Genomic DNA, 69,106 nt, shown 5'->3' with positions numbered 1-69,106 from the left:
CCATGATGCTCGGTTCAGGAAGCCAGACACAAAAAGCCACACAGAGGACGATTCCATGTATATGAAGTGTCCAGACAGGCAAAATGTATGGAGACAGGAAGAACATTGGTGGTTGCCAAGGGCTGGGGCTGGGGATGAGGAGCGACTGCAGTGGGTTAGAGGGATCTGTAAAGTTACTAAAGATTATTGGGTTGTGCACGCAAAGCAGGTGAATTTTATGGTATGTGAGTTACACCTCATGAAGGCTGTAATACGACAACAACAACGACAGCCCCAGCTGCCACGTTAACACCTCCCGGGCGGGCACGGCCACAGGAGTAGAGGGAGGAAGAGGCACGTCCCGCAGGGACTGGGCCCTGGAATGACCAGGGGACCCCGCCTGCTGCCGGGCAGAGGTCTCTCGGGCTCCGGGGCTTTTGCAAAGAGCGAGGTGGACGAGCTTCACCACCAGCCTGAGGGCTGGCTCTGCAGCAGAGAGAAGGGGGAGCCCGGGACCCTCGTGGAGGGGCCGCAGCACCTGCAGAGAGGAGCGGGGAGGGCAGAGGGTGGGCCCTAAAAATGAAGGGTGGGGGGGTGTGGAAAGAGGAGGGGAGACAAAAAGCAGGAGCGACCCGAGCAGGAGAATGGAAGGAGGTGGAGGAGGAAGAGGAGGGGGGCGTCGCCCGGCACCTTGGAGAGCACCGTGACATCGACACCGCAGGCGGGCTGGGCAGCCCAGGGCCCCGAGTGAGGGGCTCACGTCGGCAGAGGGGCCGAGCCTCGTGTTTCCTAGCTCACACTTGTGATGGAGACAAAGAACGAGCAGCCGTTCCTTCTTCGGTTCCTTAGGTACGGAGCATCTCACAGGTACTCGCGCTCTGTCGGGTGCCGGCAGCTTGGGGAACAGAAGAGCAGCATGGGGGCGGGGAGGGGAGCCCTGACATGTGCGGAGACAAGCATGATGGGGGGTCACGGGGGCAAAGTTCAGGGGCACAGGGCCAGATGGCAGGGTTCAGGGACAAGGCAAAAAGGCGTCCCTGAGGCAAGGTGATAGGATGGGAGTGACAGCAGGGCAGCCCTGCCTTGAAGTCCCTCGGGAGGCCGGGCAGAGGAGCCCAGAGGGTGAGGGCGGCGTGAGCCGCGGCTGGAGGTCAGAGGCGGCCAGACCCACGGGCTCGGGGGTCATAGAGTTTGGTAGCAGCTGGTCGAGAAGGTTTCGGCAGGCGGTGGGCAGATCAGAGGGGCTGCAAAGCTGGCTCCAGCCTGCCACAGGGAGGGGGCGGGCGGGCTGGAGGGCCGGGGGCCGCGCCAGGCCCTGTGGGTTCTCTATGACCCAGGAAATTGTTCCAGAGCGGGGGGGGGGGGAACCCCAAAAAACAATAAACAAAAACAAGATTGCAGCCGCAAGAAAGCTCTTCATGTCCTGATGCGGAAAGATCTCCAAGTGAAAAAAAGCAAGTTGCAGAAGGGTGTGCAAACGTTCAGTCCTCTCACTGAAAAGGGAGGAGAACGCAAGGCCCTGCGTTTGTTTGTTCGTGTTTGCTGGGGTGACTCTGGAGGGTTCCGCAGAGTCCAGCACCCTCGGCTGCCTGCGGGGGGAGGGAGTGGGGCCCCGGGCAGAGGCCCGGGGGACTTTTTGTTCCCTTCCCTTTAGCTCCTTTTGAAACTTGAATCAGGAGAATGGATTACTCAGACCAAAAGTTAAAAAAAAAAAAAAAAATCCATGGGTTTTAAAGTATAGAGAAACCTGCAAAATAGAAGCTAATAAAAGTTTACTTAAGACACTGCAACGTTCTTCTGAGTTAAATCTGGTCTTCACAAAGTTTCAGTTCTTTGAAGACAAATTGAGGTTTCGCTTCATGAGCATTCCTGTGTGCTTGACTGTGCTTGTTAAATTTAATAAGTTACTTATAGCCACATAATTTCAAATGCCAAACTAAAAGAATTATTTTAAAAATGTTCCAGAACCAAAGGTGTTTAATGGTGGGTGTGGGTGGGATTTCTCATCAGTCTTCCAGCCTCTGGGATGGGACCTCCCACGGCAGATGTGGAACCCCAGCCTGGGCTGGGGTTGAGCTCGTGGGTGTGGAGAGATACGGAGGGTTTCCTGAGAAGTGGGGGAGGAGTAGGCATGGATCTGTGACGAGGGGGACGTGGTGGGGACGGGAGGAATGGAGGCATTAACTCTGATTTTGCCAGATTCAGGGAAACAGCCGATCTTGGAACCATCTTGAAGATAAAAAGATCGGTACTTTGTGATCTGTAGGGAATTTGTTGCTTTTGATAGACATTCTCGTTCATAAACCAATATGTTCTTATAAGGACAGTAAGCGCCGTTTATTTGAGGGCACGTCCGGGGACCTCCCTATCCACACCCCAAAGCCCTGTGCCAAAGTCCACCCAGGGGTCAGAGGCAAGACCTGCGCCAAAGCTTTGCCCTTCTTTTACATGGGCTTGAATTAGCTTGGCTTTCCCAGCTCAGCTCAGTAGAAGCATTTCAAAGGGGATGTAGATGGGCCATGGGGAAAGTGGGTCAGGGATGATGAGGGAGGTGGGTGCCCCGACAGAGCTAGAGCACGCACTGGTGAAGCGCCTGGTACCAGGAAGGAGAATGAAGACCCAGGAAGTGTGGCCAATGGGGACGGCGTGGAGGGACAATCCTCCCTGCTCGACAGAGCCTGAGGGCATTGCCGGTCACCCCTCCAGCCTCGTTCGTACCTAATGGTCACCATTTGTCGCAGAGAAAAGAATAAACACCATCGTTAAATATTTCCCACCTAAAACCATTAAAATATGTTGAAGCATTGTGCCTGAGGGGTCAGATTCGGTTACCTGAAACCTTAGCTTAAGTCAACTAGACTTCTTCCCAAAGATTCCAAACGGGTAAGGTTTCTGCACATCTTTGGAAAGAGCGGGGGATTCCCGGGCAATTCAGACCGGGCTCCGCATCTGCCAGGGGTAACTCCGTGGAACGCTGCGGGCTAGAGCCTGACAGCGCCTTCTTCAAGTCCTGCCTGGCTCAGCTGCCCAGACAGGCAGCTTCAAAGTTAACCTTTCTCAAGGCATCAAAGCGGGTGCCCTGGTGTGCAGGGCCCGGGCCCCGTGCCCAGGGGCCGAGTGCAGCTCTGCTTTCTTCCGGGAGGCCTTGGGCAGCCAGCGTGCTAGCTTGCAACCCTCAGTGTGGTCTCGGCCTCCCGGGGGGTTTGGATGAATGTACCCGGGACGGTGCCAGCAGGGTGGGGACGTCACACACAGTGGCTGGGAGGGGGCTGACCCCGAAGGGGCCTGAGCTGTTCTGCAGGACATTGTTTCCCTGGTCAGCGTGGGGCTTTCCGGGAGGCGCTGCTCAGGGGGAGGTCAGCCTGGCAGACACCTAGTGTTCCCTGCACAGGCAGCTGGCTCCCGCGGCCTCTCCCTCACTCCCCTGGGGCAGGAAGAGAAGGCAGGAAGGGAAGGGTGTCAGGGACCAGCTGCTCTGCACAGTCTGAGAGCATCAGGGATGGGCCAGAGGGGGGCTCAGATACACCGCAGTTCTGTTCTCAAAGCGTCGGGTCACACACTCATTCATTCATCAAACCTTCCCCAGGCACCTGCCACAGGGTGCCAGCCTGGTAAAGTCTAGGGCTATTTCTATCTAACAGAAATCTATTTCCAGCCACAGGTGCCATTTATCATTTATGATTTCCTAGTAGCCTTGTTAAAACAACTAAAAAAGAAACAAGTGATTTTCATTTTAGTAGCATATTTCATTTAACCTGATTTATCCAAAAATTATCACTTCAACATGTCATCAATATAAAAATTATTAACAAGATAGTTTACATTCTTTCTTTTCGTGCTAACTCTTCCAAAGCCGGTATGTATTTTACACTCAGAGCACATCTTGATTTGGCCCAGCTGCATTTCAAGTCCTCAGGAGCCACACATGGCTGCCGGCTGCCATATCAGGCAGCAGGGATCTAGAGGTGCAAAAACCAATAACACCCAAACCTTCTGCTGAACGGGATCACTGCTCATTGGGGCGGACGAGGGGTGCAGACATGTAAATAACCGATTACGCAAATCAGAGCTTGCTAAGTGCTACAGGACGCCAAGAGCAGGGGTGCTCTGTCTAGAGTATCCTCCGTGGGCCCCTGGTCCCTGCTTTGCCATTTGATAACTGTGCACAGTGCCTGGCCAGCTCCGGCCGCTGGTAAGCATTTAAAGAATTAACTACGAGGAGGTGCCACTCCACACCCACTGAAATGAAAACTTAAAAGTGCTGGTCCCGGCCAGAGAGCTGCTCAGGGAGTGGAAGTGGGGCGACTGGAGGGCAACTGGGCACCATGTGGGGAAGCTAACCTCCTCCAGCCAGCCTCCCCATGGAGGGGTCTGTGTCCTGGGAAGCCTACACATGAGCGCCAGGAGGGGGCATGGGTGGGGGGTTCACTGTAGCATCGCGTATAAAAGAGCGAACTTGGAAAGGCTCTAACTGTTGGTCAGAAGAATGAATAGACAATCTGTGGCGTATTATCATGACCTGTTTGTCCGATGGAAGACCACACAGCAGCCAATGTGAACGAGCTAGGTCTGCGTGCATCCACATGGAAATACTCAAAAGCATACTGAGTGGGAGACAGCAAAATTGTATGGTATGAAGTCGACTGGAGCATTTTGAAAAAGACAAAGCAGTCTGTAACTGTACATAAGAACACTGTAGGACTATCTGAGGGGGTGCCCACCAGCTTCAGGTGAGCGATTGGTTCCGGAGAGAGAAAGGTGGAGTAAGAGAGGACGACAAAGGGACTCTTATCTCAACATTTGATCTGTTAAAAAATTCCGCAAATACAGCAAAATGCTAATATATGTTAAGTACATAAGTGTGTGTTAAAGTATTCTCTGTACTTTTCTATGAGTGAAATATTTCATAATAAAAAATTAAAACTCCTCTGAATGTAAAAAAAAAATGAATGAATGCGTGGCCTTGTGAAAGTCTCTTGTCTTCTCTGTGCTTCATTTCCCACACCTGAAAGATGGGGTAATAGTATCTGTGTCATTGAGTTGACGTGGGGCAAAAACGTGGCCACTTTTTCATGACCAGCATCTGGTAATAGAAGCTCTTAATCAGTAACAGTCCTGAGTGTTTACTGAGTGCTTGCCAAGTGCCAGACACAAATGAACTGACTTAATGACATCAGGTACAAAAGGCAGGCATCCTTGGGACTTCCTGGCGGTCCAGTGGTTAGGACTCTTCCACTGTGGGGGGCACAGGTTCAATCCCTGATTGGGGAACTGGGATCCCACATGCTGTGTGGCGCAGCCAAAAAAAAAAAAAAAAAAAGCAGGCATCCTTATCCCCATTTTACAGATGAGAATACCGAGGCAGAGTTAGTTAAGTTGTCCAGCGTTACCAGCTAGTAAGTGGTGCAACTGGGATTTGAACTCAGCCAGCCAGGTTCAGAACTGGCATTTTGACCCCTTCTGTAGACTGCCTCTAATCAGTGCTGATTCTCTTTCCTTTTCCAGAGACTGAACATTATTTTTCAAGTCTGCAGGTGCCAAATCACCCCCAGGGCGCAGGGCCCACGCTAATCCCTGGAGAGGCAGGGGGTGCCCACCCTGGCCGCAGACGGCTCACAGCCCTCTCCCCGGCACGGACGAGCCCCTCTGAAAGACCATAGTGCCCCCCACCGACTTTAGGGGACCCCCAAGCACACCAAGTTCCATCTGCTTATTAAATGCTGCTGAGGACTTGGCCACCAGCGGGCCCATTTTTACATCTCCCAGCTACAAAAATATTCAACAGGGTGGGGTGCACGCAGAAGGGGAAGTTCCAAGTCCAAATCCACCTTCAAGTTACCCTGGGGCCCCAGAGAGCAGCTCCCCTCCATGGAAGCCCCCCAACGACCTGGGCTGGGGAGTGAGGGGGTCACAGCCTCCGTGCAGCCCGAAAACGGCAGCGAGCTCTCCTCCACGAACAGAAGATCTGTGCCGCAGACAAACATCCCTCTCCCCGTGGGCACTGCCGGCCGACAGTGAGAAGCAAGCAGATTTGCTTTTCCTGTGTCACTTAATTTCAATACCTCACTGAACCGAAACTGGAAGACTCACTTTGGTTTGGTGATGGGGTGGGGAGTGCGAAGCAGCAGCATTGCCACGTCTTTCTCTCGTATAAACTTCTGAAGTCTTTACGTTAAAAACACCCAGGAGCGCATTCTGCCATAAGAAAATAAAGGTACGGTTTTTACAATTCAGGAGCGGACAGGAAAGTAACTGGCACACGGCTGGGCACCTGGCGGGAGGGAGCTGCACAGTGAGGACAAAGAGAGGGGGCCGCCCAAGCCTTCTGGGGGTCTGGAGGCGCAGCGGGGCGGGGGGGGGGGGCGGGCTGCTGCCCCTGTGAGGCTCCCTGTGCCCCAGCTCTTACCTCTAGGAGGAGAGGTCGGTGGCCATCTCACGCCTCAGGCTGGGCACAGTCGCCCGCTCTTCCTGGGCGGCCATCTGGGCTGTGGCAGCTCCCTGTCCCCTGCTGGCTGACCGTCCCCTGACTCTGCCCATATGGACTAAATGCCTGGCCTTCGCAGAGAAGGGAAATTATCTTTAAGCTCAGGCCTTCCAATGGCCCCCCTGGCTTTCGGAAGCTTACTCTGTGCCATTAATCCCTGGCTCACATCCCCGGTTTCTGGCCTCGAGGATAGGGGGATGAGCCAGCCGGAGCCCCGCCGAAGACAGAAACCCACGTGGCGGAGGATGGAAACCACGGCAGGGGAGGAAGAGACAGAGCGAGGATGGGACCATTTCTGGAAGGCTCCCCTAGGAAGGCAGCTGTGGGAGTCTTGTGGGGCCCTAGGGGGTGACACGAGGGTCAGTGGGAGAATGTCAGGAAGTGGTTCATAAAGCAGAAGGGGAAAGGTCTGGCATTCGGGACTGGGGTGAGCTCCCCAAGTTTGGGTGTGTCGGGCATGCCGGTCACCGCACTGGCTTTACTGGGATGGTTGACCTGAGAGCCTGGGAGGGAGGGTGTCCAGGCTCCATTGTCACCGTGCACCCCTTGTGAGCAGGCCGCCTGTGGCCTCGGCTCTCCAAGCAGGCGGGACCTCAGGGAGGAGGAGAGCAGAACTCAGCGCCCTGCCGTCGCCCCCAGCAGGTGGGGGGCACCCCTAACAATGGTGGTGGGAGAGGCTCTTGTGCTCCAATGACGCCCACGTGAGATGCCAGACAAGCAGCCTCGGGGCAAGAAAGCAACCCTGGTCCTAGCCTAGGTGCTTCAAAGCCATGTAGCAGGCCAGACGAGAGCAGGCGACGGCATGATCTACAGGTGGAGAGCTGCGAGGTCTTCACACGTGGCCGAGAGCTGTGGTTGGGGGGTGAGACCAGGCTGGCAGAGAGACCAGGGCTTTCCAGTTAGCTGATGAGACCCAAGTCAGCCCTGGCAAGGACGTTTGCTCAGACCTGGAAAACCCACCCGAAGCCCTCACTCACCCCGGTCCCAGAAGGGAAGACAGGCCTCTTCCCCCAGCACCTTCCCCAGGCTTAGCTCTGGAGCCTTCCGCAGTTCAAATGGAAGCATCGCTGAAAGGCTCCACTCTGACATCCCCCTCCATGCCCCCCCACCCTGGAGTAAGGAATGTTCCTGCAATTAAAGCCCGGAGCCTGGGAGGCAGAGTAAACGGAGTTGGGTGTAGGGGTCACCAGTGCGTTTTGGGCTCCCATGCCGAGAACACAGCCGTCCGAGTGGGAGGACCAGAGGCCTTTTGCAGCAAGTCAGGCTGGAGAACTCCATCTCTGCTCCGCTGGGCGCAGTCCTGGGGGTAACTAAACGCTGTCCACGGCTGAGCTTGGCCTCTGCCGTGTTCACCGCTCCCACGCACGTCATTCTGTTGTAACAGGGCTGAAGCCAAGGCCCCTGCGCGAAGGGGGCCCAGGCGCAGCTGGAGGCCGGAGGGAAATGACCGTGGTGGCAGTTTTCCCAGACTTGTCCTGGCTTCCAGAATTCTGTTGTCGCCACACGCGTCAAAGCACGTTCCTGACACTGGTCCAGCCCCTCTGCTTGGGGTGGGAAGGGCCAGACCAAGGTGGGCCGTCACGTGGGCCAGGTGAGGACGGCTCAGCTCTAACCTCAGACTCTTCCATGGCCGGCATCTGAGTCCCTGGGGCCAAGCGCTGAGCGTCACTACAGGCCTGGCCAAGCCCCCAGCTGGTGAACTGGCGACCGGGCCGTTTGTACTTCCTTCCACAGGCGCACCTGAAGGAAAGGGGCCCTGCACTTTGGGGGTTTTGTATCTGGTCAGAGCCTGGGCTGGCAGGCGCTCCAGTGGCGGTGGGCAGGTTCCAGGGAAGGGCCCTGCAGCCTCACCTCTTCGTCTTTAGTTGATTGGGGAGGCTTTGCTTGTCCTGGGGCCCAGGAAGTTTCTGGCTGATGAAAGCTAAGTGTGCCACCATGAAAACGTGGTTCTCCTGGCCCTGAGAGGGCCGGCAGCGGGGAGGTGGATGGCAAAGGCCGTCCCTCTGAAGGGTGGAGAGGTGAGCTGAGATGCGGTGGGACCCGCACAGCCCTGTGCACTCCTTCCCCATGACTCAGCTAACCAGGGTCACAGCTGGACTGTCTGGGGTGCTGGGTGGTCTCGTGCCAGCTGACAGCTCCCTGTGGAGCGGGGACAATAAATGACAGGATTTGTTCAGCTCCAGGCTTAGCCAGTGACCCTCAGTCTCCAACCCAAACCAGCCACGGACAGTGAGACAGCCAGCCAGGCTCTGCTAGAGGAGCTTCTCAGAGACACACGTCTCCAGGTGTCTCCCTGCAGCATCTGTCTCTGGGGTTCTGACAGGTGCCCCCCAGGTGGCTCAGGAAGCTGGCACCATCGAAGGCATTTCACAGGAGATACCAGGCAAGGTGGGCAGTGGGTGGGCATGTGCTCTCACGTCCCACATTCTGATCACAGGGAAGCCCTTGCTCATTGGCACAGAGGAGGGAGACCTGTGTGCAGAGAGGAACACTTCCTTTTCCATGATTCACTGGAATGTTCCTCCTCTTTCTAAAGGCTGCTCCCCTGCCCTTTGGAGCCTGTACAGACAGCACCCACACTTTCTCTATGCTGGACATGGGGCACACTGCCTGGTCTGGATGTTCAGGTACGTGAGACATCAGAGGCACGAATGGAAAGGACGCGATAAGTCAGCTGTCACCCTGGCCCCCAGGCACGACCCCCCGGCTGACGGTTCCCGCCCCCACTGCCAGGCTTTGACCACCACCCAATCCCCGGACCCACAGGGTTGGGGGGCAGGGTGGAGCTGCAGGGAACAGCTGAGCAACAGGGTGGTGGCAGCCAGGGATAGTGGTCTCAACCTGCCCACACTCCCGGGGGCTGGTCACTCCCTGCCACCACGTCCTGCTCTGTCCCGCCTCCCTGGCTGCTCAGGTGGGAGGCCCACCTGGGATGCTTCTCTGCCCCGGCTTCCCTCCACCAGAGGGACGGCCCTTACCTAGGAACTCAAGCTCCTCCTGTGTGCCTGCGCACCAGCTGTGGCCTTCACTGCACTGAAGGGCCTGTGGGCGGGGCCTGCAGGGGACTCTTCTCTACGCCTTCCGCTCCCACACAGTGTCCTGACGGCTGAGTAAAGGAAGGGCCTGGAGTCAGCTGGGTTAGAGGCTGCGGGGGGGGGGGGGGGACACAGCTCTGAGCACCCCCCCGATCTTCCTGCAGGCCCAGGGGAGGTGTGGGGTCCACAGGGTGTCTGAGGCTCTGCCCGCATGAAGCTGGTCTCGAAGGTGGGCTGCTTGGGAGACACATTTGGGAAGAATGCCAAGTGACTCCTTGCTGAAACTGGAAAAATACTTAACTTCCTTTGGGTCCCAGGCTTCTCCCCGTCTTCTTTGCTCCCCCAGTCCCCCAACCAAAATGCACTCCCCTCTTCTCTGCTGCCTGCCTGCCCCACTCGCCCAGGTCCACTCCTGCCTCAGTTTCCCTCTGCCCGGATGTGAGTGGTGGCCTGGCGTGTGGCTGCGTCTGCAGGAGCATCAGCCCGCCTGGGTAACCACACTCCCGTGATTACGGGGAACGCTGCCCCTCCTGGATAATCCCGTAATGCCTGGAGGAACGGCGCCTTCCTCCTGGGGTTTCCGTGGGCGCAGAGCCTGCTCGTAAAGGCACCCCAGGTCTCCGTGAGTCTTGAGAACGGCCTCTTTGCCCAGAAGTAATTTAGCAGAGAGCTTGGCTGACCACAGGACAGCCATTTTACCAGCAGGATCTGCAAATGGCTTTGAACTCCTCAAAGTGAGTGAGGCCGGCACTGAGTAAATTCCAGGCATTAGAGGTGATGAACAGAACAGTTGGACTCTGGAAGGACCAGCTCTGAGCTGCAGGGCAGGATGAGGTGGGAGGCAAGGATGGTAGAGGCAGCAGGTGACACCCACAGCAGTCTTCCTTAAAAGTCTCGCAGAGGGACACGTCCTAAGTAGGCGAGGAGAAAGGCACAGCCGAGCTCCTCAGACAAAGCACTGTTGCTCCCTATTGGCGGAGGCCAAGTATTAAAGCCGAGTCTCAGGAATACGCCAGCCCAGTCGAAGGAGCTCCCAGTCGAAGGAGCTACGGAGGCTGCTGCTTTTTCGGATGCCCGACACCGTCACAGCACGCGAGATCGTGCCGGGAGGCCCAGGACATGTGAGTTGTGCGCAGCGGGGGGGATTCTGCTTCTTCACATTTTCTTCCCATGAAAAACTCTGTTTTCAATTTGCTTCTCCTTGATGACTTTACTTGAGCATATTTTTGATGTTTACTGGCCATTTGGATATCTCCTTTTGGGAAGTACCTGATCAGTTGGGTTGCCTTTTTAAGAAAATTGGTCTGAAAATTTTAATATATTTGGATAGATATATCGAAGTCTTTGTTGGGTGACTGTATTATAAATATCTTCTCTAGCTCTGTGACCTCCCTTTTCACAGTCGTAATTTTTTTTTAATGAACAAAAGTTTTGATTTTAATGTAGTACAACTGATCACTTCTTTATGTGTCCTGTTTAAAACTCTTTGCCAAGCCAAGGACATGAGTATATCCTCCTGTTATTTTCTGGAAAGCTTATCATTTTACTTTTCATATGTAGACCAATAATCCATGAGATACCACTACACACCACCAAAATGTCTCACATTCAAAAGACTGACAACGCAGTGTTGCTGAAGGTGCGGAGAAAGTGGGGGCAGATCTTCAACTGGTAATGTCCCCTAAAGAGCTGAACATACACACCCCGACAGGCTCACTTCTGCACATAATCCTGAAAGAAACGTGTACGTATGCGCACAAAAGGACACATACAAGAAAGTTAGGGACTTCCCTGGTGGCGCAGGGGTTAAGACTCCACGCTCCCAGTGCAGGGGGCCTGGATTCGATCACTGGTCAGGGAACTAGATTCCCACACGCATGCCGCAACTAAGAGTTCGCATGACACAACTAAGGAGCCCGTGTGCCGCAACTGAGGAGCCCGCGTGCCACAACTAAAGAGCCCAAGAGCTGCAACTAAGGAGCTGGCAAGCCGCAACTAAGGAGCCCACCCGGCGCAACCAAACAAATAAATGAATTAAAGAAAAAAAGTTAATTGCAGCAAGATTTGTATCAGCCCAAGTCAGGAAAAACCCCAAATGTCCATCCACAGTGAAATGGAGAAATTGGGGTATGGTGATACAAAGAAATAACACACAACAAGGAAAATGCATGAAAAATTGCTGCATGTAACATGAATGAATCTCACACACAATTTGAATACATGCTGTACCCTTCCATTTATCTAAAGCTCAAAAACCAGGCGGAACTAACCTAGGTTTGGGCATGAGGGGCTCCTGGGTGCTGGCAGTGTTCTAATGTCCTGTATTTGGAGCTCGGTGGTAGTTACAAGAGCCTGCGCCTGCCCACTTTGTCCACTTTGTGAAAATTCACTGAGCTACGTACTTGTCTTTTGTACACTTTTCTATATACCTGTTATATTTCAATAAGTAAATTTTATTAAGAAAAAAAAAACTCTTGCCAAATATGTCTGAGACGGGAGCACAGAGAACGTAGGATGTGAATATAAAGGGCAAACTTAATGGTTCTGGGAATGAAGTGATTAAATAATCCAGAAAATATCAATTACATTTCTTTCAACAAATTTAAATCTAAGACTTCAGAATTCAAAAATAAAAAATTCTAACATTTAGGGGAGAGAATATTCAGCAAATGGGGAGGTTTCAGATGATCTTGCTTTTTCAGTTCCTACTTTTGTCCGACTTGAACAGCAGCGGGTCTCTGGGGGTATGTCCCGCACGCTAGGGACTAGGACAGGGCCCCTGGGACACACGAGGCAGCTGCATGGAGCACTCTTGGTACAGAGCCGCCTCCAGGAAGTGGGAAGTACTGACAGATTCCAGATTTAATTTAAAAATTAAAGATAATCAACAGGTCTTCCTAGGTATAAGATAACTTGGGAGGCAGAGAAAGTATAAAATATTGTCCTTGCCCTGCTGTCCTGGGTCCAGGGGTTTGAGATGGCTCAGAAGCTGTGAGTCTGGCGTCACCTGCCTGCTTCCTGTTGCTCAAATGTTTACAGCACATTCATGCATTCTGTGCGTGGCACATTTTAAAAGAGAAAAAAATCAAAGAGCTTCCTGCTGAGACAGAGTTCACTCAGGAGACCTGAATCTCGCCAGGGTGAACCCTATGGAATTGTGATGCTTGAGCTGCTGACCTGTTGAATTAGCAGCTTCACAGGGTCGGCCTAACGGTCTGAGTCCTCCGTCCCTGGCTGAGTGTGTACAGTGGGGTAAGTCACTTCAGTTCTGAGGCTCTCTAATTCTTCACAATAATGCACGGATTCTGGTCAGAGCTCAGGGTTTTTAAAAGTATGGCCTGAATCACCTGCTAAAAACTGACTTTTGGGTCTGAAATCTCAATGAATTTGGATTCTCAGGGCCTGAGCCCAAGAATCTGCACAAATTTCCTAATATTTTACTTGTAATTATGCATTTTACCTCTTAATTTACACTGTAAGCTCCTCAAATGTAGGCTTCCCATGCTTCCCACTTTGCATCTCAGTATCCAGGACATTAAAGGTCTCAGGAGATCCTGACGATGTGACAGCTTTCCATCGCGTCTTCGCGAACGGGGGGAATGGGAGGATGGCAGAATGGGAGTGACTTCCAGTTTCTTTTTGATTTTCCACTGTGAACAGACACTGACATCGTAGTAAGATGGAAAATGCATTAAGACTGGGGGGGGGGGGGCGCAGGAGTGAGGCTGGGCAGCGTGGAAAGAGGAGGAGGAACGCGGCTTCTCTGCTCCTCGTCTCCCGGGAGAGGCCCGCGCCCTCGGATCTGGCCGCAGGAGTCCTCGGGCAGTCACTGCTAGTCGGGGCCTTGGTTCCCCACCTGTGAAATGCAGACCATAACACCCTTCCACATCCTCGGGGCTGGGGTGGGGGGCGCGGACTGGGAAGACAAGTGTAAACAAAGGGTTAAGGAAAGGTAAGCTGCTGTTACTGCAGAGAGCAAATGCTTTTATTCACTCATTCATTCAATAAACGTTCACTGAACGTTTACCGTGAATAAGCACTTAGATGTTTCTTAGCAAAGGACTAAGTAGGCTTTTACCTTGGGGGTCAGTCCGGCCAACAGTATGTTGTAGAACGTAAAACATGAGCATGAAGAACGCTATTCAGCGCAGCCCAAACACATTCTACTAAGAGCTAGCACGCGGTGTTAGTCCCTCTGGTCTTCACAACGTCCCTGCAAGTAGGTGTCATCGCCCTCCTTTTTCAGACGAGACACGAGAGGTAACTTGCCCACGGCCACAGAGTTGAAGTGGCCAGCTGGGACCCACAGCCCACACTGCTGCAGCCTGGCGCAGCTGCCTACGAACCAGGGCGATGAGGCACTGCCCAGGCAGCAGGAAGATCAGTTTTTGAGAACACCCTTCTCTGAGGAATGACCACCTCTTCAGTAGTGAGGTCAGCGCGATGGAGAAGGGCAGTTGGGGGACGACAGCGGGGTCCACTCTACACACTTCACGTAACCCTCAGCGCCCAGGGTGCATTCAGGGCCCTCAGCAAACTCGGGCGAGTGTCCCGTCGCGGGGCAGACTCCCCGACTACGGGGGCTGTGCTGGGTCTGAAGCCTTGTCCAGGGAACTTCACAAGCACAGGTAGATCTCCTTTTATTGCGCTTGGCAGATACTGCATTTTTTAAAAATTGCAGGTCTGTGGCAACTCTGCGTTGGGCAAGTCTATTGGCACCATTTTCCCAACAACATTTGCTCACTCTGTGTTACATTTTGGTAAATCTCACAGTATTTCCAACTTTTCCACTATCGTTATATTTGTTATGGCGATCTGTGATCAGTGATCTTAGATGTGACTATTGTAATTGTTTTGGGGTGCCACAAACCACAACCACGTAAGACAGCAAACAATCGATAAATCATGTGTGTTCCGACTGCGCCACAGACTAGCCGTTCCCCCGTCTCTCCCTCTCCTCGGGCCTCCCTATTCCGAGACACAACAATATTGAAATTAGGCCAATTAATTACCCTGCGATAGCCTCTAAGTGTTCAAGTGAAATGAAGAGTCTCTCACTTTAAATCAAAAGCTAGAAACGATGAAGCTTAGTGAGGAAGGCATGTGGAAAGCAGAGCCAGAGGCCTGTTGTGCCAGTTATCTGAGTTGTGAATGCAAAGGAAAAGTTCTTGAAGGAAATTTAAAGCACTGCTCCAGTCAACACACTGATGAGAAGAGGAAACAGCCTTACTGCTGATATGGAGAAAGTCTGAGTGGTCTGGATAGAAGATCAAACCAGCCACATTCCCTGAAGCTACAGCCTAATCCGGAGCAAGGCCCCAACTCTCTCCAGTTCTACGAAGGCTGAGAGAGGGGAGGAAGCTGTAGAGGAAAGTTTGAAATAAAGGTCGGTTCATGAGGTTGAAGGACAGAAGCCGCCTCCACAGCACGAAAGGGCCAGGTGAAGCCGCAGGTGCCGATGGGGAAGCTGCAGCAAGTCCTCCAGAAGCTGCGGCTCAGGTCATCCATGAAGGTGGCTGCACTGAACAAGAGATGATCACTGCAGAGGAAACAGCCTGCTACCGGAAGAAGATGCCTTCTAGGACTTTCCTAGCTGGAGAGGGGAAGTCAATGCCTGGCTTCAAAGCTTCAAAGGACAGGCTGACTCTCTTGTTAGGGGCTAATGCCTAATGTTAGGGTGACTTTAAGTGGAAGCCAATGCTCATCTGCCATTTCGAAAATCCTAGGGCCCTTAAGAATGATGCTAAATCTACTCTGCCTGTGCTCCATAAATGGAACAACAAAGCCTGGATGACAGCAAATCTGCTGACAACACGGTTTACTGAATATTTTTAATCCCACTGTTGAGACCTGAGGCTCAGAAAAAAAGATTCTTTTCACAATATTGCAGCTCACTGACAATGCACCTGGTCACCCAAGAGCTCTGATGGGGATGGACAATGAGATTAATATCGTTTTCATGCTGCTAACACAACTTCCATTCTGTAGCCCATGGATCAAAGAGTCATTTTGACCTTTAAGTCTTATTACTTAAGAAACGCATTTCTTAAGGCTCTAACTGCCACAGTGATTCCTCTGATGGATCTGGGCAAAGCAAATAGAAAACCTTCCGGAAAGGATTCACCATTCTAGATGCCATTAAGAACATTTGTGATTCTTGGGAAGAGGTCAAAATACCAACATTGACAGGAGTTTGGAAGAAGTCGATTCCAGCCCTCATGGATGTCTTTCAGGGGTTCAAGATTCAGAGGAGGAAGGAACTGCAGATGTGGTGGAAACAGCAAGAGAACTAGAATTAGAAGTGGAGCCTGAAGATGTGGCTGAATTGATGCAATCTCATGATAAAACCTGAATGGATGAGTTCTTATGGATGGACACAGAAGTGGTTTCTTGAGATGGAATCTACTCCCTATGAAGACGTTAAGACTGCTGAAATGACAACAAAGGATTTAGACTATGACATCAATTTAGTTGATAAGGCAGGGTTTGAGAGGACTGACTCCTATTTTGAAAGAAGTTCTACTGTGGGTCAAATGCTATCAGACAGCATTACATGCTACAGAGAAGTTGTTCACGGAAGTCAATCCATGCAGCAAACTTCACTGTTGTCTCATTTTAAGTAATTGCCACCGGCACCCTGGCCTTCAGCAACCACCGCCCTGATCGGTCAGCAGCCATAAACACTGAGGCAAGACCCTCCACCAGCAAAAAGATCTTGACTTGCTGAAGGCTCAGATGATGGGTAGTATGTTTTAGCAATGAAGTATTTTAAAATTAAGGTATGTACATTGTTTTCTCAGACATAATGCTATTGTACACTTAACAGACTACAGTATAATGTAAACATAACTTTTATATGCACTGGGAAACCAAAAAATTCATGTGACTCTCTTTATTGCTTTATTTCGGTGATCTGGATCTGAACCCACAATATCTCCGAGGTGTGCCTGTATTCTGAAAAGCAATTACTTCCTACAGCCTTACTGATTGTATCTGGAACTTTTCTCAGACAGCACTAAATATAGGATGCTATTCTGCTTTATATGGCAACACAAGTTCAAGCCAAAGGTTTCCTCCACTCAAATCGAAGTGGATGTTCTGCTGGCATTTGTCACACTACTTTGAAAGCAAAAGACCAAGGAAAACACAATTTTTGGCAGTTCTAAAGCTGGACTAGATCCCAAGAAGTTAATCTTTAAGGGAAAAAAAGCTCCTTAGAAGAATGGGGATTCATTTTGGAGAAATGCAAAACTTGATCAGATTTTGCATCCCATTCAAGGAGACCTTAAGCATTTTTAAGGAGTAACAACAAGTCAACATTATGAGGATACAAATATCAAAGTTATCCCCTGGATTCTGAAGTGTGAACGAAGTCAGATTAACACACCACCTATCTGAGAGGTGGCAGGAGGAACACAAACCAACATTTGCTGCCAGGCTTTCTACTGAACCGAAGAAAAAAATCTAATGCTTAAGAGGCACTGAGTTGATGGAAAGGCTAAAAAAATGTCAATTAGTAAAACGAAAGTCTATTTTAAAATTCAGCTCTCTTCATTAAAATTGCTGAAAATCTCCACAGGGTATGGAGATTAATGCTCATGGCTATTTTTCTTGCTTCCACTTAACAGGATGTCACAAAGCAGCTACCGTGTTAAGACAGTTATAGTACTAAAAAGGGGCAGTTTTGGAAGCAAATATTTTTCTTTTGAAGGCAAAACAAAAAAGGTAGGTCAGAAAAGCTGAAAATGACTACACACAGGAACAAGAGTTTTCCAAACACATCAATCAGAAAAATAAGCTATTAAATCAAAGCTACTTATACAGAACTTTTTACACTGAGGAGGCTTAAAACTGCCAGATCCCTGGAAAACTTCAATTACTCAAGATTTCTAACTTGTTTTTTATTCTAGGTCAATCTAATTTCATTAGAATTAGCAAAGTCAATTTTTCCTTAGTATACGCATTGCTTTTTGTCATTTATGCCTACCTTTTCACGTTTAGTATCCTCAGTTCTTAAAGGCAACCATTAGACACGGAAAATGGCATTTTTACATAAACCAGTAATTCATCTGTCCCATTCACTTCATGATGGATAGATGCTATGGAAGACGGAAAAATGTCCACCAGAGTTTTAAGCATATGGCTGGTTCTAGGGGGATATCTCTACACACCCCCCGCCCCCCCTTCCCCTCCAACCCGTTCAGATTTAAGTAGGAAAGAGTTACTCAGGAGCATTCGGACGGACGAAGATCTCTTCAATGTACAAATATACTTTGTGTTGCTCCTTTAAGTCTTTTCTAGGAAAAGGCAGAGTATGAGTCCATTTCAGTGGCTATCTGACAGGCTCTCACTTTTATCCTGCATGGGGAAAAATGAAGACTGTTCTTAGGGCCAGGAGACTGGAGGCTCAGAGGCCACACAGCAAGAGGGAGGGGAGCCCAGCACAGGGCCTGGGGCTCCCCTCAGAGGCTTCTGCTGTCTTTACAAGCATCCAGGACCAGTTATCTGCACTTTGGAAATCTGTTTTTGTTTTTTTCACAGATACGTTCCTCCCTTTGGAGTATTTAATATGCTTTCTTCTGAAAACATAAGCCTGACTCAGCCACAGACAGGGCGCCTGGTTCTAGGCTGAAATCCAAACTGGAGAACGGCACACGTTCCCGGGAAGGTGGTGGAATCAAGAACAAGAATTCCACAAAGAGGTGAAAATGAGGGAAAATAAGACTATCTTTGCAATGCCTCCAAAACTAGCCTTGGCCGCACCTTTTGTTACAAACAGCTCTGCCAGTTCCCCTTGACCTTGACCTGGAGGTAGCACATGTTCATTTTAATCACAGGAAAAGAGAGACTTTTCTTTTTTTTTACTTTATTTTATTTTTATTTATTTATTTATTTTTGGCGGCGTTGGGTCTCCGTTGCTGCGCGCGGGCTTTCTCTAGTTGCGGCGAGCGGGGGCCACTCCTCGTTGCAGTGCGTGGCCTTCTCATTGCGGTGGCTTCTCTTGTTGCGGAGCACGGGCTCTAGGCGCACGGGCTTCGGTAGTTGTGGTGCACGGGCTCAGTTGCTCCCCGGCATGTGGTATCCTCCCAGACCAGGGATCGAACCCGTGTCCCCTGAATTGGCAGGCGGATTCTTAGCCATTGCGCCACCAGGGAAGTCCCAAGACAGCCTTTTCTGTGGTAAATGCTGGAGATAACTCTTTTTCTTTTTCGAAACAAATACAGACCCATCTGGGACGAGACTGTCCACTGCATTCCACTTGTGCTGGCCCTGGCGTCTAAGTCGAGGAGAGCGAAAAGATAAAGTGTACCGATGCATCCATCACCCCTTCATTTGTCTTCCCCACGTGACTTAAAGTCAGCTTAAAAAGCCAAGGGCGAGCGAGATTTGAAGAAAGAAGAGAGACTCTGGTGGACCAAATAAAGCACATCTATTGTAAGCAATGTTGAAATGTTTCCTACTTATTAAGAGAAAATAGTGAATGCTGTGTCATAAACCTTTTCAACAGATTATCTGATTGTTACAAATTTCCTTCATGTAGTCCAAAAAACAACAGTAGCAAAGGTACAGTTCTCTGAACTCTGCGTGAAATAATTCATGTAAAAAAGAAAAAGATGGAACGGGACCATAAAGTTTCCCCATCAGTTTCCTACGACTGGGTTAAAAACCTTGACTGATTGTTTCAAGTATAATGATTACAGACAGTGCACTGTAAAACTCCGGGACCCTAAGTTTTGTTCTGCTTTTGTTGCTTCAAATACAAAAAAAATAATTGTTTTGAAGACATAAATTAGAACCATTTGGATAATCATGCAAGTCAGTCAGGAGTTAGGACCGATTCTTGCCTTTTTAAGATAATCTTAGCATGGTTCCGCTTTTCTTTTGGTTCCACAGGTTTACAAGCTTTCTGGTTGAGGATTATTACACTGTGCTCCCATCCAAGCTGCCTTCCCAACAATGTTTGTTTTTACCCTTAATGATGAAGGTTTCTCAGGCAACTGTGGCATTATTCCCACGTGTAGAGTCGTGGCAGCTACGGAAGCCTGACAGCGGGGGGCGGGGGTGTTGCTGCAGCCTCCTGACCGCTGACACCAGCACACGGCTCTCAAAAACTGCTCGGCACTGGCACACCACGTGCCTGCCCAATCCCAGGTCTGGATGATATTAACTCAAACAGGATGAAAACTCACAAACACTCTCATTCGGGTATAAGATCTGGGCCTTTTTTTTTTTTTTTTTAAAGATAGTTCATAAGCCTTAAAAAGTATTCCTCCAGATTATAAAAGGTTAGTTAAAACTGTTTAATAGGAACAATCTTGGACAAGCAGAAATAGCTTTGATTTGAAGAATTATAGCAATGTACAACTGGGAAGGACTCCACAGGGATGATCAGATGGGACAGTCTATGCCTGTTCTCGAGGCTCTGCATTAGAAAGATGACTGATGGGACATTCTGCCCTCTTTCAAGGCACATGCCACTTCTGAAAACTGCCGGCTTTCCACACAGGCTATGAGATATTTTATTTACATTTAAAAATAGCTTTTCTTCTTCAGTGTAGTGGAAATGCCCAGAGACCAGTCACTGAAATCCCTCCCTAACACAGGTGCAGAACAGCTTTATTGATCTCTGGATTTGTCCAGTCATTCCGAATGTCATCCAGGTGGTTATCAAAATCCACGAGCGTTTCATAGGACCGGCTATCCAGGAGTGATGCCGAGATCCTCTGGGCCTCTGGCCAGTCTTCACAGTAATCACTACGAGGTGAAACAGGAGAAATCAGCCTCTTAATGAAAACAGGTGGCTTTTCAATAGAGTAAACAGGAAACCAGCCACATGCAGAGCGGTATAAAGGAAGACAATAATGAACACTAGCAAACACGTACGTTTAAACACATGAAGATGTACGTAAAGAATATGAAACATGAAAGAGTCACCCTCCAAATGAAATTCTGAAAAATGTGGAAGTAGATGATTGATTACAAATAAACCAAACCAAATGCCTGGAAACAGGGTTTGGCTTGGGGAGGGGTGCCCTGGGGTTGAGGTGGGAAGACCCTCGAGTGACACTCAGGTTGTCTTGACTGCTTGGAAACCCTGTAGGCCTCAGTCCTCCAGGGGTCGAGGAACATGCATGACTTCTGTATGAGGTTTGCACACTCCTCTGGAGAAGACGCTAACTTAAAAACCCAGAAGGCTGGGATCAGCTTTCCCGTGGGAGCTGGTGCCCGGAATGGCACCAGCACACGTGGCACGTGGGCCACCCTGGGAACAGGGCACTCACTAGTGAGGGTCTCTGCAGCGCCATTTGTTTTCGTGGTGTTCGTACACATGGATTGTGGGTACCACACAGTCCATCGTGAACTTAGTGTTGTCTACCTGCAACGAGACAAAGGACACGCTCGTGAACAGAGCCAGCACTTCTGCTGCAAGTCCGCAGGCCCTTCCTCGTGGCTCTCCCAGGACCAGTGTCAACACTGCCCGTGGCAGAAACCCCACCTCATAGCGCATGACACCACGAGAGCACGGCCCAGGTGTACTGTGTCATACAGGAGAAACACTAAGTACTTTACTGCTTTTTCACAAACGTGACGCTTCCAAACTTTACTTCTGCCTTCCCTGTTAGAATCCCATCTGGATTGAGGTTAACAGGGCTCTTGATGAGAGCTACTCACCTACCTGGCTCCTTCCCCCGCTCCCTCCGCTGTGCCAGCTAACGTAATTCAATGGTTCTCACACTTGAGCGTGCATGAGAATCATCTGGAAGCTTACCGAAACACAGACCGCTAGGCCCCTAGAATCTGCATTTCTAACAAATTCCCAGGTGGTGCTGCTGCTGCCGGCATGGGGACCCCACTGTGAGACCTGCTGAAGTGGAACGACCCCCACCTCTAGAAATCCATGTGCCGGGACAGCAGTGGCCTGCGACTCAGCAACTGTAAGCCTGCAGGTGGCAGCAGGCTGCAAAAGGCGGCCACGGTCCGAGGAAGGATCCGCAGAAAGGAAAACCATTTATATCCATAGATAAAGCGCCACGTCAGCAAGAGGATGCTCAGCAGCCACCCCGCACACAGAAGACTCAGGAGTGAGCGAGAGTGACTTACCATGATGAGAGCCGTGTCGCTGAAGCCCTCGGCGATTCTGGAGGCCACCTTTTCTGCAACCTGGTTTGGACTGTGAGAGAAGAACCAGCGAGGTTACCGCATTCTAGTTAACGCCGTTCAACGCTGTCTGCCTAAGGCAGAGTGAACGGCAATGATACAAAGACCAAGGGCACCAGTAAGCTGCCCGAGCTTGTTACGCCCGTTTAAGTAGCTTCTGGTGACTGCGCTCCCGCTGCAGTGACTGGTGAGGATGGGGAATGCTGCGTGCGCCATGGGGAGCACAGGGGAGAGCAGGGCCCTTCCCCCACCAGGAAGCCCTGGGAGGGGATCTTGAGAGGGTGTCTTCTCAACAGAAAGGCTCCCTGGACCCCGGGGCAGAGCGCCACCCAGGGCCTGCAGACAACTGTGCTGCTGAGAGCCGCCCCAGGCCAGGAGCCTCCAGGGCCCACCTTCTCCATCTGCGCTCTTAGCTGCTGGACTCGAGTCAGCTGTTTTTCCTTTTTTTTAGTTTTAAAAATTCCTAAGCCATTCCAGATCTTCTCAGTGCTCACGAGCCTTCCCTGGCTGGCTCTGGCCCTGCGCCCACCGCAACCTTGATAAATGGCAACCTTCCACCTTACATCAATAGAGTGACTTGGAGAATGGGTTTCACGCGTCCCTGCGCTCCCCCTCCTCCAGCCCACAGGCCCATCCACTCTGACCTCCTCCTCGGGGCCTTACTTATCTCCCTTCCCCCACAACGGGCCCAGCTCTGATGTCAAATCTGAGTCTTTTCCTTTTTAGGACAAGAAAATTAACTGGTTCTGTCCAGCCACGGTCCAACTTCTCTTCTCGCTTTCAACCATATTTCTTCAACTTCTTTAGTAAGTTGACGATCCTGTCCCTCTCGCTCCATTTCCTCACTCTGCTGTGCAGTCTGGTGTCTGCCCCCTCACCCCGGAGGGCCAGCACCCCCGAAGCCTCCCTACCGCCTGCCACGTTCCCAAGGCCCCCCGGCTGGAATCCGGGGCAGCTGGAATCCGAGGCAGGCAGGCCGGCTTGTTCCCAGTTTCTCTGGCTGAGGTGACCTTTCCCACTTCTTTCCAACCCCTCACCAGGCGCCTCCCCTTTGCCTCCTTCATTCTCCCTGCCACGCGCTCCCTTCAGCCTATCACCGGAGGCATGCGTTTCTAAAATTGCCTCCTCACGGGTCTCAATTTCCAGGTTCTTCTTAGAAGAGAAAAGCCCGCCGTGCTCAGGCTGGCAGACCCAGCCTCTCTCAGCACGGTACCAGCTACCGTTCCCACCCCCGGGAGCAACGTTCTGTGTGCCTTCCATCCCAGGGAACTGTCTGCACGCCGTCCTCCTCACACACCCCTCCCCTCACTCATACTCTTCCCTATCTGGAAGGCCCTTCGGCGCCCACCTCTGCTTACTCAATTCTTTCCATCTTCAATGCCCAGAAAACACCATCCTCTCTGGGACGTCTTGCCAAGCTGCCCCAGATGAGGTCCATTTGTCCCCTCTCTAAACACTTAAGCCTTGGTATGCAGTTGTCTTTTTGTGCATCTTTTTCCCCTGCACAATTAGAGTCTCAGCTTTTTGAAGCAGGGACAGAGCCATAAAGAAACACACTATACCATTACGATCGTTTCTTTGTGATTGAGGTGAAAAAAGCAGGTTCAGTGTTTTATAAAAATAAGTTTATCTAATTATTCTATTTTCACTTTTAAAATTGAGAATTTATAGAGATGTGTGATTATTTATCTGCAGTTATCGTGTTAAGAAAAATGAAACAAAAAGAACAGTTTAATAGGGAAAAGGCCCCAGGGATTCTTGTCCTTCAGGTCACCCCGGAAAGCCCTCAAGGTGAAGGCAGCACTTCATAGGAGTCGGCAAGTGCCGAGTTCCCGTAGCGGGGCCTGCTGATTCACCCGCCCACTGTGGAGAAGGCGCACCCCGTGACCGCTCCGAGTCTTTGCGGGTCCTCACTCACTCACACCTTAGGTGCGAAGGGAAACGAAGTCAGCATTTGCTAAGAGCATGATCTTCTCCCTAGGAGCATTTGCCACAAAGAAACTGGCAAAATACTATTATCCTAACGTTTATGATCATCATAGTACTTGGTAACTCTTATTGGGAAGGGGATCGAGAAACATTTATTATGTTTCATTTCAGATGCCCCCAAACTCACACTTACCATGTGTTCTTTTGAAAGAACTTAAAACTTACAATAGTTAATGAATTGCCAAAGTATTTCAAAGAACTACCAATTTTGTTTACCTCTTACTTGTATTTCACACTTAGTCTCTAACACCGACCTGCTCCACTCCTAATGTCAGATCGTCACATTGTGACAGTCACGTCAGTACTTTGTTTCCAACTAGGCTGTACAAGTCCTTGTTCCTGCGAACCGTCAGCTGCCAAATACAACGGTGGGGACCCTGGCGACGGAAGCCACTTGCCAATCCCCCTTCCCAACCCACACAAAACTAGGCATCTACCTGTGATTGAGATCTTACATTCACATCTAAAAGCTCTTTACTGAGCATGTACCTCAGGCCAAGGCACTGGACCTGGTACTGAAATCTACCCCTCATGAAATGTTTATTATGAAGCAAAGCGCCAGCAATTATGAAATGATCAAATAAAACTTGATGGGATAACCTGAAGTTTAGGAAACGAGTAAAACAGTTACAAACACCTTATAGTTCTTTTTCTCAGATTAAAACAGTGACTGAATGATCCTTTTTTAAAAAAGGTAATCACAGGACTAGTAACAGGACCGGCCTCTACTTGGAATCAAGCACAAAGTTAAGCACGCTGCGTGTGGCTTCGCTCTGCCCTCCTCACTACCACTCTGCGAGGGATGAACTCTTTAGCTCCACTTTACAGACAGGACCACTGAGGCCAAAGCGGTGAATCAGTAAGTCACTGAGGACTTGAATCCAAGTCTAACCTGGCTCCAAAGCTTATGCTGTGAGACGATGTGAATCAGCCGATGTTTCTAAAAGAGGAGCAAAATTTTAGCTAGGCGAGGCTGAAGAGAGAAGGGAAGGTTTTCTAGGTAGAAGCAAAGGTACTAAAGAAGGAAGTCAGCGTGATCCCAGCTTCTGAGCTTCCTGGCTGTGTGGCTTTGGTGCAGCAAGCGTCTCTGGCTGGAGTTTCTTCAGCTGAGTGTCCTTGTGAGGATTCGAAAGGATGACACCAAGAAAGCCCCAGGCCAGGCACAGTGGTAGTGACTAGAGGTTTACTCCAAACACGCTGGAGGGGTGGATTAGATCCCAGAGTACGGCCGAGGCTCACGGGGTCAGAAGGGATCCGAGGGTTACTGGACACACTTGTCTCACCACCCACCACGCTCTCTACAGATCTCACCAACGGCTGGTAGGCACTTAGACGCTGACTTCAGTGGGAGAATGAAGACCTCCTGAGCAGAGCAGGTGAAGGACCTGGGAAATTCTAGAAGGTGTGAAGAGCATGAAAGTGGCGTCTGAGCAAGATAATTCTAGGCTGGGCTGCAATGAGGTCCAAACAGAGGCAGGAAGATGAAGAGGCCACGAGCCAAGTGAGGCAGCGGAGGGCAGAGCCTGTGCGGGCGCGTCTGGGGGCGGGGGAGGAAGGAAGCCAGCGCCGTCACCTCTGGCCCGGTCTCCTCTCCTTCCTGCGAGAACAGCTGCGGGACAGTACTGTCTGCTTCCGGGAAACCTTCCAAGGACGGCTCCCCACTGCTTACAAAATAGTGAAATGCCGCACAGCTGTCAGGGTGGCCTCACTGGCTGGCGCCCCTCTGTGTGCGCGCCCCTCACTCCTGCCGGTTTCCACCCGGTGTCTGCATCACGCTGTCCCCCCTCCGCACTCTTCCCTCTGCTCTCCACGTCTGCACGTGACAGGACCCTGCCACGCGCAAGCATCCGGTTCAAACGACACCCCTCCCCGAGGGCCCCTCCGGTCACAGCAGTGGACTCAGTGCCTGCCTGCTCCTGCTGGACGGCCCTCTGCACCACCCTCCCGGCATGGGGCCTAGGTTTCGGTGTCTTCTGTGTTCAATGCAGCAACTCGAGGGCGAGGGCCAAGAGTCCAGCTTGGCTCAGCACAGAGCTTGGCCCGGGGCAGGCGCTCTGTGCCCTGCAGCCTCTTCGTGTAACAAAGACCAACCGACACGGGCCATGAATAGGCCCCAGCTCATCAGCGCCCGGGAGGCAGGTGGGCTGAAAAGGAAGGTGTGGTCAACAAGAGCCGCACGGGGAGAGAGAGCCCGAGCGGGCAGCGGGCAGGAAGACGCGGGAGCCAGGCTTCAGAGGGCGCCCCTGCGCCGTGGCCCACGCAGCGGCTTTCACGGGAGTCGTGCTGAGCCCAGCGCTGCGCCGGCGACCTTGTCTCCCTCAGAGTCCCGACTGGGCCCAGTCCTCTATGGCAGAACGGCTTCCATCCCTGAAGTGTTTCATCAGCTTATTGTATTATGGCCCTAACGCTGTGAGTCCAGCCTCTTGCCTTTGCTGGGCAAGCGGATGTGACTCCAGGAGACACTTCGGTCTGGGGTCCTTCACCGCGTCCCAGGCCGCCTGGCCACGTGAGGGAAGCGTGCGAGGGCACCCCGGCTTCTGCCTCTGGCTTTCGCTGGTCAGGGTGCTGACTCCTCTGGGACTCTGCCTGTGAGGTCCCATCAGGCTGGCTGCTGGTCGTATCCCTCGACCAGAGGGCACTCTTCTCCTCGGGCCGGACTTCTTGACCCAACCCCTCCTCACCCCTTCTGGCAGCGCAGGTACCAGCTTCTGTCTCCAGCTCTGGGTGACTGCACCACCCTCTCCTGAGTTCTCTTACATACCGTTCACACCTCTGGAAACAACTGCCTTATTAAGTCTTCCTCAAATTATCCTAACTACAGGGTGTCAAGTGTTTTTTTTGCTGGGACTTTGACACAGAAATAAAGCAAAGACCTCAGCTTTGCTCATTAGTGAGAATCACAGTGGGTGCAAATAGCCGGATAAAAGAAACCGGAACCTAACATGAAAGAAGCAGCAAACACCACATTTTCATCAAAGTATCAGAACTTAAGAGCACCAAACCTAAAAGTTACTCTTTTTTTAACCCCCCAAAAGAGTGGAGTTCTTTCCTAATGCTATGCCCTACATCATTCCTACCTTGGGAATGGGAAGCAAGACACAGCTGAGTGGGGACAGAAACAGGAGGCCCTGGACTGTTGCTTTCATTATATGAATTCCCTTCAAGCAAAACAAAGAAGATACAGAACAGAATCCCAACGTTAATATAAATGTTTAGAATTACTGTTGTTTGGAATTACCCATACCGCAGTCCCCCTGGAATACTATAAACAAGCACAGAGGGCCCAGAGGGGTTCTGTTCTAACAGATTTTGCATCCTGAGACCACAGAGGTCAAAACGTATATCAGAGATCATCTCCCTCACAGTATCATTCTTTCATACCCCAGAGGGGTTTTGCATGGACATACCTGGCATCCTTTATTCGTTCGTTAGCTTGATAATAACCAGCAATCACATAGCTATTATCTTTGCACCATGAATCAATCTGAAAGAAGAACAAAATTTGGGAAGAAAAGGTGAATGATTTTCCCTTAAATATCAAGTCTCAATAAACAGAGGGAACCCCCCCAACCGCTGGATGCTGGGACAAGTCAGATATAAGCCCTGTATCCTCCTCCCTACAAGAATGAAATGGGGGAGTTCCCTGGTGGCCTAGTGGCGAGGATTCCAGGCTGTCACTGCTGTGGCCCGGGTTCAATCCGACTGGGGAACTGAGATCCTGCAAGACGAGCAATGCCGCCAAAAAAAAAAAAAAAAAAAAACAAGAATGAAATGGGTGTTCAGGGGAAAGAAGGTCACCCCAATTTGCTTTCCACGGTCCACGTGAGGCCAGAGAAAGCAAAGAAGAGCCTGGGCTTCCACTCTCACTGAGGTGGGGTGTCTTCCCACAGAGGAGGACCCTGTAATGACGGGGAAGGGTGGGGCTGGACACGAGGAATGACGTCCTCCCCCAGTCCCAGCAGAAGGCCCCAGTGTAGACATATATTAAACGGGTGCAGTGCCGTGGGTGAGGTGAGACCAGAGTTACCCACCTTCTCTGACAATATGAAGCACTGAGGCATTCTGGGGCTTGAATAAGCCTTAAGATCATTTAAATCAATCCTTCACAGGTAAGCAAACTAAAAAGCTCGGAGAGGGTCTAAGTTTGCACAGCCAGGTAGCACAGCCAGCCTGGGAATATAAGTCTGTTTCAAAGCCAACTGCTTTAATACTGTATCTCAGTATTCCTAGCAACACACCATGAAAAATCCATCACGCCGGGATGTGGGGTAAACAGGCACGCGCATGCGTGCGCACACCCTTCTCGGCGGCATGTTTTTAAATGGGAGCATGGCAGCAGATTTTTAAAGTTTTTTGTTTTATAATGCCACTCTTCTCTCATCAGATTTAGCATCCTGCGGGTCTAATGCTATTATTAAAAGCAACAAAAGGTCATCCTGTTTTGCCATAATGGAATTTTAATAATACACTGCAGTAAATTCTATCCTCAGTCTGCAACAGAAGAGATAAAATTGATCCTCGATTTTTTCAAAGTGAAGTAACTGGTTAAAAATGTTTTTCTTTTCTTTCTTATTTTTCTCCTTTTTTAAACATAGCTCTACTGCTCTTTTTCTCAAATTCTGGTTTGGGTCTCCAACAGTCTCCTTCATGACTAAAAGCAGACATTACAGAATGGTTACAGACCAAGGTTCCCTCGCTCACACAAGGATTAGAATAATAATTCTGGCTTCCTAAGAGCTCACAAATTACTACATTGGGGCAAAACCAAGGCTCAGTGAACGAATTAGACGTTTTGGTCATCCACTCAAAAGACGAGAGCCATGTCTACAGAATATTTATAATGGCTCTTTCACTGTAACTTTGATGCAAATTATTCCACAATTACTTATATTTTGTTTCTATCAACTCTTAAAGGAATGAGTTTTAGAAACTCTCTATTGCCGCTTACAGCAGCAAATTCTTTCATTTCTTTCTAAATGTATCTCTATGTGGTATCAAAGGGCATAGCCCTGTTGTAAAATTTGGCATTTGGCCCCATTCCCTGAACTCAAACCCATAAGTTAGCCCATCCTTTAGTGTAGCCCTCTCAGTCTTTGTTTCTGATCGAAGACTGGTCTCTTGTGTCCTCACTTGAGGTGACCCTCACCCCTGCCCACTTTGGTGCCCCTCTCCCAGCCCTGTGGTGTGGGCTGTTCTTATATCCAGAGTCACAACTACAGATGGTATCCCGAGTTTGGCTACTGTCCTGGCTTCCTAATGCCCTTATAACAAGTTACAAAAACTTAGTGGCTTAATACGACACAAATTTATCTTACAAGTCAGAGGTCTAAAATGGGTCCACTGGGCTGATTCCTTCTGGAGGCTCTAGGGGAGAATTCGTTCCTTGCCTTTTCCGACACGTAGTGGTCACCACATTCCTTGGCTGGTGGCTGTATCACTCTGACCTCTGCTTCTGTCACAACTCTTTTCTCTGACTCTTACCCTGCTGCCTCTTATGAGGACCCTTGTGATTACACTGGGTCCATCAGATAATCCAGGATAATCACCACATCTCAAGATCCTTAACTTAATCTCATTTGCAGTCCCTTTTACCACGTAAGGTTACATGTTCACAAGTTCCAAGGATTAAGGTGTGGACATCTTGGGGGGCCATTTTTTGGCCCACCACAGCTACGTTTAATATAAGATAATTATTTTCTGCTGCTGCTATCCTGACCATCCCCAGCAGTAGTCCTTTTTTATGGCCATGCTGCGCAGCTTGCGGGATCTCAGTTCCCTGACCAGGGATCAACCCGCGCCATAGCAGTGAAAGCCCAGAATCCTAACCACTACGCCACCAGGGACTCCCACAGCAGTCTTTAGTGAGCAGTCTAAGCTGCTCCCAGATCCCTTTCCTGGGCTGAAGGTAACGGTTCAGGACTCAATCCCTAGCAAACATGTGGTGTCACCTTGTACCTGCACTCAGAGAGCAGAGAAGGCACTTGACATGAAGGATGATTCTTGTGACAAACACAATGCACACCTCAACTTACACTTTACCTAACGAGGGGTGAATTCCTGTATGTAAAACTCCAAGGGCCTAACCAAATTCCAGCAGAAAAATAATGTCATGACCTTGAACTTCTAGTAGAACTCTTTTTAAAATTTATTTATTTATTTATTTTTTGGCTGCATTGGGTCTTCGTTGCTGCGTGCGGGCTTTCTCTAGTTGCGGGGAGCAGGGGCTACTCTTCGCTGCGGTGCGCGGGCTTCTCATCGCGGTGGCTTCTCTTGTTGCAGAGCACGGGTTCTAGGCTCGCGGGCTCAGTAGTTGTGGCGCACAGGCTTAGTTGCTCTGCGGCATGTGGGATCTTCCTGGACCAGGGCTCGAACCCGTGTCCCCTGCATTAGCAGGCAGATTCTTATCCACTGCGCCACCAGGGAAGCCCTTTTGTTTTGTTTTTGTTTTTTTGGCAATGCCGCATGGCTTGCGGGATCTTAGTTCCCTGACCAGGGATTGAACCTGGGCCCCGGCATTGAAAGCGCTAAGTTCTAACCACTAGACCACCAGGGAGCTACCTAGTAGAACTCTTTGAAGAGGCTGTCCCAAAAGTGAACCAGGCACAAAAGCTCTGGCTTGGCTTTAGAAACCTTTCAATGATTCAGAAAAGAACAACCAAGTTAAGTCTGGATGCCTGTGACAGGCATGCACAGCCTGTCCACAGCTGTCCAGATTCAGACACAAGCGGCCCACAGTTGAGGAATGGAGAACTGGCCATCAGAGCCCACAGAGGTAGCGTAAACAAGTTTCCGTGGAATCAGACCTCATCGGTGAGAGTGACCTGGCGGGCGGTAAGAGTCAGGGTGTGGGAGGAGGCGAGCAGTGTGGACGGTCGGTAGGGCAGGGATGGGGCAGGCAGCTCTTGAGGGCCCTCAGAATCCTGAAGTCAGCCCAAACGGCTTGTTCATGAAAAGCCCAAGCAGATTTACTTAAGTGGCAGCTTATACAGTAAAGGCAACTCGCTCCCTCCCAAGTGGGGCAGGACAAGGCAAAAGAACTGAGAAGCTGTCTGACCGCTGTTCTCAACGAATCCGCTTCCGTCTTCCTTACCTTGCTGCTAAGATGCCCTACTCCCGTGATACATCTTGTGAACAATCAAAATGAAAAAGTTCAGGACAACACTCCGAAACTCGTCAAGTGACTGAATACAGGGTCCAAATCCTGCATTTACTTATGTAGTGTCTTTTACTTTTCAGAGGGAAAGAAGGACACTTTCACCTTGGCATAAGTCTGCCACCCTCTGTTCAATGCCCTTTCAGGCTCGTTCCATTCCAGACACACAGGAGAACTACTAAAGGCCCTGGGCCCAACTCATCCGTTCCCAGTTAGACTGAACAAAGAAAGCAGCTTCTCTCAGCAAACTCGCTAATATTTGCATGTATGAGGCACTTTGTAATTTTCAAAGCACCATCACCCACCTCATGTAGCTATATAATAGCCATGAAGTAGGCAAGGCAGGGAGCTGATAAGAGCCACCCCCAGCAGGGCGTTGCTCCCATGTTTGCCACTTACAAGCTGGGTGTGTCTGTCAGCCTCCCTGTCTGCAGCAATGAGCAGGCCTTGGCTTCTAAAAGTAGAGGCGTTGTTAGTTTCACGGAGAAGAAAAGCTCCTTCTCAAGTCAGCTGCTGATTCTTCTCTGGCAGGAAAGGAGCTGGCTCCAAGGAGGAAAAGCTCTGGAGGTAAATGGCATGGGGACAGAGGGTGAAGGTCAAGGGGAAGAACTGAAAGGAGAACCCAGAGCAGCCAGCTCCCTCTCCCAGGCCAGCACATTTATGTTCTGGAGAGAAAAAGGGGCAGGAGGAAGCAGGGGGCTGAGCCAAAAGCCAGAGGGGCAGCAGCCTGTGCAGATGAGTAGAGAAGGCACATATGGAGGCAGCAGAAAGAATTCTAGACCGAAGTCACGGTGACTAGACCAACCGGCAAAGAAGGAAGTCATTGGAGCAAAATGTAATGAAAGGCAGCTCCACAGCACCAGGAAACCACCGACAGGGGAAAAGGACAAAGAGGGCTTAGGGAAACAGCAGGTTTATGCTAATTTCCCTACTGACATTTTATGGGTTTTTGCTTTTAGAAATAATTCCATCACTACCTACGTCAAAGGGTTATAAGGATAAATTAACAGGCATAAGTACTTAAAAAAAAAATAGAAAGCACCCAGAAATGCAAGGATTTTTTTTTAATGGAAAATTATAATGAAAAGCCTTGCAAAGGAATCTGATGCTGCCCTTTGATGGACTGCATATCAAGTCAGTCTTTCCCACTTATCAAAAATAACTCAATACGAAACTCCCTGAATAGAAACAAGCTGTGAGAATTAGGCCTCGTTTATACAGTTTTATGGATTTAGATGCTTTATTAAAACTACATCTTCTATAGCTGATAAACCATGGCTCCATACACTGAGATTTTTCACTGCCTTCAGGTTATAAAGTTGCTAAGTCAAAAGCTGAATGATATAAACGTAAATATCTTAATTGTAATACAAAATTTGTGGATGGACTCAAATTGCAAATTTTCCTTTATAACTTTATTTTGAAAGTTATTTAATTTGTACTCAGTTGACATCTTTCTCGTATTTTTCAAATTCTGAGTCTAGGATTCAAAGTTTTGATCAATAGAGAAAAGTGAGCACAAACCACCGCTGCTTGGCAAGGATAAAACTTTGGCTGTTAGTTTCTACTGTTTGAAAAGAAGCTAAGTGCAGAGAATCTAGTTTGCACTTAATTTTGCCGGACAGGAGACTCAAACACTGAAGGGCACGTTGGGGGACATGCTGGAAGGTGAGCCTGGAGTGCAGTGTGCAGTGGTGCAGGGTCAGAACAAGCCTCAAGCAGTGCCCCTTAACAAGCTGTGGCAGTGGGCCTATCTTAAGAGTCAAGGTCCCCTCTGGACCTGGCCTTCCCTCCCCAGGTAAATGGCGGACACAGCCCTAATCCTTGGGGAAAATTCATGTAAAGGCGACTCCGATGCGGTTGCTTATAGTTAGCATATTTAATTCGTTCAAGTATTGCGTTTATATCTTGTAATAGGAACATAACCCTTTAACTCTGTAAAGCTTACTTAAGAATGAAAAGAATTAATCCTATTTTGACAATTCCAAGTGAGGTTCAAGTCTGCCTTTAAGATGCTCTTTGATGATTTCTGATAGGATTTTCTAGGGATTTAAAGCAACACACCTTTTCCTCCTACCCACGCTGGCTCCACCCTGGTTAGTCTGCTGGCTTCCCTTCTTCCACCCACCCCGCAGAAGCTGGAGTTCCTCAGGTTTCTGCCCATGGCTCTCTACTCGTTACACACAGTCCCAGCCAATAGGACCTGCTCTCATGGCTTCAAAAGTCATTGAGAAGCTCCTGGTCCCCCATCTACGTCTCCAGCCCACCCATCTTCTGAGTTTCAGACCCATTTTTCAGCTGTCAACACTAGGTCATTTTCCCTCAACGAACGGTGCCACTCTCCTTCTGATGCTTAAGTCAGAAATCGAGGTGTGTCACCCTTGCCTCCTTTTCCCTATGTCCTCACACGATTAGTCACTGAATGCTGTGGATTCTCCCTCCTGGCTCTCTCTGGTCTGTCTCCTCTGCTTCCACAGTGCACTTAGTTTAGGCCACCTCTCTGCCTCTAGTATTATATACACTCCTATTTCCAACATCCTCTTTGCTGCAGGCTGGGGCAATCACTCCAAGACACAAATGTGACCATGCAACTCTCCTCCAGGGGCTTCCCTGTCCTCATGATGGAGCCCAAACTCCTCTGTGTGACCTGCAAGGTCCTCTACGATGAAATCTGTCCACTGCTCACCTCTCTCCATGCCAGGTCGCTTTATACTCTACACTCCAGCTCTTCCCTAAATACCGCTCCCCCCATTTTCTCCTGGTCTTTGCACACGCTACTCCCTCTGCCTTGAGTGGTTTTCCTCCGTCCCCTGAAGGAAGGCTGGGTTAGTTGAACCTCCCCCACTTTCTGCTTAACTCCTCACATGGCACTTATTCTTCACTGCTGTACTTGTCCGCTTGGTACAAGTTCAACTGCTAAGCAGGTACGGTGTTTGATCCATAGCCATATCCCTCCCCCAGCACAGGCCTGACACTACTGGAGAACTGAATAATCCTGCATTAATGCTACTGGTTAATCTAGTTCCCGCAAGTGAATGCACTTCACATATCCAATTCACCACGCAATTCCCTTGATAACAAAATAGTCAAGACAGGTGGTTGAAAAGACTTGAAGTAAAACAGACACATGCACACCCCAGGGATGTATTGGTACTGACACGCTATTTCTTCAGGAGCTAAAATGGTTGATTTTATAAATATCATCTACTTCTTATCTATCTCCTGCCCCAAGATGATACGAAGAAATTCAGACAATGACTCAGTTTAACAGGCATTCAAAGATGTGCCCAGTAAGCTTAGGCGAGGACCGTTTGTCTAAAGATACTTCCTGCTTACCAAGAATTTACATGGGTGTCATAATTAGGTAAATTACAAAATGGATTCATTTTACTTGTTGGGAGGTATAGAGAAAGGACTTCTACCTATACCTTCTCAAACTTAACTACTTTTTGCATAATCAACGAATATTTTTTTAGTATCGTAGTTTATATGTATATGAAAAACTGTACCTCAAGCCAGGCAGGTCTGAGTCTACAGTTTATTTTTCCCTAAGGTTTCAACTCAAATTTATAGGTGGTCTTTTTTCCTTTATGGGTCACCCTACCTCAACAAGCACTGCCTAGGATTCAATGACCAGCCAGTCTATCCCTATGCCACATCTTTTCTCACTGTACTTCAATAGACCAGTCGTGAGCAGACCCACAGAAGTGTGCGGGCTGGAAGGCATGTCTGCTCCGGCTTTTAAATTCCAGTCTTTAGCTTTTAAAACCACGGGTGCATTCTAGATGTCACTAAGGAGGACAGACAAGCTTCCCTTACAAAGCGCTCAGGAGCATTCTCGGGCAGCAGTGCCCGTGATGCCAACGCTGCCTCTAAACGTGTCTCCACCCTCGGGGTCCGGGGCACTAACGTCGGAAGAACCGCAGCCTTTACACCCACGGCAGACACGGATCCGGCCCCGCGAAGGTGCGCAAGAGCCTAACCGCAGTGCCAAAACTTCCCGTGACTCAAAATCCCAAATACAAACGCTGTCGAATCATCGCTCAGTTAACGACGGCTTGTTTCTATAAAGGATACTGGTGTGAGAAAATTAATGTATTACTCGTCGCCTAAAGCGTCTAAAAACACCCAGGACGGTTAAGATCGCTCCTGCGGCCGCTGCCACTACGAGCTGCCATCTGCGGGGCCTTGCTAAGTGCAGGCAAAGTCCTATGCGCCCTCGCGGGTCGTCCGTTCGTGGTCACGGCTACCTCGGGGGTGGGTCTAGACTCCGGCTGGACCACTGTGAGCTTCCAGCTGGGACTGCTCGGAAGCTGATCGCCAGGCGGTCTCCTGCCCTGCTGATTCCGACGCAGGACCCTTCCCGCGCTTACCAGGGTGAGGGCCACCTCCAGCATGGGGGCGAGGGCCAGGGTGCCGTGGAAGAGGGGTATACAGTCCACGAAGAGGGTGTGGTGGGCACCCGGGCCGCCCAGAGGAAGGTGCTCCTTGCGCGGCTTCTGCTTCTCGGCCACCAGCAGTCCGTTGACGGCGCAGTGCGGGTACTTGGCGCCGTGCAGCACCATCTTGCAGTAGGCCTGGGTGGTCAGCTTCACCCCGGGCATGCTGAGCCCGGGAGGGCCCCGGAGGCCCGGCGCCGGCCGAGGCCTGGATCCGCTGCCCGGCCGCGCGGCGCCTCAGGGGAGAAGTGGGACGAGGCGGCGGCTGCCTGGTGCGGTCGCGCGGCCGGCGGAGGCCCCCACAGGCCAGGCCCCGCTCGGGCTCGGCTCCTCTCGACGCCGGCTTCCCTCCGGGAGAGACCGATGAGCCCACGTCAGACTCCCCTCGCGCCTCTCGCCGGGCGCCGCCGAAAAGCGGTCCCCCAGCGGCCGCCGGAAAGCAGCCCAGCTCTGCGTTTTACGACGTTCGCGGCGGCCCCTGACTTCCGGTCCTGTGACCTCCGGTGCGGTCGGGCGCGGGGTGGGGTCCTCCTCGATCCCGTGGTGCTCCGCGGCGTGGCCTCTCCGTCTTCCGGTCGTGAGTAGCCGGGGTGTAGAGGGCGGTCGCGGCGGGCACGTTGAGCATCGGCTGGGCGGCGGCAGGTGAGGCGGGCAGCGGCAGGTCTGCTTCGCGAGGCTGGTGAGGGTCGGACGCAGGGAGCCGTCGGGCCTGCGTGCGCGCCCCGCGGCGCCAGCAGGAACCGGCGCTGGGCCTCCGATCCCAGTGATATTGAGGCCGGCCGGCGAGGGCTCCGGGCTCGGGAGCCGCCGGGTGGCGGTCTCTGTGCCTCCCAGAAGCATCCGGCAGGTCCTCGCCTGCGCTGCCGCGGCCTGGCTTCGGCTCTGACCTTGGAGCGTCCGCTGGCCGCGGGCGCGCACCCTAGGGCAGGTCGCTTTGCGGGCTCCCGGCCACCTTTTCAGACGGTGCTGCGCCACCGCCCCGGGTGTAACGGGGCTCAGGGGCAGGCGTTCGGCGTCCGCCCAAGCGCGGGCCAGGCAGGGGAAGAAAACACGGGAAACGGGAACGAGTTCACCCCTGATATCAGGCTTCTGTTTATTCTGTCCGTAATGGGTATTTTCTGAATGCGTTTGGGATCCTTTTCGTCATCGGTGGGGTCCCCTGAAACGTCCAGTTTTAAGGGAGGGGGAGGTAGGGAAGCTAGGCATGATTCAGTGAAGGCCCAGGTGAGAGGTGGGTCATCCAGGTCATTCGTTGTCCTGCAGGGTTTGGAAGTGGCCCAGGGCCCTGTTTGCAGCCTTTCTCCCGGGTTTCCCCTTCCTGTCTTGTGCACATATTAGGTCTTAAAGCAAATAATGAATGCAGTGCGTGCCACAGTCCCTTTGAACTGTTCACTTTTTTTCTCTGAACAATGGAGCCCATCATAGCAGCACACTCTAGCTTTTCCAGAGTCTCCTTTAAAAATATTTTTCTCTTTGCTTTTTAAGAAAGCCAATGTTTAAAAAACAAAAGGAAAGAAACGATATGCAAAAAACCCCAAAAACTCAGTTTTCTCCGAATTGCCTTAAGTGTATGCATATGGTGCTTGGTTTATAATGAAGCTCCGTTAAAACGTGCTGACTGCTGAGGAAAAAAGACCTCATCCTAGGTTAATTTGTGAATTCAGAGTCAGTAATGAAGAAGGGATCAGTTACGTTAGAGGGGAGAAGAAGAAAAAGGAATTGCATTGACTTCCAAAATGCATTGAGGCAAAAAGAAGAATCATTCCTAATAGGTGTTTACGCTTATTCATAGAGAAGGTACATTTTTATCTTTCAGAATGTTGGCTACCAGAGTATTTAGCCTAATTGGCAAGCGAGCAATTTCCACTTCGGTGTGTGTACGGGCACACGGTAAGTGTAACTTTTTCTTTTTGCTCTGCTCTGTTTAAGGCCCTGTGCTGGAGTTTCAAACACAGAGGGCTGAGATGGCTAAGATCCTGGTCACGATGTTGAGGAACTTGAGGGGAGGTATAAATATTTTAATGGGGCATACTTCTAGATTAGAGAGTATTTATGAATCGTATTGAATTCTGGTCTGGGTCTTTGCTTATACTGATATTTTCCCCCTTTTCCTTCCCTTCCTATATTTTCAGGTTCAAGTTCAAGTTCCACCCCTTTTAAGAGATCCCCACTATACCTGACTTTACCACTCTCTCCCTCCGACAAAACTCCCAGCCACTTACCTTGAACATGGTTTACATTATTGGGACAATGGAAGGGAAGGAGCTTGGACTTCCTCGCCTGAACTGGGTTTAATCTCATTTCTGCCTTGGACTACTTAAGTTTAGGAATCTGTTTTCTCACCTGAAATATATGTAAGGAGCTTAGTGCAGTGCCTGGCACATAACAAGTTTAGTTTTGCATTTATCAAGCATCTTCTTTGTACTTGTCACTGTTAGGCACTTAGAATAAAAGAATATGAGATATGAAATCATTCCCCAAGAATGTTTGCAGTCTGGAGAGGGAAGATACATGAAGGCAGCGTTTCAATAAGAGATGGACCCTGAGGAGAAACATTTAGCCTGGCCTCTGGGGTACAGGGGAGGCTTCTGGAGGAGAGGCCTTGCTCTGCCGAAGAGCTAGTAGGTTTAACCTCACATTCCAGAGGGGAGTGGCATTCCAGGCAGAGGGAAAACAAGCGGAAGGAGGAAGTGCAAGTCAGCATGGCAGGTTGTGTTACTGAGGGGTCGAGGGCAAGGCTTGAGTGGTGGCTGATAAAGGCAGAGAGCAAGGCTTATGTATCCAGGGGCTCAAAAGCTGTTGCCTGAGTTGCTTTGTGTGTGAATTTTTCCTTGAAATTGTGTCCTTTAATTGGCAACACTGTTGTCTTACCTTTCTCTGTATTGCTGATATAGCTCAGGATAACACTATGGACACAGACTCTAAAACAGAGCATTTTAGTAAGAGTATTATTGAAATATGTAATTTAAATGACTAGGTAATGAAAAAAATTATTTAGTTAATACATGCAGAAAGAAGCACTCCTTCACTAAAAGCCTGGCAAGTCACGTAGGACAGAAATTACATTTTGTTTCCATTTTGGTTCTGCTAATATATTTCCTTAGCTTTTAGTTTGTTTGCTTAGTTTAGTTGGTAGTATAATTTACAGAAAGGAAAATTTATCTTTTCTAGGTGTTAAGTTTCTACGGACTTAGGTACACTCACACAGTTGTGTAACAACGACCCCTGTCAGGACATACATTTCCGTCACCCCCAAGAGTTCTTTCATGTCCCTTTGGTCGTTCGGATCTTCTGTAAGAAGTCAGCTTGAACCTCCCTTGGTGGCACTGGTCGTGACTGATTCTTAGGGTATTGCTTTAGGCAGAGGAAGTCAGATCTAGTCAGTCCCTTCTTGAAGCCCTCCGCTGGCTTCTTGTGCCTGGAGTAAGGTCAGCACGCAGCCTCTCTGGTCTCGTCATGTCAGGCTCAGGACGGCAAAGGGCAGCCCAAACCGGCCCTTCCTGTTGGCTCACGCCCCCAGCCCGCGCTGGTGTCCTGCTCCGCAGATGCGCCAGGCTGGCCCCTCGTGCCTCAGCCCCAGAGGTGTGGATGGTTGCTTCTTTCGAATCATCACCCTCCGTGCAGGTGTTATTTCAGAACAGCCTTTCCTGACCACCTGTCCTGCCTTACCTTGCCTTGTGCTTCCTTAGAGACTGTGGATTTGGTGTAGTTTGAGTGTCGTCTGCCTCTAGAGCGCCAGTTTGGAGGCCAGGGACCTTGCCGGGCTTATTCATTGCCGCGCCTCCAGCACACGGTAGGCAGGTGGAGAGAACTGCAGTCCGTTAGACAAGTCTCGTCCTTCAATTTTAAAGTTTTAGTTGTACAAGTCGTACACGAATACGTGAACCGGTTCTCCACATAAAATAGCACAGTCTGGAGCACCATTGGTAGCCCCCGTGGGAAGTTTGGATGTTTGTGCGGTGACACGTCTGATTGAGAGGGGAGCTCAGATTCCCCAGATTGCCTCAGCAGAGGCTCCCCAAATCCATCCAGGTTGAGGATAGAAATGCTAAAGCATTCACTAGAATGCGAAGTCTTTGCTTTTCTCTCTTTTTAAAAGGAATGTTTGGTGTGTTAAGCTTTATGTGTCTGTGCTCCGCACTCCCCTCCCCACCCCCCGTTTACTGGGGGACCAGGCCCAAAGTGCTGAAGAGCCTTTGGCAGCCCTGAGATCACGAATTGGCCGTTCTTGTTCTAGAAAGCGCAATTTTATGCTTAGAGTGCTCGAAGGTTATGAGCATTTACGTCTTTATAACAGCTTTATTGAGATGTAATTTACATAACACACATTCACCCGCTAAAGGGTGCACTTCAGTGGTTTTTAGTTCCTTCGCTGAGTTGTGCCATTATCACGTGGTCAATTTTAGAACATTCTCGTGACCCTAGTTAACATCTATTTTTAATAGCTCATGTGTAACCTGAGTGCTTTGTAGTCCGCTCATCATTTTGATAGAGTTTTTAAATTGGAAGGTAATTCTAGCCATTTTCATCTCAGATCCTTTTGGGATAACGTCGGGTATAAATATATAAGTATGGTAGGCATTTGCAAGTCACAGATACACATCTAGAGAAATTTTACTGCTTTAAGACTTAAGGTTTTATTTCACTACTGTTAACATGTTTGGGGAGATTTTAATCATTGGGACTAAGCTAAATGGAGGTGAAGCATTTTTGCAGGACTTCATACCTCTAAACCAGTTTGGAGCACAAAATTTTCTTGCGGATGTAGGGTAGAATTGAACACAGCTTTTTGCGGAGGGAAAACCCTAAATAAAATTGAAGATATTCCTTTTTTTCCCTGCTGTCTGAACTTTTTTCCTCTTTACTGGAAGAATACATGGGTACACACCCACTTGAAGGCACTAAAATTTCTGACTTTTTGAGCAGAATCCTCATTTTGTCCTCTCCTCTTTCCACTGATAACAACTTGGGTTTAACTTGCCAGGGGTTTTGTGTGTTTAGTTACACATACCTGTGAGTATCTACATGTAACTTAGATTTTTAAAAAGAAAACATAACCCTGATAGTGTTCTGTGACTTGGTGGGTACACAGTTGTCTTTCCACTTTGGGCACATGGCTCTCCGTCATTCATTGTACTGTTGTAACTTGTTTCCTGCCATGCATGTACCCCTGGTTCCCTTCCTCTGCTTGCCTTTTTCTTTTTTTTCCAGATCTCTCATTTCCCAACATTCTCTGTAGTTTATCGTTTGATTCCCACTTCTAGCATGTAGACACTGGTAGGCAGGAATGTTTGCGTTGTTCACTGATGATCCCAGATTGGAGCCACGCTTGGCATACAGTAGGTGCTTGGTAAACCTTTGTTGAACAGGCCAAATGGCTCTGTGATAACGCGTTTCTAAGGAGCACAGCTTCTTAGTGCGTCCTTGGTTGGATACAGGTTATCTGATACTTTGCTGTAATAAACAGTGGCGCAGTAACCAGCTTTTCATACATCTTTCTTTCTGAACTTTGAACCCTTGTTTCTTTCATGAGGTTTACATTGTTTTTGTTCTTCCCCATTAGTTGGAGTCCCTTGCAGAAGGGTCTTCCCTTAGTCCAGTCTCCAGTCCAGCCCAGGGAACCCGAGCGCCCTCTCTGACTTCTGCATGAACACTGTCGTTGCAGGCAGTGCCGCCTTGTTAGCGATGCCCCGGCAGGTTTTTGTTTTGCTGTGATGAAAAGCGCTGCTGTTACCCATCTGCCAGCCTCACTCTGCCGTCTGGGCCCCTCAGGACAAGCCTGCTCCCTGTTGTACATGACAGTCCTGTGGCTGTTTGGAATGGTGGCCGCAGCCCCTGGGATAACTGAAGTTTTCAGGGTGCACGTACACGTACTTATTTTGGTTTTTAGAAGTACCGCCTTGTTTGTAACTCTGAACTTATGTGAATTTTCAAATATTTATCCAATGCATGTTTTAGGAAGTGTTGTGAAAAGTGAAGACTATGCTCTCCCGAATTACGTCGACCGACGTGACTACCCCTTGCCCGATGTGGCCCACGTCAGGAACCTTTCTGCCAGCCAGAAGGCCTTGAAGGAGAAGGAGAAGGCCTCCTGGAGCAGCCTCTCCATTGATGAGAAAGTTGAACGTGGGTATTGAAGGGAAGCAAGGGCAGCTTGCGTTGGGCGAGAATTCTCCTGGTTCTGGGCTGCCGCCCAGAGCCCAGCATGCTGGGGAGGGTGGGGTGCTGTGGCTCTGTGGGGCTGTCCAGGGCCCAGGCCCCTCTGTCCAGGCTTGTGGGCTCCAGCCCCCCCGGGGAGGAGCGGGAACAGGGATGCAGAGCTGCTGAGCGGGGCTCTGTGGAGGGCTTAGCGTGTGAGTAGCTTCTCGGGGCCTCCCTGGGTGGGACTGGGTTGGCTGTAAATTATTGATGGAAGATCAGCGAAATTTCACTGTCAGGTAGGAAAGAGGCATGAAAATATTATGGGCTTAAACAGACCCTTAAACCTTAATCTAAAGGAGAAAGACTTTCACTGCTTTTTTTTGCCCAGAGTAAACTCCATAACTTCATGCATCTCCTTCCTTCCCCCTTATGTGTGCGTGGGTGCGTCCGGGCCTCAGGCCTGTGTTGTGTTCCTAGCTGTATGTTTGCCGCCCCCGTGTTGTGGGGAGGAGTGATGGAGCCCCGCCGTGAGGAGGGGCTGTCGGTCCCCGTGGCCCTCTGCGCCTGCAGCGCTGTCCTTTCTGTTCCCAGTGTACCGCCTTAAGTTCAAGGAGAGCTTCGCGGAAATGAACAGGAGCACGAACGAGTGGAAGACGGTTGTGGGCGCTGCCATGTTCTTCATCGGCTTCACTGCTCTCATCCTCATCTGGGAGAAGCTGTACGGTGAGTGGCGGGGAGAGAAGGGGCTGTGTACCCGGAGCGGCTGCATCTTTCAGTGCCCAAGAGTGGGCCATGGGGCCTTCACACAAAATCGGCGCTTCCGTCCTGGGCTCCACCCCCAGCTTGTTTACCGGGTCTGAGAGACTGGCTCACGTGAACGGAAGTGGTGTGTAAGCCGAATCTGCTTTATTCTGAGCGGGCCACGCTCGGCCACGCACGGCTTCCTTTGTACAGCACGCCACCTATCCAGTAGTGGTTTCTCTGCTCGCCAGTCAGTTGTCAGAAGAAGGAGTAGTGGAGGTTAGATCAAGGAGAAGGGAACTGTTACGCATCAAGGGCCGTTTCAGCTGTCGGGGAGGGACCGCAGCTCAGTAAGCAGAGTTGTGGGTCTGCGGACCTAGCAGTTTGTGCGCAGCCAGCGTTGGGGCTGCCTGCTTGCTTGCTGTGTGCTGCCTGTCCTGCGTTCTCTCCGCCCAGCCGAGGAGGCATCTTCCCATTCTCAGTAGATGTGGTCCTGGGTCTGTGGCCTGCCTGTGGCCGCGGGTTGGTGACAGACCTGTGACCCTCTGCTCTTCCCCGCGTCACCTTTGGTTCTGTTCGTGCTCTGTGCTTGCCTGTAGACCCGTTGTCTGTATCCTGTAGAGAGGACGTTCTGCTTTTAGCTTAAGTATTTTATTGCTCGCTTTTACAAACGAAGGAATAATTTGCAAATGTCGAGTTGTCAGTGCCCAGCATTCGAAACCAGTGTGTGTGCACGCGTGTGGCTGTCAAGTGGCAGATGACTGCGCTGGTCGGGTCGCCAGTGAGGGGGGAAGACCTCGCCCGTGTAGCGCGTTGGCTCGGCAACACCTTGTCGGGACCGTGTCGCCTCACGAAGCTGTTTTGGACTGCAGTGTACGGCCCCATCCCACACACCTTTGAGGACGAGTGGGTGGCCAAGCAGACCAAGAGGATGCTCGACATGAAGGCGGCCCCGGTCCAGGGCTTCTCAGCCAAGTGGGACTACGAGAGGAGCGAGTGGAAGAAGTAAGGACCCGCCGCTCGCACGCGGAGCCCCCCGTCTCCTCCCTGCAGCTCCGCACGTTTACGGCGGTGCTCGTTCCCAGTACCAGTGCTAATAAACGAGCGGTTTACGTGGCTTCCTTGTGGCTGGTTCTTTGATGATAACTGAATGAAATGAAAGCGTCATTTGAAACACAGTACGTTTCTCCCAAGTGTCTGTAGTAAATACATTTTGGGTATAAATGAACTGGCAAAAATAAGTTGTATAAGGGGATAGCATATAAAAACTAAAAATACAGAGTCCTGTGGTATGGGATGTTTCGACAAGAGATTTTTATGAGCGTTAAATCCCCATCACAGTAGCCAGACTGACAGACTTCCCCGTGGTCGCTTCTCTCCTGGGACTGTCTCTCCCCTTGCAATTGTGAGTGTTGGTTGGAGTGTGTGACCACGAGATAGGGAATGGCAGACCGAGTTCTGCGCTCCTGCCTTTTTATCTAAGAAGCAACAGCGAAGCCAGCTGTAGGCCGGGCAGGCGTTAAGGAGCCCTGCCCGAGCCCCCGGCAGGCGTCCTGGGGGGGGCTCCTCCGTCTGTCCTGTGGTTCTCTCCCCTCGCTCTAACGTCCGTTCCCCTCACTGGGTCCTGGAGCCCCTGCGTGGGGAAGCAGAACAGATTCCGGAACAGAGCTGGTGCAGAGGGGTCTCCCAGCAGCGTTGGTGCAGGGGTGGGTCGGGGGGTAGCTGTGGCTGGGAAGGGAAGTTGGTCCCTGGAGCTCGACCAGAGGGATGTCCCAGGAAGTTGGCCTTAGACAGGCTTGTGAGAAGGCTTGAAGCACCCAGTGTGACAGGAGGAGCAGGGGAGCCGTAGCCCCGATTGCAGTGTCTCCCGCTGCTCTGGAAGTGGCCCTGCTGGCTTGTTCTCGAGGGCCAGCTGACTCCCCGGGAGGCCCTCTGCAGGGAGGACGTGCCGGGAGCTGTGGGGTGCGAGTCTGGCTGTGAGGACCAGCCTGTGGCTCTGGGTGGCTTGGCCCTCCCTCGGGCAGTGCCATTTTCAGCTCCTTCCCAGCGAGAGCTCCTGTGGTGGGGCTGGAGTTCCTGACCTGGCCCCTCACCTGGCTCTGCTGACCCTTGAACGATCACTGGTGGGTCCCCTGCCATGGGCCAGGCGCTCACCGTCTCACTCTCCAGAACGACCCCAAGAGGAAGGGGCCCTTCCCGGGTTGGGTGGTGGAACTGAATGCAGCTAGAGGCCGAGGGCTCTGCCTGAGTGGGAGTGGGGGGTGCTGGAGACTGACCCCCAGACGGCTGCTCCCCCGGAGTGGCTTCACACGGAGTCTCCCTGGGCCTGGGGGCTTCCCCCGACCACGTTGGAACCACTCGTGCACTTGCTCAGAGGATGACCACCTGTACCTCAGCGTCAGATTCCAAGATGTGACTGCTGTCCTCTTCTGTCTCTCTGTCTTTGTGGGTTTATGCCTTAAAAAAAAAATCCCTTTACTGCCGTTTTAGTGGAAATTCAGCAGGAAACAATGAATGCTCGATCCAGCCCACCATCCTTAAGCTGGAGGTCTATTGAGCACTTATGGATGGTCTGCATGTTGTGAGAGTGACGGTGAACACGACCCTTGGGGCTCACCGTTGGGGCTCCCAGGAGCACTGAGGACGAGTGAAACCACAGACAACGTAATTAGAGGGTTCGAGAGGGCTTGGGGCGGTGATGGAGAGGGTGTTTCAGCTGGGGGTGGGAAAAATTTGAGGTCGGTGGTGGGAGATGTCCCCGAGGAGGTAGCCTGTGAGCTGAGACTTGGTGACTCTAGCCCACCCTTGAGCAGAGGCAGGGACGAGGGGGCGCGGGTGGAGACAGTCATGCTCGAAGGACCACGGACAAAGGCCCTGAGGACAGAGCTCACTCGGTTCGAGGACCTGAAAGATGACCCATGGGGCTGAGACCCTGTGAGGGAAGAGAGGAAGGGTGTGGAGAACATGGGGGCGCAGGAGAGACGGCAGGCTGAGCTCTCTCGGGGGGTGCGCTCATGTGGCCGCAGGCTGCCCCTCCCAGGGTGTCTGGGGAGACTTGTGGTTCCTTGTGTGACATGAAGTTGGGGCGGGACTTTGAGAAACACCAAGAAGGCTGACGGGACAGCCACCGGCTTAGCTCCCCGGAGGCCAGAGGGGTCCCTGTCCCCCCCCAGGAGTGGGGATTCTTCAGAGTGGGGGTCCCTGACCAGCCCAGGCTTGGGCTCTACCTGGGACCATTGCAAGGCCCTGCTGGGCTGCTGTTCTCACCTGACGCGTGGAGAGCTCCTTGCCGTTTAAAGCGTGTTTCATCCTTTTCTACTATTCTTATTTTTGCCTGTCACTCGGTGCTCACCTCGTTAGCAGCTGGCAGCTTTCTACCCTGTAGAACTTAAAAATCATCATGTACAAAGGGACAAGTAACAGCAGACGTATCAAACGCAGCCCTAGATGCCAGAAGGCAGTGGAACGAGAGTTTCAACTAGAATGATAAAAGCAGCTAAACTGTTAACCAAGAGCAAGGGAAAAAATAAAGAGATTCACAGGCGAACACCAAGAGTATTTATTACCAACAGGCCTTTGCTGAGAGAAGCGCTGAAGGACATAGTCCAGGAAGGAGAAAACTGAACTCGGAAGGAGTGAGCTATAAGAAAGAAGGGGGAGCAAAGGGATTGGAAACCATGAGGGCAAATCCACCCAAACACTGGTTGCCTACAACAGTAAAAATGATGATGACCAATTTGGGGGCAGGGATGGTTAAAAGCAAAGGGGAGGGGATTCTGGGGAGGTGAAGGCTGTGGTGGCATACTTTTTGAATTTCTGTGAAACCCCACATAGAAATGGTAACTAGAGAGCAAAACCAAAAACCCTGTTGATAATACCAAAAAATTAGGTGAGGAGATATGACTATGAACTGACCCCCGTGATCCCCCAAAGTACAAATGGGTGGGGGCAGATCAAGCACGGCCACAAGCCCTGCACAGTATCCGCTTTGGTGCCAGGGGAAGTAGAGGGAAGCAGGGACAGCTGATGGACCTGAGGGCTGAGACCCCGGGGTAGCCAAGGATTTTACCAGGGAGGAGGTGTGGTGGGACCGTCTGATGAAGTTAAGAGGGTTGCCCAGTCCAACAGCAGGCGAATGCTGGGGGCCCTCAGTAGGGTCCAGGGGGCGGGAGTACTCCCAGTCCTGACACCCTCCTGGGCTGACCTCTGAGCCCGGGACCCACACTGCAGAGAAATTGCTGAGAGTGGGGTCAGATTGACCAGGACAGGGGTGGCAGGGGTGAAGGAAAGGGGAGCCCCAGATACGTGTGGAGGAACTGAAGACAGTCCCCAGATCTCAGAAGGCCAGTTGCCATATTTTTCAACCCCAAATGAAAACAACCTTGTGAAATTAGAAACGTTATACTGAACCACACCTCCTTCTAGAAGTTCAGGAAAGTGAACTTCAGCTTCGACAATGGATTAACGTCCATCCAACATATTTAAATCTCTGGGTCCTGAGACACACAAGGAAACCGGGAAGCGTGAGCAACGCTCAGGGACAGAAGCAGCCAACAGGAATGGGGGTTGTTGGCCGGCTCTCCCCCCAGCACGTCAGTGTGTGTTCAGTGGGTCCGTGAACTAAGCCGCCGTGGTGACAGGGATGGAGGCCGTGCAGGCCCCATAACCTAGACTTCCTTTCCCCGAGGCTGACCTGGCGGCCACGGATGTCGCGTGCCTAACCTGCCAATGGCGGAGACCATCGAGAAGCCCCAGCACGGCACCAGCGGACTTCTTCGTGCAGCAGGGGGCTCACTGGTCCCGCTACCCCTCACCTAGAGTCAGCGGACTTCTGAACACTCAGTGGTGGGCACTTGGGCGATAACGCTCTCAGGGAATGGGATTCTGTCTTACAGGATGCAGTATATGCCTTTTTTATATCAATTTTGTATTGTGGGAGAATATATGTAGCATGAAATTTACCGTTTTAACCATTTTTAAGTGTCTAAGTCAATGGCATTAGGTACCTTCGCATTGTTGTACAGCCATCATCGCTCTCCATCTCCAGAACTTTCCATCATCCCAAACTGAAAATTCCGTACCTTTTAAACCGTAGCTCCCCATTCTCCCCTTCCCCAGCCCCTGGTAACTGCTCTTCTACTCTCTGTCTGTATGAATTTGCCGACCCTATGAACCTCATGTAACTGGAATCATACTGTGTGTGGCCTTGTGTGTATGACTTATTTCACTCAACATAATGACCTCAAGGTTTGTTCATGTTGTAGCATATGTCAGAATTTCCTCCTTTCTTTTTCAAGGTCGAATAATTTTCCATTGTATGTATACACCTCATTCTCTTTATCCCTTTGTCCTGTGAGGGTCATTTGGGTTGTTTCCTTTGGCTGTTGTGAGTAATGCTGATACGAACATGGGTGTACCAAATTTGTTTGAGTCTCAGCTCTCAATTCTTTGGGAATACACCTAGAAGTGGGAAGAGCCAGGAAGTAGGTAGCAATGCTTTAACTGTCTGCATGTCGTGAGACCCAAGGGCATCTTCCATCCTCGTCAAGGAGAATGCTAACTGTCTTTCCTTTCATACAGAACGATGCTTTTAATCAGGGACCAGTGTGTGGTTCTCTCTTTCTCTTAGACTGAATACATGGGCCAGGGATCCAAGGTGGAAAGGGGAGTGTCTCCTTTCACAATTACACCTAATAACACACCGACAGGGTCTTTGTTTCCCATTTGTGAACACTCTCTCTGTTGGTTTGGAGGTCTGATTCCTTAGGGAATGAATGCTTCCACCAGGAGACGCCACAATGGGCTCCCGTGAGCTGGAGATTGAGTCCGCCAAGACTGGATGGGCTCCTCATGCCACTGACCAAGAGAAAGAGAAGGGGGTTACTCACTCTGTGGGACCTGTGATCCTGAGTATAAACGGGAAATGGGGTTTGTGTTACATAATGGGGCTGAGGAAAGCTATGGCTAGAACCCAGGGGACTCTCCTGGGTGCCTCTTACTTAGATCTTCCAAGTCCAACAGTCAAAGTTAACGTAAAACAATAGTTCACAGTAACAACAAAGAGACAGGACCACCAAGGATTCAGACCCTGTTCATGACCTACGTGAATGAAGGTCACTCCAATAGGTGAAGAACCTCAACCAGCTGAGCCCTGGAGAGGGGCAAAGGAAACAGAATGGGTAGCAGAAGAAGGAAGTTAAGAATGTTAATTATGGCTTCATGACTGTTTCAGAAATCAGGACGGCAGCATCCAGGCGTATTTTCTTCCTTGCTTATTGTGTGTGCCCGTGGGCGTATTAACTAGTTTTTCTTTTCTGCCTTTCTTCTCCGTATTGTTTTCTACACGTTTGTTAGAGGTTAATTTTACGTTTTAGTCCCTAGGTAACAATACTCAGATGAGACTGTGACTGAATTGAAGGACCAAGTCACGTAGCTCAGGGATACCTACAATGGCTCTTGGGACTCATTTTGGGCTGAGGGTAAGAACATCTTCCTTTGTATGAAGACCGTTTGCATCTTGTTTGGTGGGGTCGTAGAGTCCGTCTGATGTTGTATGGAGGTTCTTAAACGTGCGTGGTTACAGAGTAGCCTAAGAGATGGACTGTGCCAGGTAAGTTATTGTCTTGGCTTCAAACCCACCCCTCCACACTGGCTGATGGATGCTGGGGCCAGGATGCTGCAAACTGCATTTGGGCTTGGCCAGCTGGCATAGCCTCTGCTGCTGGGGGCCCTCAGGGAGCCGGAAGGCTGGAGGAGAAAGGAGCTCTTCCTGTCTGCCCCTGCTTGCTGTCTGCCCCTGCTTCCTGTCTGCTTCCTGTTTGCTTCCTGTCTGCCCCTGCTTCTTGTCTGCTTGCCCCTGCTTCCTGTTTGCTTCCTGTCTGCCCCTGCTTTCTGTCTGCTTCCTGTCTGCCCCTGCTTCTTGTCTGCTTCCTGTCTGCCCCTGCTTCCTGTCTGCTTGCTGTCTGCCCCTGCTCCCTCTCTGCTTCCTGCTTGTTTCCTGTCTGCCCTTGCTTCTTGTCTGCTTCCTGTCTGCTTCCTGTCTGCCCCTTCTTCCTGTCTGCTTGCTGTCTGCGCCTGCTTCCTGTCTGCTTCTTGTCTGCTTCCTGTCTGCCCCTGCTTCTTGTCTGCCCCTGCTCCCTGTCTGCTTCGTGTCTGCTTGCTGTCTGCCCCTGCTCCCTGTCTACTTCCTGTCTGCTTTCTATCTGCTTCCTGTCTGCCCCGTTTCCTGTCTGCTTCCTGTCTACCCCTGCTTCCTGTCTGCCCCTGTTTCCTGTCTGCTTCCTGTCTACCCCTGCTTCCTGTCTGCCCCTGCTTCCTGTCTGCTCCTTGTCTGCTTCCTGTCTACCCCTGCTCCCTGTCTGCCCCTGCTTCTTGTCTGCTTCCTGTCTGCTTCCTGTTTGCTTCCTGTCTGCCCCTGCTTCTTGTCTGCTTGCTGTCTGCCCCTGCTTCCTGTCTGCTTCCTGTTTGCTTCCTGTCTGCCCCTGCTTGTCTGCTTCTTGTCTGCTTCCTGTTTGCTTCCTGTCTGCCTCTGCTGCTTGTCTGCTTGCTGTCTGCCCCTGCTTCCTGTCTGCTTCCTGTTTGCGTCCTGTCTGCCCCTGCTTCTTGTCTGCTTCCTGTCTTCCCCTGCTTCCTGTCTGCTTCCTGTCTGCCCCTGCTTCCTGTCTGCTTCCTGTCTGCCCCTGCTTCTTGTCTGCTTCCTGTCTGCCCCTGCTTCCTGTCTGCTTCCTGTCTGCCCCTGCTTCCTGTCTGCTTCCTGTCCGCCCCTGCTTCTTGTCTGCTTCCTGTCTGCTTGCTGTCCACTTCTTTTCACCTCCTGTGCGTGTCACCCAGCCTGCTGCTTTACCCCTGCAGCGGCAGTTACTACCGTAGCAGCAGCTGAGCCCAGCTCCCAGTTGCCCCCATGCGTGCAGGGTCAGCCTAAGCACATTTCTTCGAGAAGCCCTGGCGCAGGTGTGGCGCAGCATGCGGCAAGGCCTGGCGTGTCGAGGAGCCTCTGCACGGCCTCCCGTGTGGCTCACAGGCCGTCACTTGGGCCCGTGAGAAGCCCGAGGTGTCCCAGTGTGCTCTCTAAAAGGGAGTGTCACCATGGGAGACAGGGCTCATTGTTTTGTGAAAAGAACAGTTGAATAAGTTGAACTCTTATTATTATTTTTTTAAGTCTTAGGAATCCTTTTTTTTTTTTAATGAATAAATTTATTTATTTATTTATTTATTTATGGCCGCGTTGGGTCCTTGTTGCTGCGTGTGCACTTTCCCTAGTTGTGGCGAGCGGGGGCTACTCTTCATTGCAGTGCGCGGCCTTCTCACTGCGGGGGCTTCTCTTGTTGCGGTGCACGGGCTCAAGGCGCGCAGGCTCAGTAGTTGTGGCTCGTGGGCTTAGTTGCTCTGTGGCATGTGGGATCTTCCCCGACCAGGTATCGAACCTGTGTCCCCTGAATTGGCAAGCGGGTTCTTAACCACTGCGTCACCAGGGAAGTCCTGAACGCTTATTTTTAATTTATCCTTGGTATTGATATTTGAAGGGGAAAATCTGTTATTTAGGAGGAAGTAGATAGCTCTGTCTTTTGACAGTGACTCTTAGAAACTGTTGAGTTCTTGTAAGTCTTCTATGTGCTTTGAAAGGCTTCAGAAGTTGATGCCAATATTACCTTATTGTGTCAAATTTCACGTCAGAACTTTAGTTTTTCCCTGAGTGTGATGAGTGACCAGTCCTATTCCCACAGCTTTCAGACGTGTGAGGTACTGACTTGACCCACTTTCTCTCCAAGTGCTTGGCAGTTCCTTCAATATTCAGAATGAAGTTACATTTTAAAATTATTTTTTGATTCTTCTTTTAACTCTACATTCTTTACCCCCACCCCTAGCTTGATTGATAGATAATTGACGTACATCACTGTGTAAGTTTAAGGCGGTCAGCCTGCCAGTTTGACTTGCACATGTTGTAAAATTATTACCACAGTAGGTCTAGATAACACTCATCCTCTTGTATAGATACAATAAAAAGAAAAGAAAGAAGAAAAAAGGAAAAAAATTCCTATTGTTGATGAGAACTCTTAGTATTTCCTTAGTATTTCGCGGAGCAGTGTTAGCTAGAGTCGTCACGTTGTACATCACATCCCTGGAACTTACTTATCTCACAACTGGAAGTTTGCACCTTTTGACCACCTTCCTCCAATTCCCCTTCCCCACACTCAGCCCCGCTGCTGGTAACCACGTCTCATCTCTTTCTATGAGTTTGGATTTTTTTGTTTGTTTTTTGTTTCCTTTTGTTTTTAGATTCCACATGTAAGTGAACATACAGTGTCTTTCTCTGTCCAACTTATTTCACTTAGCATATAATGCCTTCAGGGTCCAGTCATGTTGCAGATGGTGGGATTTCTTCATTTTATATGGCTGAGTAGTATTCCATTGTGTACATATATGTACCCCAACTTCTATATCTGTTCATCCATTGATGCACACTTAGGTTATTTTCATATCTTGGCTATTGTAAATAATGCTGCTGTGAACATGGGGGTGCAGATATCTTTTTCAGTTAGAGTTTTCATTTCTTTTGGACATGTTCCCAGAAGTGGAATTCCTGGATCATATGGCAGTTCTATTTCTAATTTTTTCAGGATCCTCCATACTGCTTGCCATAGTGGCCTCACCAATCTATATTCCCACCAACAATGCACAAGGGTTCCCTTTTTTCCACATCCTCGCTGGCATCTGTTATCTCTTGACTTTAATGATGGCCATTCTAACAGGGGTGAGGTTGTATTTCACTGTGGTTTTAATTTGTATTTCCCTAATGACTGGTAATGTTGAGCATCTTTTCATGTACCTGCTGGCATCTTGTGTATCTTCTTTGGGAAGATGTCTATTCAGGTCCTTTGCTCATTTGGAGTTTGGCTAACTTGTGCTCATGTCCTTTATCACCCCTGAGCAGAAGTTCCGACCCCAAAGTAGGGGCTCACATGCCTTCTAAAGGGTTGTCTTCAGCTTGCAAGCATCTCAAATGCACAACTGGATCTGCGTCTTGGAGAGTTAGACTTGGTAGTTCATTGGGCCGCATTCTCACTTCTGCACAGCAGAGGGAGAGCTGAGGCCTCAGCCATCTGGTTTGTAGGGTGGGACATCCAGAAAAAAGTACCCACACAGTGAGTGGGGCTTTCTCCTGAGCTTTCTCTAGGGTTGGGGCGCAGAAGCTGAGGTGTGGGTGGCACATCTGTTCACGCACCCTCCCCGGCACGCATCTCTGCTTGTAGCGGTGCTTCACCCACAGGCTGGGCCCTTGCAGGGCAGCTCTGGCCAAACCCATCAACACCAGGCAGTCGCAGTGATGTCCGCTCCTCCAGCTGCCCTTTCTCTGTCCTCCTAAAGAGTCCTCTGGCCCATGGGGAGATCCCGCTGCAGACTGCAGCTCTGCAGGCTGGAAGCTTCATTTCACTACCAGGGAGATGCTTTGGTTTGACTTGGTACAGACCTTGAAAGCAGAACGTAGTTTACTAGGATGTGATGTAGGCTTACGAGGCCTGAGAGCCAGTTGCTTCTGGCATTGCTCCTCCCTGGGTTAAAGTACACAAGGCTTTATCTGTGAAGTAGGCTGGCGAGGGGTTAAGTGTACCTTCACCAGCTCAGGCTGCCTGGGCCCCAGCTCTGGCTTACTGCCCTGCGTGCTTTATTTCCTCATTACAGACGTGAGGTTATTCTCCCATTTTACAGATTACGGGATGGGGCACAGAGAGGTTAAGTGACTTGTTTAAAGGCACACAGCCGGTAAAGTCAGAGCTTGGATTTGAATTCCAGTTGGGCTGCACCAGAGACCACTCAGTGCCTGATGTGTTGCTGTTTTCGCTTGAGCATCTGTACAACTCCTGGCGCATAATAGGTGCTCAGTAAATGTTTATTGAATAAACAAACATGTCCAAACCCTAGGGATGGGTCAACCTCGAAGGGTCTTTTCAAGCGATTTCCTCATCTTTTGCCCTGTAACAGCGATTTCTCCCCACCTCCCCAACCAAACCAAAGTCAACAACAAAACCAGCTAAACTCAGATGTCCACTGCTCACCAGCTGACCAGTGATGTCCTGAGCCTTCCCTTCCTAGACCTGCCCTGTGGGCAGCACCTGGTCTTGGGATGGATGTTCCTTGGGATCTCATTCCTTCCATAAAACTTAGCTGTGCTATTGTCAGATTCAGTCCAGCGCACCAGCAGGGTTGTATTGTGGATAAGCACGGAAGGCAGGATTGTCATCCTTGGGGATTACAGACCCTTCGAGAATCTGATGGACGCTCCCACTGCCACTCTCAAAAATGCACAGGGAGGCTCCAGTTATTGCTAGTCTGAGGCAGGTCTGAGGTTGAGGGTGACAAACCTATCTTAGTGTTCCCAGGATCGTCCGTCCCAGTTTTAGCACTAAAGGCCTGCATTCCTGGTGTTGTCATTTACCCGATGAATTCCACCAGTTACTGTGGCAGAAAATAGCTCTAACTGTGGAATTTATTGTGTTTTATTGAAAAAAGCTGAAAACAGGCTATTTAGGGTGTCCTGACAAAGTCCTTGCAAAAGCAGGGTATAATCCCCAAACACAGGACGAGTCCCTGCAGGCAGCCTACACGTCCCTGAACCCCTTGGTCCCAGGACGGCTGAAAGTGCCCACCACCCGGTTGAGGAGTGAGGTTCACTGCTGACGTCCCTCCCAAGGATGCTGAAATCTTTTAAAAAATGAATGAATGAATTAATTTTTTGGCTGCGCCACACAGCATGTGGGATCTTAGTTCCCCCACCAGGGATCGAACCTGCACCCCCTGCATTGGAAACGTGAGTCTTAACCACTGGACCGCCAGGGAAGTCCCTGGATGCTGAGATCTTTTCAGGAAATTCACGTGATGCAAGTCTTCATCCCAGTGGTTCTCAGCTCAGGCTGCACGTTAGGATCACCTGGGTGACTGTGTAAAGGCACTGCGGCGGTGGGCCTTATCCTAGGTGCATCTGCAGGGTCTAAGATCTGCCCCAGGTGATTCAAGTGCAGGTTCAAACCACTGCCTTCATTCCCAAGTTGCCTGGAAAACCAGCTGAAAACAGAGACCTCGCTGCCTAACCCAGGGCTGCCGGGCCATGATCTGCGGGGCAGCGAAGCTGGGGTTAACCAGCCCATGGGTGCTCTTGAGGCCAGGCTGGGGGAGGCTCCACCTCACGCAGAGGAGCCGGTTAGCGAAGGGGGGCGCAGGTGCTGAGACAGGCTGTCGGGGGAGGGGTGGGGAGGCCGGGAAATGCGAGGTTCCCGCAGGGACGTAGGAGCCACCTCCCCCAGCAGGCCTTTCAATCTGACATCCTCACAAAGCTGGCTGTCATGTCCCAAATGAACACGAGGTGGCATCCAGCCTCCGTGCTTGTCCTGGAGCCCCCAGAGGCAGGCTCTGCACTAAAAAAAAAAATTTTTTTTTTTCCCTTGTCAAGCTTGTCTACTGAAAAGTTGGCAGGAGAGTTTGTGCCATCTGGACTGTGGGGCAGTGATCTGAATTGTCCTGCCGCGTACGTGACGTGCCTTCAAAAGTCTCGTATTTGATCGTGAAAATCCACGGAAATTTTGTGTTTTACTCCACGACACTGCTGTGTTTGTTTTAATATAGAAATAATGATTGCCACAAATTCCAAGTAAAATTGCCCCCCAAGGAAGATGCACTGGCTTTTGCAGGCTTCTCGGATCTGCCTCCTGACACGCGCAGGGGAGGGACCGAGATTGTCCCCCGCTTGGTTCATTTTCACGCCAGTGCTAACGTCCTGCCGCGGGAAGGACAGGACACCCCCATCCTCAGGGATCAGGTGACGAGCGTTTTCATCTGCTCAGTACATCCCAGCGTGTCATTATCAAATCGCCCTTGAGCTGTTGTTCACCTGCACACTTTGGAGAATGGATGTTATGTAACAGAACTGAAAACCATCTGATAGATGGTGTAGGAGACGCACTTCAGAAATGGGGAAATAGAAACTCAGGGCGGCGAGGCAGTGGGGTGGCGCGAGCGGGGAGCCGGGCTCTGGTCAGGTTCTGGTCGGCCCAGCAGCCCTGGGGAGTGTCCTGCCCTCTTCCTGCCTGTTTCCTGGTCGGAAATGCTGTTGCTGGGGAGTTGCGAGGATTCCTGAGCAAATCCTAAGACTCCGGCCACCCCGAGTAGCAGCTCCCTAAATGCCATGAGTCCCCGAACCCACGTGTCATCCAGAGGCCATCCAGCGGTGATACGGCCCCCGTGATGGAAACACCAGGTTTTAAGGGGAAAACAAAGTTTCCAGAGACCTTTTCAGAGCCTGTGGCTCTCAGCACAGAGTGGCCGAGTCCAGCCTCAGCCTCTGGGTAGTCCCGTCTGGAGGGCGGAGTCGTGCCCAGCTGCCCTTCCTGCTCTGGCCCAGCGCCACCGGGAGAGACGCATTGTCCCAGACGCTTAACAGTTTGGGTTCATGCTTCTAGCCCTGGGCTCTGTGGACCTCCGATGTGTGTGTGTGTGTGTGTGTGTGTGTGTGCGCGTCTCAAAAGCCACAGGAGTAAACAGGGAATGTTTTCTTGGGGCATCACTTTCACTCGAAGTTTTGGAAAAAGTTTCTTGTTGTTTACAAGTAGAAGAAACGTAGATATACCACAGAGCAGAAAGAGGCTCAAGTCCATTTTAAAGGTAAAACACACCACTTTAAGGAGATTTGCACGGAGGCCAGCTTGAGCCACCCTTGGAGGGGTTCTCTGCCTAGAGCGACTTGGAGAATAAGTCCATCAACAACACCCGTTTCTTGAGTAGCTACTACGTGCGAGGCACGGTGCTAGACATGGAGGGGGCGGGAAGTAGGAACTACAGCTCCGGCATGAGCAGTGCCACCATCCTCGTCATCACCATCATCACCATCACCATCTCCTTCTTCACCTTCATAAGCCCCAAAACACCTGTGTCTGCTTTGTTCCCTCCTGTAACCCTAGCTTCTGGGAGATGGCCTGGCACGTATTAGATACTCAGTAAATAATCACGCTAACGTCTATGTTGTGTATTATCTCAGTGACCGCTCACTGCAGTCCTAGGGGTAGGACGTCTAGTTATCTGTTCCTACACTGAGAGAGGCCGAACAACTTCCAAAGGCTGCAAACTTAGTAGATGGTAGAGTCAGGAGCTAAACCCTGGTCTGTCCCACTGCAGTGCCTGGGCATTCCACCTTGAACCATGATGGCCCGAGGCTCCTGGCACAGCTGTCAGGCAGGACGCAAGCTCAGAGGCTGGCTTGGTTAGGGATGGCTTTGGTTTAGTTTCTCTGTTGGGCACTGAGACAATCAGTGTCCACATACCAGGGAGCACGAGCTGGAGGTGACCACGTGTGTCCAGAAGGTGTGACCAGCAGGGGGTTTAGACAGCATTTCCATGTTTGGGGCTTCTTGGCCAGTGGCCACATTGGCTTCTGGTGCTTCCCAGGCGTTTCTGTACACGCTGTAGCTGTGCCAGGCTGGAGAGGGACTCATGGGGTTTTCCCTTTGATCAGGAACCTGCTGGGGTCACCTGCAAAGCAAGTCACAAGGCTGCCCCAGAGGACTTTCCCAGCCATTAGGGCTACCACTTCCTCAGACCTCCCAGATGTCCCCTGGAAAACACCAGCTTGGGATCCTCATGAGTCTGGCAGAACCACTGTTCTGGGGCTGCAGGGGAGATGGGCTGGAGAGACTGAGAACCCACGTCCTGGATGAGCATCCTGGTCCTCTGCCGGAGGGATTTGTTCATGAATGCGCACGTGACCCACACTGGACCCACTGGATGCCAGGACTTCTGCTGCATCTGGAACGGTGAGGGTGTGAGTCTGGACCCACTGTGGGACCTGGTTATAGTGAGTCTGCCTGACGATGTTGAAGCCAGAAGAGGAAAGTGGAGCCAGAGACGGAGAGAGACTTGGGCTTTCTGGATTCAGCTTTACATAAGCCAAGCGTCTCCTGGACCTTTTGCTTGCATGAGCCAATAAATTCCTTTTTTCTCCTTTATCTACTCCAGCCACTTTAAGTTGGGGTTTTTTTTTTTTTTTGGTCATTCATAACAGAAAGGGCCCAACAGACAGGTTCAAAGACTTTTGGACTCACCACCCTCTTTGAGAATCCAACAAAAGCTAAGAATCCTCTCCCCAGAAATACGTACAAGCATGCAGATACGTACAAGCATGTGGTCAAGCACATGGGCTCAGTGGGTCTCTTTCATGGATCTTCTAGGTACCAAGAATCTCAGGCTGAAATGGATTTGAAAAAAGTGCTAAAAAGTCCTTGGAAGCCCACCCTGGGCATCTGAGATCAGAGGAGACGTTTTAACTGTGGATCTGGTCTCCACCCCCTCCCGAATCATAGATGAACAGCTGAGGTTCGAGAGGTGAGCTTAGAGGTATAAACACTTGCCCGCTCCCCTATGCACGCACACCTGGCTTTACTGTGGGCTTCGTAGATGGTGCCTTTTTTTTTACAAATTGAAGGTTTGTGGCACCCCTGTGTCGAGCAGGTCTATTGGTGCCATTTTCCAACAGCATTTGCTCACTTTATGTCCATGTGTCACATTTTGATAATTTGCGCAATATTTCAAACTTTTTCATTATTATTTGTGCTCTGTGATCAGCGATCTTAGATGTTACTGTTGTAATTGTTTTTTTGTTTTTCAATTGAGGTTTGCACATTTTTTCGACATAATACTGTTGCACACTTAATAGGCTCAGTAGAGTGTAAAGGTAACTTTTACGTGCACCGAGAAACCAAAAGATTCATGACTCACTTTTTCTTGCCTGGACTGGAACCGAATCCGCCATAGCTCCGAGTTATTCCCTTAAAAGTGTTTTCAACTTGAAGCAATCCCGAAAAGCAGAACCTCAGAATCCAGTGCCACCGGCACACCATCGACACAAAAGGGAACCAGTGGCCAGATGCTGGGATGCAGACCCTTGGGGACCCGTGTCCTGGCCCCGCTCCAGGCTTTCCCACGTTTACTCCACACAGAGCCTTTCATTGCCAGACTTCTGCTCGTGGTGACTGAGCCTCGGTCACTGGCCACAAAATCCTCCACGAGTTTTCTGAAATAATAATATATATCCCAAGAATGCAAGGATTCTTCAGTATATGCAAATCAACCAATGTGATAAACCATATTAACAAATTGAAGGAGAAAAACCATATGATCATCTCAATAGATGCAGAAAAAGCTTTCGACAAAATTCAGCACCCATTTATGATAAAAACCCTCTAGAAAGTAAGCATAGAGGGAAATTACCTCAACATAGTAAAGGCCATGTATGATAAACCCACAGCTAACATCATTCTCAATGAATGAAAAACTGAAACCATTTTCACTAAGATCAGGAACAAGACAAGGTTGCCCACTCTCACCACTATTATCACCATAGTTTTGGAAGTTTTAGCCAAGCAATCAGAGAAGAAAAAGAAATGAAGGAATACAAATTGGAAAAGAAGAAGTAAAACTGTCACTATTTGCAGATGACATGATACTATACATAGAGAACCCTAAAGATGCTACCAGAAAACTACTAGAGCTAATCAATGAATTTGGTAAAGTAGCAGGATACAAAATTAATGCACAGAAATCTCTGGCATTCCTATACACTAATGATGAAAAATCTGAAAGAGAAATTAAGGAAACACTCCCATTTACCACTGCAACAAAAAGAATAAAATACCTAGGAATAAACCTACCTAAGGGACAAGAGACCTGTATGCAGAAAACTATAAGACACTGATGAAAGAAATTAAAGATGATACAAACAGATGGAGAGATATACCATGTTCTTGGATTGAAAGAATCAACATGGTGAAAATGACTCTACTACCCAAAGCAATCTACAGATTCAGTGCAATCCCTATCAAACTACCAGTGGCATTTTTCACAGAACTAGAACAAAAAATTTCACAATTTGTATGGAAACACAAAAGATTCTGAATAGCCAAAGCAATCTTGAGAAAGAAAAACGGAGCTGGAGGAATCAGGCTCCCTGACTTCAAACTATACTACAAAGCTACAGTAATCAAGACAATATGGTACTGGCACAAAAACAGAAATATAGATCAATGGAACAGGATAGAAAGCCCAGAGATAAACCCACGCACCTATGGTCACCTTATCTTTGATAAAGGAGGCAAGAATATACAATGGAGAAAAGACAGCCTCTTCAATAAGTGGTGCTGGGAAAACTGGACAGCTACATGTAAAAGAATGAAATTAGAACACTCCCTAATACCATGCACAAAAATAAACTCAAAATGGATTAAAGACCTAAATGTAAGGCCAGACACTATAAAACCCTTAGAGGAAAACACAGGCAGAACACTGTATGACATAAATCACAGCAAGATCCTTTTTGACCCACCTTCTAGAGAAATGGAAATAAAAATAAACAAATGGGACCTAATGAAACTCAAAAGCTTTTGCACAGCAAAGGAGACCATAAACAAGATGAAAAGACAACCCTCAGGATGGGAGAAAATATTTGCAAATGAAGCAACTGACAAAAGATTAGTCTCCAAAATATATAAGCAGCTCATGCAGCTCAATATCAAAAAAACAAACAACCCAATCCAAAAATGGGCAGAAGACCTAAATGAACATTTCTCCAGAGAAGATATACAGATTGCCAACAAACACGTGAAAGGATGCTCAACATCACTAATCATTAGAGAATTGCAAATCAAAACTACAATGAGGTATCACCTCACACCAGTCAGAATGGCCATCATCAAAAAATCTACAGACAATAAATGCTGGAGAGGGTGTGGAGAAAAGGGAACCCTCCTGCACTGTTGGTGGGAATGTAAATTGATACAGCCACTATGGAGAACAGTATGGAGGTTCCTTAAAAAACTAAAAATAGAACTACCATATGACCCAGCAATCCTACTACTGGGCATATACCCTGAGAAAACCATAATTCAGAAAGAGTCATGTACCACAATGTTCATTGCAGCTCTATTTACAATAGCTGGGGCATGGAAGCAACCTAAGTGTCCATCGACAGATGAATGGATAAAGAAGATATGGCACATATATACAATGGAATATTAACCATAAAAAGAAATGAAATTGAGTTATTTGTAGTGAGGTGGATGGACCTAGAGTCTGTCATACAGAGTGAAGCAAGTCAGAAAGAGAAAAACAAATACTGTATGCTAACACATATATTTGGAATCTAAAAAAAAAAAATGGTTCTGAAGAACCTAGGGGCAGGACAGGAATAAAGACACAGACATAGAGAATGGAGTTGAGGACATGGTAAGGGGGAAGGGTAAGCTGGGACGAAGTTAGAGAGTGGCATGGGCATATATACACTACCAAGTAAAATAGCTAGCTAGTGGGAAGCAGCTGCATTGCATGGGGAGATCAGCTCGGTGCTTTGTGACCACCTAGAGGGGTGGGATAGGGAGTGTGGGAGGGAGATGCAAGAGGGAGGAGATATGGGGATATATGTATATGTATAGCTGATTCACTTTATCATACAGCAGAAACTAACACACCATTGTAAAGCAATTATACTCCAATAAAGATGTTAAAAAAATATTGATGCCAATATTCATTAAATTCATTCTAATAAACATTTTATCACAGGTTCACATATTAGACTATTACAACTTTTCACGTAGTTTGGTATAAAGCTGAGAAATATGGTCCATACATGGACTACTTGAAATGTAATTTTATAAAGTCTAATTTCCATTCTGGAAAAAACGAAATAATAACAACTGGAAAAAATATATATATATAACCAGGGCTAGAGCGGTGGAACGCTGAGCTATTTATGTTTCAAGTGAATTATGTATTTTTGTCCATTTGCAGAGAGCAGATCCTTCAGATGTTTATGTAATAAAGATCCCTGTGGGTCTCAGAATCAGAAAAGCCAATGTTTGTTTCAGATGTCTGAGCAGCCAGAATTTTTCTTTTCTTGGGCTTGAAAAATACGGCAGGTTCCTCGGAGGCCGGCTTGCTGTATCAGCGCGGTTGGTCGTCTCCCTGGGGGGTCTTGTAAGGGAGGGGAGGGCAGACCTGTCACAGGGTTAGGGGGCCTCCCTCGGAGCCGGAGGGTGCTGTGGCTGGCCGTCATCAAAGCCACGATTCCACGGTCAGGGAGGGCCTCGCTCCACTCCTGTTTTGTCTGCTAGAGGCTTCAATCCTGAGGAGGTGTCTTGGGATAAATACTGGAGTCCAGTGTCTGCTGCAAAGATCGTCAGCCACTTGCCTAATATTCTTCAGAGTGTTGACTCAGTGTTAGAGAAAAGGCCTGTGCAGTTGGGTTGGTTTTTTGCTTTAAAATTGTTATGAAATATTTCAGACATAGAAACCTCTACGCAAGATACCACAGTGAACCCCGTGGACCCGTCACGTGGTGTAAGGAACAAAACATTACCTGGGACCTCTTCTCAGTGGGCCCCTCCCTCCCCCAGAAGTGAGGCTCTCCTTGACACAGGTGTTTTTCCCTGTGGGCATTTTTCTCCGCCGCTTGAAATTTCCTTCCAAAAGGGGTGACCTCAGGGTGAGTCTTCACTTTTCCAAAGGACCCCCGAGACCTCCTGTACCTGCAGCCTTCGTGTGGCCTTGGGGGCACTTGGGCATCTGGGACAGTGCAGAGGGACCCTTGAGGGTGAGCGGCCGAGTCCTGCTTCTGGTCGACCCCCTCTCCCCCGCTTGACCTGGGTTGACTGTGTCACCTCCCTGCGATGCTGCAGCTTCCTCCTTAAAACACTGGGGTCACGGCGGGCCCACTCGGGGGGGCTGTCGGCAGGACGGAGGGGGCCAGCTCCCGCCGCCTCGGTACATGTTAGCTGTTATTATTATCGTGCGACCTCTGGACGGGTTTGGGCGCCATTCCTCAGGGGGCGGGAGGAGGGGAGCTGCCCGACCTGGGCCTTGGGGGGCCCCGGGGCCTGTCCTGCCACCTTGGCTGGACGGCACAGCCTCTCGGCAAACAGACGGTGCTGGATTCCTGCCCCGGAATAAAAAAGCAAAAGAAAGGGGTTTCTTCATATGCTGTTTAGCAACCCAGGGAGGGAAAAAACAATCAGAGACGTGGAAACAGCTCCGGGGGGGTCCGCCGTGCGGTGAACCCGCAGAGCCGCCGGCCCCTGCTGCCCAGGCTGTGCCTTCGGGAAAGGGGAACAGGAAAAGCACGGCGGGTTGAGCAACGAGAGCCCAGATTGGGGCCGGGCGACCACAGCCCTGGACGCCACAGCCGCCGGGCGTTTGCACAGGAAGCACCCGCAGCCCGGCTTGAGGGGGCCCTCCTGTGCAGGGGGCGCCTTGGGGCCAGGCCCGGGCCGCCACCGTCCTGCACCCATTGCACATCAGGGAGGGGCCGGCCCTGGGGGAAGCCCCCCTCACACCCCAGGGTCAGAGAGGCAGGGGCAGAAAGCGCCGACCCCTTGCCCTGGGCTGGTGGCTCTTCCCTAAATCCTCGTGTCACGCTTCAGCCTGCCTCTCCCAAGAAGTCCCAGAACTCTCCAGAAGGATTGCTACCTTATCAACCGGCACCCTTCTCATAGCTTGCTTCTTAACAACCTCTCTCCTGTGACTGCCTGCCCTGGGGTGTATGTAATTTATTTCTAAAACCTATACAAGTAACTCTATTAGAGAAAGTTCAGAAAAAGAAAACAAAATTTACCTACGATCCCACCATCCGAACACTACAGCTATTGTAATTTTGGTATGTGTCCCTCCAGACTTTTTTCCTCAATTCATATTTTTGCATGTGATTTAAACATAGTGTAGACCTAATTGGAGAGCCAGCTTTTGACCGAACATAATCTCATGAGCATTTTCCATGCTGCTGTGGTTTTCATAGCTGTCCTTGTCAGCCCTGGGTGTTTGGACTGTTGTTTTATTTGTAAGGTTTTAAGAAAGCGTTTCAGTGTGGAAACATTTCAAACATGCATAAAAGTAGAGTGGATCGTAAAAGGAATCACCAGATTCTCATCATTCAGTTTCAACGCCTATCAGCCTGTGGCTCACCGCGCCCCCCCCCCCCGGTATTTTTTTTTTTATTGTGGTAGAATATACATAACATAAAACTTACCATTTTTAACCGTTTAAGGGCTCAGTTCAGGGTCATTAGGCACATTCACTCGTTCTGCAATCATCACCATCATCGTCTCCAGAAATTTTTCATCTTCCCAAACTGAAACTCTGTCCTCATTAAGCACTAACTCCCCCTTCTCCCTCCCCTGGCTCTGGGAACCTCTATTCCACTTTCCGTGTCTGTGAATTTGACTATCTAGGTGCCTCATATAAGTGGAATAAAAATACTTGGCCTTCTGTGTCTGTCTTCTTTCACTTAGCATAATGTTTTCAAGGTTCCCTGAAGTTGTAGCAGGTGTCAGCACTTCATTCCTTTTGAAGGCTGAATAATACCGCATCGTATGTGCGTCCCGCATTTTGTTTATCCATTCATCTGTCGATGCACACTTGCTCAGGTGTTTTTGAGCAAATTTCAGACATCATCTTGTTTTGTCCACAGATGTGTCGAAGTCCTCTTAAAGATGAGGACTTTTTTTAAAAAAGCATCATAGCCATAGCATGATCCCATGCAGACAACTTAACCGTAATTCCCTTGTATTGTCCAGTATCTAAGCAGGGTCCACATTGCTCTGATTTTCTCGTGAACGTCTTCCTGAAGTTGGTTTGCTTGAATTAGGATCCAAGAAAGGCTGCTGTAAGTCTCCTTTAATTCTTTTTTCTCTCTCTGGCCATTTGTTTGTTGAAGAAACTGGGTCGTTGTGCTGGAGAATGTCTCACATGCTGACGTGGATGGTGGGTCTCTGTGTGTCCCTCTTTCCCCCAGGCTGGACCCGACTCGAGTTCAGTTTTTGGCAGGAAGGGCTCAGAGGGTGCCATGTCCTTCCTGTGACATTGCATCGGGCGGGAGGCATGGCAGTCACCGCCATCACTTTATGTTTTGCTTGTTTTTTCTCCTTTACATTTATTGTTACTCTTTACTTTGAAACTTTTTTGAACTTACAGAAACATAAGAGTATTTCAAAGCATTCCTGTGCACCCTTCACCCAGAGACCCCATTCAGGTTTCCCAACAGATGGGACCCATGGCTCCAGCCTCCTGCTCTTGGGGCGGTACCCCATCCAGGATCACACGATGGCCTGTCGCCAATCTGGATCAGTTCTTGGGTCTTCCCTTGGCATTCGCAGCCTCGACGTGTTTGACTATTCCAAACTAGTCTTTTGTCAAATGCCTCTCAATTTGGGTTTGTCTGATGTTTCCTCACAGCAAGTTATGCATTTTGGCTGGAAAATCACAGAAATAATGCTGAGTTCTTCTAAGGGAACCCTGTGTTTGGGGGGGTTGGTTCATGATGGAGGTCTGTCCACGTTTGTCCACTGATATCAATGTGCATTCGTGGATTCCTATTTTATTCAAAGTCAGACCCTGTTACTATCATTATTTACTTTCATCCTCGACTACCCCTGCATTTCTGGAAGTCGCTTTTGTCACTGAACCATCTATGACAGAGCTTGTCCCACAGCACGACCTACAGACCCCTCCTCTCTGAATGTGGCTCAGTTGTCCCATGATGTGACAGTTCTACTGATGGTCCCTTAATCTGCCTCTACTTTCCCCCAACAGCAGCACAGCGAATATCCTTGTGCAGGGACCTTGTTCCCTGTGGGAGGCATTCTATTTTAGAAAGCTCGAATCGCTAGAAATTTCTTCTTCCTTTTGAACCAAATCCACCTCCTTGCAGCTTCCACCTACCCAGTCCTGCTGGCAGGAGCCATGAGCTCTAATGCTTGTCCACCCAGCGGGTCACAGAACCGGTGAAGAAGCCCTCGGGTCCCGCACAGCTTCCCGTCTCCAGGTACCAGCCGTGGCCCTTCCAGCTCCCCCGCTGCCCCGGCCCCCGACCCCGCGCCAGCCCCGCTCTCATCACAGCCTGGTCTGCAGGTGCGAGGCCCGCAGTGAACACGACTCCCCCCCCATGGCCTGACCACAGGGGCCAGCAGGCCTCTCACCTACTTTCTTTTGGACCCCAGGTCTGACTACCAGTTGCTGCCCCTTGCATTTGGCAGCCACGACCTACTGCTGACCCAGTTGGACTTCGGTCCGCCGAATCTGCAGGGCCTGTGAGAGCTGACACAGCTTTTTATTTGCATCATCAACTGAACTCTCCCCGCAGCCCTGGAAATAGGCGTGACCATCCACGTTCACAAACGACGAGGGTACCCGCCCCACGCAGAGAGCCCGCGCCGATTAGGGTAGTACAGGGGCCCTTTGTGTGGCTGTGAGCAGAACCTCGGGGAGGGTTGGGGGCCCCAGGCTGGTAGCAGAGGAGCTGTCCCCACCCCAGTCCAGAACGGGCGAGGGAAGGAAGAAGTTTCTGGAACCAGAAGGAGAGAGTCGTGTGGCTCCCGTCTCCCTGAGAGGAGCAGGGGTCTCTGATGAAGGGCCACAGCCAGTGGTGGGCAGGGGCGCGGGAGGGTGGCCAGCGGGGAGATGCCCGACAGTGCCCTCCTCCCTCCCTCCAGTCTCCCACGGGGCTCCCCATTAGCCAGCCCTCCCCCCCATCCCCACCCCCGAGCCAGTGGAGCCACATAGGCCAGCCTTGCCGGGGCAGGGAGGACAGGATGGGGGGGGCAGGTGGAAGATTCTGGCGCAGAGGTTTAGTGAAGGGCCTGAGGTCTGAGATGGAACTGCCGGGGGCGGGGTGGTGGCTAACACATGGGTTCTAGACCAGGGGTCTCAGCTCACCCCCCCTCCTTCCCCCTCCCCCAACCACGTGCTCTCTTTAAATCGTGGACGCCCCCAGCTCTGTGCCTGGCAGGCTGAGCCCCTGTCACACCAGCCCATGAGTCGGGTCGGTGAGTGAGTGACACCCTCTGTGCTCAGCCCGCAGAGCAAGTGCCCAGGGAAGCTGGTGCAAAGCCCGTGGTCCTGGGCCCAGCCAGGGCACTGCAGGATGGACTGTCCTCCAGACCCGGCTGTGCAGTGTCTCCGGCCCACGGTGCTGGTCTCTGCTCCTCCTCAGCACATGGCCTGTCTGGAAAAAGCCGTCTCTTCTGATGGATGTTGTTTTCCTACAGAGCAGGTGGCGGGGCCGCTCCGCTCAATTTATTTTCCTACTTGATCTGCTTTACTGGTTGAAATGGAAACAGTGTCAGGCTGAGAATCAGTTAGAATTAAGTTTGAGTGCAAAAAAGGACGGAGGGAAAGTGAGAGGAGTGGAGGGAGGGAAGGGAAAAGGGAAAGAGGAAAGAAGGGAGAGAAGGAAAGGGGGAGTGAAGGAAGAATAGGGAAAGAAACGAGAGAGAAAAACAGGTCTTTCACCAGACAGATCATTTCCCTTCCTCATATTAAAAAGGAAAACTCCAGAGGTAGCAGCTCCAGGCTGGTGTGGCTACTATATGGTCATCAGTACCTCAAGCTTCTCCTGTTGTGCTGTTCTGTCATTCCTAGCACAGTACCTCATGGTCTAAGATGGCTGCTCGAGCTCCAGCCATCATGTCTGCATTCTAGCCAGCAAGAATGAGAAAGGAGGAGACAGAGCCAGTCCTTTTGTTTTGAGTAGAATGCATAGAAGGGACATAACACTTCGCCTTACAGTTCATTTGTTTGAAAAGTAGCTTCTCTCTCTTGAGAGAATCCTCTGCAAGGATGCATGCCAGCTCTTAATGTTGGGCGCCTCTGGAGACTGGGATGGGGTGGTGCCCCAATTCTCGCCTGATGGTAGTCTCCCACGATTACCAGGAGAGGCATCCGAGAGGTGCAGCCAGAGTCCAAGCCAGTGGGAGTGAGGAGCTGTATGTATGAGGTGAAGAGGATGGAGGTGTTGACCTCAAGGGACAGCCCTGTGGGGAAACCTGAGCCTTGCAGAGGCCGTCCTGCCAGGGAGGAGTTAGGAATTAGACTGGTGTGGGACCCTGGGGGGAAGGTCCGGGGAGGCAGATTTCAACTCAGTGTTATAAAGCACTTTCACATTGAAAGCTCTGAAAGAGGCAACACGATGGCTTTTCTCTGGGCGTTTGGGGTCGGGGGGGGGGACAACCTCCCGCACCTCTAAGTGCACTTCCAAGAACAGAGATCGGAGACTCTTCTGGTCCACAAAGGAGTTCCTGAAAACTGGCAAGGGGTAGGGGAGTAAAGCCCGGGATCCCGCACGTGGTGGTCATTAACCTTTGTTGCGCGCGATCGGTCTGTGCCAGGTGCCGTCGCAAGAGTTCCCTGGGCTTGCCCAGTCCTTCACGCCTCTACACCCGCAGCCCAGCAAGCAGAGGCTGGCGGCCGTCTGTCACCTGCCCGGTGTCCACAGCCTGCAGGGACAGAGGCTTGACCTGGACAGCACGTCCGTCTGGTGAACCAGACCGGAGCAGAGATACGCAGGCCAAGAGTCAGGCGTGGTTTCCACACCTACACAGACTGGGCGGCCCCACGAGGGTGTCGCGTAGCTGAAGGAAGACGGGTTTCCACGGCAGAGGGAGGGACTTGGCCCGCATCTGGGGAAGGGAGAGTCCCAGAGGCCCGGCCCCTCCAGGCGGTGCCCAGGGCGGTGGGTATCAGCTCTGCCCCACAATGTTCCGGGCCCACTGGCCGCGGACGCCCGTCCACTGCAGGATGGAGGACCCAGACCTCTTAGCTGGGGCTGCGGAGCGTCTGCTTCATGCAGCCCCTGCTGTCTGGCCCTGCGCCCGCCGAGACACTGCCTGTTTATGACCCGGCTTCCCGTGCAGATCCATCTAGAGGGAGAGACTGCACAGGTAACGCTGACAGGCGTCTTCCGGTCCCCCGACACGCGGAATCTTCAGTAATGATCAATGCAGCAGCCTTCTGGTTTCCCAAGCTCCGCTAGCGAGCTGGGGTCTGCACTTGTTCTGCGTCTTTGAGACTGGCAGACCCCGGAGGAGCAGAACTAAGGGGACGAGGGGACGAAGGCCACCCCAGGAGGCCTCCTGGGGAGGGCTACCTGGTCTCCCCAGCCACCCTGAGGTCCACATTCCAGATCCTTCTCCGCAGTGGCAGATGCTGCTTGTTGGGGTATCAGGATGGGGTTTGGGATTCTGGGGGTGGAAACTCCTTGCTCGCATCCCCCCAGCCCTTCTGGAAGGTAGGACGTCCTTTATGAATAACGAACAGAAAGCAAGTACTCAGCTAAGAGAGTCATGGCAGGCCGAGGCCCTCTGTCTCGGGGGCCTGTCAGACAGCCCCGCAGACACTAAGCAGCCTGAGCTCCTGCAGGCCTGCAGGTGCTGACGCCCGCCGCCTGGAGAAGAAGGAGGGGCGGTTCTCAAAGGAAACCCGTTGGCAGCTCCGGCTTCTGGGCCCTTCCTCTGAGTCCCCTTGTGCTGTGTGTTGGAGAATGTTGGTTCTGAAGCCAGAAGGGGGTCTTGGAGCTCCTAATTCAACCCCTCACTGGACAATAAGCCCAGTGCTTGCTCCTTCCTCTGGTGGGTGCTGGTAGATTTAGCAACCAACTGGCCTGGGGGAGAGCCCCGATTCCTTAGTGCCGGCCCATTACCATGGAAGCGCTCCCACCAAGGCTGATCTCAAGCTGCCAACGTGGCCTCACCAAACGTGGAGTTGGAAAGGGGTGCCCCCCCGTGGGTCTGGAACCCTGATGGACTGGGCTGAAGGTCACTTGTCCTCTCACTGCACACAGAGAGGGGCGGAAATTAACCCCAACTCCAGGGAAGCTATAAGCAAAAGAATCCTTTGGGAAGTTTCAAAGGTATCTCTTGAAGCCAACAACCGTGCCTCGCCTGAGGACGCACGGCATACAGGAGAGCACAGTCAAGGCAGCGCATGGCCGTGGGTGAGCCACGGAGGAATGGGACAGCTCAGGGTCACTCGTGGCCCCCAGGGACCTGCTGTGCTCTGGGAACCTGGTTGCATCATTGCAATCTTGTTGACTGTACTTTTGAGTCTTTTCATGTTTTCCAGTGAGCAGTGCAAGAATTGAATGTAAGAAGTGAGTTGCGAAGAGTAGAGAGCCACTGCTCTGCGGATT

The 69,106-nt window shown here is 50.5% G+C and overlaps 2 protein-coding genes and 1 non-coding gene across 3 annotated transcripts; 1 reads left to right on the top strand and 2 right to left on the bottom strand.

Annotated features, from left to right (window-relative positions):
- Positions 1-18,324: 18,324 nt before the first annotated feature.
- Positions 18,325-35,678, bottom strand: EMC8 (ER membrane protein complex subunit 8). Its single transcript, XM_061172704.1, has 5 exons — positions 35,173-35,678; positions 27,054-27,130; positions 21,601-21,670; positions 20,781-20,875; positions 18,325-20,253 (listed from the first exon to the last, which is right to left on the bottom strand). Exons 1-5 carry the CDS (start codon positions 35,401-35,403, stop codon positions 20,094-20,096), a joined length of 633 nt encoding a protein of 210 aa, XP_061028687.1. The 5' UTR covers positions 35,404-35,678; the 3' UTR covers positions 18,325-20,093.
- Positions 35,679-35,772: 94 nt separating this feature from the next.
- Positions 35,773-43,237, top strand: LOC133077889 (cytochrome c oxidase subunit 4 isoform 1, mitochondrial). Its single transcript, XM_061172669.1, has 5 exons — positions 35,773-35,880; positions 37,055-37,128; positions 41,197-41,364; positions 41,971-42,102; positions 42,993-43,237. The coding sequence occupies exons 2-5, from the start codon at positions 37,056-37,058 to the stop codon at positions 43,127-43,129; spliced, it is 510 nt and encodes a 169-aa protein (XP_061028652.1). The 5' UTR covers positions 35,773-35,880; position 37,055; the 3' UTR covers positions 43,130-43,237.
- A 4,335-nt stretch (positions 43,238-47,572) lies between these two features.
- LOC133079217 (U6atac minor spliceosomal RNA) lies at positions 47,573-47,703 on the bottom strand. The gene has a single exon (XR_009698098.1). It is a non-coding gene; the product is annotated as a U6atac minor spliceosomal RNA (small nuclear RNA).
- Between the last annotated feature and the right edge of the window lie 21,403 nt (positions 47,704-69,106).

The sequence above is a fragment of the Eubalaena glacialis genome, chromosome 18 (genome assembly GCF_028564815.1).
Source record: "Eubalaena glacialis isolate mEubGla1 chromosome 18, mEubGla1.1.hap2.+ XY, whole genome shotgun sequence".
Classification (NCBI taxonomy): domain Eukaryota; kingdom Metazoa; phylum Chordata; class Mammalia; order Artiodactyla; family Balaenidae; genus Eubalaena; species Eubalaena glacialis.
The sequence above is the reverse complement of the archived record's forward strand: the minus strand, read 5'-3'. Positions and strand labels throughout refer to the sequence as shown.

Excerpts from the sequence above, each read along its gene's own strand:
- EMC8 (XM_061172704.1), bottom strand. The coding sequence starts at position 35,403 with ATGCCCGGGGTGAAGCTGACCACCCAGGCCTACTGCAAGATGGTGCTG. Across the intron at positions 27,131-35,172 it reads TGGAGGTGGCCCTCACCCTG|ATTGATTCATGGTGCAAAGA; the intron begins GTAAGCGCGGGA and ends TTCTTCTTTCAG. Across the intron at positions 20,876-21,600 it reads GCGACACGGCTCTCATCATG|GTAGACAACACTAAGTTCAC; the intron begins GTAAGTCACTCT and ends GTCTCGTTGCAG.
- LOC133077889 (XM_061172669.1), top strand. The coding sequence starts at position 37,056 with ATGTTGGCTACCAGAGTATTTAGCCTAATTGGCAAGCGAGCAATTTCC. Across the intron at positions 37,129-41,196 it reads GGTGTGTGTACGGGCACACG|GAAGTGTTGTGAAAAGTGAA; the intron begins GTAAGTGTAACT and ends TGCATGTTTTAG. Across the intron at positions 42,103-42,992 it reads CATCTGGGAGAAGCTGTACG|TGTACGGCCCCATCCCACAC; the intron begins GTGAGTGGCGGG and ends TTTGGACTGCAG.